The following is a 58,092-nucleotide window of genomic DNA, read 5'->3' as shown; positions in this document are numbered from 1 at the left end:
ATGAGTGGCATATGCCAAATGATAATGTCTCAGAGTCTGGCTAATCTCAAATTCTGAGAGTTGGTGGCCATGTTCAAAGAGCATATGTTGTTTTAAACTCTAGTCATCCAATTTTGCGGGAAGTAGAACGGCAGGCAAAGTAAGATGTCAGTGTCTCAGGCTAATTTGCTTTAGTACATGCTCATTTGTTTACACCAAGATTCACGGCTGGTTTATTTCCATTTTCCATAATATATATTAAATATATATATAAACATGTATGTTGGTGGAACATGAATAGAGCACAGTAATTCACATGTTCTGGCTCCGCACAGCCCTGAGTTTTACTGTATTGGTCCTTTTGATCACAGATCATATTAATTTGCTTGCAGTAAAAAAAAAAAAATCCCACTTGTGAACAGCAATACTTAAAATATATTAATATGATATACTTTAAGCCACACTAACAAATGTGAACTGTAGCAATAAACATTAACCCAGACATTACAGTACATATCAGCTGCTTAGATCACCTGTAAATAAAACTATTTGTTAAATGAACAGTAAGCAGTTTCTTTTAGGTGCTGCCTTTAGTTGTAGTTCCCCATCCCGATTTTGAGATGCATCAAGATCAATGCACAAACACAATCTTAGTATAAAAAAAATAGAATTTAATGTGCATGTCGTTAACTTCACTTTGACACCCTTGAAAGTTATTATACATGAGAATTCTGCAGCCTGACCTCTAAACTCATATTTGACTACATAATCACATGAGGATAAAATTACCTACTAAATTCAGATGCCACCCTGAACACCTTTGGGAACAGTCCACTCTTACTGAGTCAGCACAATAGTCTTGATTGACAAAAGAGGAGCAGTCTAGCAGCATTAACTGGAATCAAGCACATTTAGCATAGTCAATTTTAAAGATCTGTACCCATACAGCACAGTGATATTCTTAAAAAAAGGCACATCGGCCACATTAAATGATTTATCATTGATGATCCAAATTCTGAATCAGTCTATACAAAAATATACATACAGTATCTGTGCAGTGAACAGGCTCACTCAGAAATACAACATTGCACAATTAAACTACCCACATGTTCAACAATATACAGACATGTTTCCCACAACTGTGGCCAGATATTTTTGGGACAAACACTTTTTTTGGACATGCCGTTATAAAAAAAAAAAAAAAAAAAAAAAAAAATCTCTTTGCTCAGCCCAGCTACAAGAAAATATCCACCAAAACTCTCCTGCGTGTCTGACTTCCTCTAGGCAGAGACAGACTTGTGGACGGTTCTGTTGGGGAACATTTTAACCCAGGTGAGCAGAAGGCACTTAATCCAGATGGGTGCAGCTGCTGCGCCTGGCAGTGGATCCCAGGCACTGCAGGCCTGGTCCTCACCAGCTCAAAGCTCAGCAACTGTGTCCCACTTTGTGTCCACTCTGTAAGGCAGTGCTCCCGTCTGTGCTGCGTCCAGCTGACTCCAGTTCACACTGGTTCCTTGTCCAGTGAAGGACCATTTGGCAGTGTGTGCATTTCAGTGGATGCTGTTTGCCTGAGAGGAACTGTAGGCAATTCTGGGGCAAATGTGGGGTTCACTGTTTGACTGTGCAAGTCAGTCTGTGCGGACAGTGCTGGCACTGCTGGCCCCACTGTCTGAACTGGCAAATGTGAAGATACAGGCTCTTCTGGTGACGTAGAGGCCACTGATTTAGCAGGTGTTATGTGACAGACCTGCACCGGCTGTGATGAATGTGTAGGTTCCTGGGGTTGTGAGGAGGGTGGTGATGTGTGTGTTGGCAGGTGCTGAGTGCATGGCTCATTTTGTCCTTGTGGCCCCGGGTGTGTGTAATGGACTTGTGTTCTTGCAAGGTGCTCTGCAGTGGAGTAGTAAGGCAGGAATGGCCTCTCAGGTGCACAGGTCCGCATGGCCAGGTAGGTGTGCATCAGCAGGTGGGGGAAGCGGGAAGTGAAGTAGGAGACAAAGTCATCAGGGATAGAGCCCAGAGTCTCCTGTACCTCAACAGGCAACTCTCGGTAATGGTGTTTCTGTCAGGGAAAGTTGGGCATTAAATCTTTACAACAGAAACCAGTTTCACTCCAACACAAAAAAGTTTATCATAGCCATAAGAAAACCCTCTTACCTTGTTCCTCATTGCACGTAACAGGTCTCTTACTGACCCACCCTTATAGGACCGAAATTTCCGCAGATCTGCCAAAGAAAGAGAAAACCCCTGGCATCAACCATAGAAGAAATTCCTGAATTCCATTAACCAACAAGGCACCAGTAAAGAGGAAATCCTGAAAAGATACAGCTGTGCTTTTATTCTATCCTGTAACTTAAGATCCTAAAAATGAACTGACAAGCATGATCTTCTTTTGTTTCATCCAAATAACATCCGAAAAATTAAAAACATTACGTTATAATAACATACACACCTGTATACCCACATAATAAGTAAAAAAAAAAAAAAAAAAAAGTTTAAATAAATAAAAGAATTCATCCCGACTATCTGGGCCATTGGTTTGATTGGTCAATCAACTAAATGCAAATCCAAAGAGAAGCAGTTCAAGAAAATATCAAAGGCTTGTGATACTAGGTGGATGGCGATGCAGACAGGAAGCAGCAGATGCACTTAACCACCCAGTGCAATAGTTTCTGGTGAAAGGATACAGCATTCAGTGCAGCTATGAATGTACATCAGGCTTGGAGCTAAGCATTTCTCTAAGTAGCTCTAAAATACTAATTTGGTCAACATGTGAGAGGAATACTATGTTTCAAGCAATTCAGGAAACAGGACCATGTTCCAACAGGTGGCTCCTGGTGCTTGTATTTGACATGCTGTTTAAGTTTTAGCAAGTCTCCTACCTGTCTGCAGTGGCACTGTGATATGCTCTCTCCAGTCACCCTTGACAACAGCCCTCCCTCCTCTCTCTAGCTGTCTCACGATTGGTCCGTCCAGCGGTTCCTTTTCTATTCTGTCGCTCACATCCTGCAAGAAACCACAAAGACACAAAATGTGTGAATTTCAACTAATGTGCCAGGCAGGCAGCCTGCAGTCTTATTCTCATTCAGAACATTATTACACACACACACAAAAAAATCTTTTTTAGAAGTGAATGGATCCATCTCTGTGAAAAAAGGTGCAAGCACAGTCCGCTATGCTAGAATTTTAATCAACATTACATTAATGAAGTTCTGCAGGTTCACATTTTACTAATCAACTGAAGCGGATGGTTTTCACACATCCTCCAAGTACTTGGAGTTGTTAACATTGAAAAGAATCAGCTCTTTACACAGTCCAAGAAAAACAACCTGGCATTAATGACCAAATCAAATTAAAATTGTCAAAAATGCATGAAGTATAAAATATGTGGATTTATACCATTTTGAAGATGCCTGGGAGTGTGTGCACATAGGTAGAATATACTGCATTAAGACGTGGTTTGTATTAGCAGATGTTTAAACCACATCAGGGGAAGCCTAAAAATGTGATCTTTACCATGAGCAGTGAAATTGATAGATGAGGAAAAAAGAAGTGGCTGTGACCTGGAAGAACTGTAGCTCCTTCTCCAGGCTCCAGAAGAAAGGGTGTTTGAGAACACTCTCAGCTGAAGGCCTCCGGTGGGGTTCCATGCTCAACATCTGCTCTATTAGATCTCTGGCTACAATGTCCCCTGTAAATCATTTCCAAAAATTCATATATTTTTACCCTCAAATAACAATCCTCACATCTATAGCGAATACTTCTAACAACCAATCACAAAGTCATCCACACTACTCTTTCTATCTGCTCTTCTTAATCTACATTTACCTGCATCTGTATTACTATTGTTACACATCTGGAATTGATCAGAGACAATTTTCTCACCATGTTTGTCAGTTTGCAGATGATCGAGGTTGTATGTGCCCAGTAGGATGTTTGCTTGCCTCTGCAGAGACTTGCCAAACGGGTGACTTCCCTGAGACACCACGTAGTAAAACACACAACCAGCAGAGAAGATATCAACCGCACAGGTCTACAAGGGAAAGAAAAGGAGAAAGCTTAGAGAAGGTCACAGTGTGGCATATAATTTAACAAAACTTTTCACACAACAACATTTGCATACAGTATGAAGTTATGTATTCTCCTGTTGGTTTATTTGGTTGATTCTGTTAACTTTGCTGCTATCAGACAAATGGATACTATAGCCTGAAACAAACCCACTCTCAGGAGTCCATCAGAAGCCGTTATATGCACCATTAAGTATTAATCCTCTGCTTTTCAAATTAGTCCCAGTATCATGAGTTTGCACAGTGATCTCTGAGAACACTTCTAAAAGTTTATCACTGTGTTTCTTTTGTGAATTCTGACAACAAACAATACTTACAAGCACCATGAGAGAGCTGCTACTACTCACTGGGTTGTCTTTGCAGTCCTCACTGAGAACCTCAGGGGCGATCCAGCCCTCAGTGCCCGGCACCCCAGACCTTCTACTGAAACTGTGGCGGCCTGCTGCTAGCTTCTTACACAAGCCAAAGTCTGAAATCATGGCCCGGACACGACCGTGGGCGTTTGGCATGGACACCAGGATGTTGTGGGGTTTCAGGTCTCTGTGGACTGGAGGATGAAGGTGAGGAGAAAAACAAGCTGTCAGTTACTTCAGTGGTGTTGTTACATTATTACACAATAATAATAATAATGAGAATGCGAAAGTCATCTTGTTTTGAAAGATGGATACCTATGTTGAGAGAATGCAGATGGGCCAGTCCTGACATGGTCTGCTGAAGCAGCATGACAGGCTCTAGTCCATGACGGTTGAAATCTTTTCTCTCCACATACTAGAAAGATGAAAGAAAAAAATCGGGTGAAGCCCAAAGACTATAACAGGGTGTCTCATTTTGACAAAGGTTAAAGCTGTGTACAACACTAAATTAATTTTAGCATGGGAAGTGTTTTCTTGTAGTTTTTGTGCTGTGTGAATAAAGACTATAAATTCTGGCTTTTTTGCTTCACTCACAGCACAACTCTATGCTAATGACACAGAAAAGTCGGTGCATTATTATGAAAACATTAACTAAAATAAAGCTGCTGTAACTAAGCGATTCGTTACCTCCTGTAGCGAAGCAGCACACAGCTCAATGGCGATGTACTGGAACTGACGGTCTCTCTCGGTGCAGAAATAGCGGATGACATTTGGGTGCTCGTCGGACTCCCTCAGCAGCTGAACTTCTCTGTCTGCAAAACTGAAGCATTCTGGGAGAATTCTCTTCACTGCCACTGGACGGTTGTCAAACTGACCCCTTGTGGAGAAACCATGGAAAAACAGCATTGTAATACAGAGATATTTCTTCCGTGCTTAACCAATTTAGCAAGTCAGGAATAATTGTTGACTAGCTGTTTCGACTTACTTGTACACAATGGTGCCCTCAGCACCATGGCCCAAGACCTCTTTCGGATGGAAAGTTATGTTGCCCACTCGGACAACACTGGAGTCCTCCTCTGACAAGAGAAATACATCATTTTAGGGAAGTAAAAACTGGTCTGTAACTGGTATTGAAGTGTAGATCAAGAACAAACCAATCACTGTAAATGCAGTCTCAATGTCTCTTAATCTTTACCTCCATCTTCATGCTCATTGGCCGAACTGCCCAATTCAGACACAGACAGATTGGAGTGGTTTGAGGCGCGGGGGGTGACGTTGGGGCTGCTGTGGTCTGAGCATTCAGAGCGAGTGCGGGCCACCTCAAGGTAGTCGCTGTCTGGGGCCAAGCCCAAGCCCACGTCTGCAGAGGGAAACGGCTGCTGCCTCTGGAGCAGCTCCAACCTCTCCTCCATCTGTCTTTGAAACTCCTGGTGCTGCAGCTGCTGCTGCTTGTGTACACTCTGTGGCAAGAGAGGACACTTAGCCTAAGGCCCTAAAAATAACAACTGTGACTTAGTGAAGTTTTTAGTAAATTGTTTGTTCCATCCAACACTTCAGCACTTTTTGTTTACTACAAGCTATTTTAGACTCTAAATATTGTTTTTACCTTTGGAGGAAAGTACACACACACACTTAGTACAATTTAAAGTAGTTGTACTTAACTTGACTATTTCTATTTTAAGCTACTTTACACTTCTACTCCCGCTACATGTCAGAGGGATATATTGTACTCCACTACACTTATTTTACATTTATCCTGTAGTTACTATTTATTTTTCAGGTTATGGTTTTGCTTAAAAGACATAAGATTATAAAAATGCATTGTTCATGATTTAACCAGTGGTTTTTCCAAATTTTCTAGCTTGTGACTCCCTACCAAAAAGAAGTTGGGTTGGGGCCTTAACTAGAACAAAAAGTCTAAAAAAAATTAATACAAATGTATGTAGAAGAATTTTGTTTTTTTCCCCTATATCATCAATCATCTCACCAACACCAGATTTATCTGGTCAGCTGTTGGGTCCAACCCCTAAGTTGGGAAGCACTGGAGTAAACTACCCAACTGTATATAAAGTAGTTAAAAATAGCTCCACCTCAAACATGTACAACAGCAAAGGTCTACCAACACATTAATGCATTAGTATTTTAATCTATTATTGTACTGTATTAAAATGTCATACCAATACTTTTTTCAATGCTTTAAATACATTTTGCTCCTAATACGTCTACACTTTTACAATTCTTAAAATTCTTCAACTTCTGTTTTTTTCCTGCCAACCTGTGATGGTGGTAGGTATGCAGCAGTCCACTAGGTGGTGGTGTTAGACTTACTTTGGGGTAGGTAATCACAAAAGCCACCCAACCAGCCAGTAGGAAGGTGGAGAAGATGATTGTGGCCATGTCTTTGAGCATAGAGTCCACAGGAGCTTCTGGACGCACAATGCGACCACTGGCCCCAGGTTCTTGGATTGATGTGTCAGGCAGAGGAGAAGGGGGGCCGTCATCCATACCACTATCATTCACCTTCTACGGCGTGTTGGAAAGAGGCGGCAAAAGTGACGACAAGGAGGAAGAGAGTGAGAAAACCTGCACAGATGCTTGAATATATCTGTAAAAACTTCTGACAAAATATCTCATGGATCGCACACTGACACAGACCTCCTCTACTTTCTTGTCAGTGGTAGGTGGGATGACGTTGCCTTGATTGCGAGGGAAGCTTTCAGGGAACTTCTCCAGGATCTTGGTGTGAGCTTCAGGGGGCGTCTCATGATGACCTGAAAAAGTGAACATTTTAATAATCTGCTTTATCATCGGGAGCAGCAGAATCGTGGGAATTTGTCTGATCCAAAGACTCGACGATGGTGCAGTTGTGATACTATCTATAGTTTGCTTTTTATTATCCAGCAGAGGGCAGTCTCATGCTAACAGTCTCTCACGGACCATTCAGGGCCCTGGACTTCAACATGCGATGAACAGTAATGAGAGTCAACGCTCTCAATATAAACTCATAATCGTGATTGATTGCATGAATGATTACAGTGAAACTATAACTTCTTCCTATTACTGTCTGATTTATGTACTCATGTATTACCTATTAGAAGCAGGTAGTTCCTCATGAAGTTGATACGGTTTTGCTCCCGTAGCGCAGAGTTGAACTTGACAGTGGTGCTGGGTGTGATGACACACTCCTTGTCCTCGTCAGTCTCCCTGCTGTCAGGACCCTCCAGCATGGGAAAAGTGCTGCCACGAGGCTACAGAGACACACACACACACACAATTTCCTCTCAGATGTCTCACAGGATTACATAACAAAAACAATATTTATCTAAGAGCAGTAAACTAATATTGTAGAGCGACTTGAGGAGGGGCAAGCTATGACACAACTGGAACAGGATGTATGCCTACAAACTCACTGGCATACTGGCATAAGAGTAATTAAGAAACCATGAAACAAGGGTATATATTTACTAGAGAGAGTGTACAGAGAAGTACAAAACTTACACAAATTTTAATAAACCCAAATGTTTTATGTTCATGTTTTACTGATAAGGAATATGCTTTGCTTAAATGAACATGAAACTGCCACTCACCACCACAGTGACTCCATCATGCACCAGTGAGGGAGAGGCGTACAGACTGGTGGAGTATTTACCCACATACAAAGTGGCCCTGGAAGAGAACAAGTAAAACACAGTCAAACAAATGCGTGCTTAAGTGTAAAAAAAAAAACCTTACACCATGCTTCATGTATGAGACAAGTGTGATACATAATGATAATAAAAATAAGACATACTCCTGAGAACAGGAGTATGTGTGTTCAAAATTCAGAAGAATTTTAATAGTTCTCCATCACCTCCCTAAAAGGCCAAAAGTTTCACAGTGGATCAACCACTGAAAGTCCTGTTTGTCATTTTCAGCAGAAGCAGGTGTGAAAACAATATATAAAAAGAAAACTGTAAACTGCGTAAAACCAGAGCTGAAACCAGGCCACTGCAGCAGCCAATTGTTAGATATTACATGTCTAGACCCAATCCCAAAATTAAGCAATCCAACATTGATCTTGACACAGAAGGTTCCAACATGTTTTTGGCCAATCCTTGTTCTCTGAATGGTATTCAAGAGTACAAATGATAGAAACAACCTAATCGTTTTAAAACATTAAGAAGATGATACAAATGAGAAATGTTAAAGTAGCTACAATCATAAAAATACAGGCCTACAAAAGAAGGCCTTGTCAAAACGTCAGTCATCACACTCAGTCTGCTTACATGAACTTATTCTTGGGCTTCTTCTCTTTAGGAAATGGATATTTCCACTGGGTAATGCGGCCAACCTCTCCAGACATGAAAGTGAGGTAACGCAGGGTTTCCACGGCCACATTAGTATGGGGAACTTTGCGGAGGCCCTCGCGCTGCCAAATATACATGGCCACCACTGGAGAGTTGTAGTTCTGAACCCACTGAACATCTCCAGATTCACTGTCCACAGTCACCACAAGGCCATCGCCGTTGGACACAAAATGAGCCATCTCTGTGGGGGACCAAAGAGTGGACATGGGATTAGCAGTCTGTCAAAAACTAAAGCTACAAAAGAGCCAGAGTGTCAAAGAGTCTTACTGTATTTGGTGTCATCATCAGGAAGGGTGGAGGCGTAGTCAGAATAGGTGGCATTCCAGCGCAGCTCCCTGCTCTTGGTGTCATACATGGTGATGGTATACTCTAACAGGGAGATGAACAACAGCAATTTATCCACACGGGAAAAAGATATTGGTATTCCTTTCCCAACATAACATACACAAAAGCCAGGCTTTGAGTATCTATTTCTGAGTGTAAATGCAAGGTGGTATTAAATTTCTTTTGCCTCAAAAGATGGGATTCACAGAAAACAAAATATAGGGATACTGTGAAACAAAATCCAGCATACATGCTGTTGGGTGACAAAGTGAGCTTTGACTTGACACTAAGTCAAGTATTTAAAGCAAGTATTCAAGTTGCAGGGCTATAATTACCAGCCCAGCTTCCTTAGACTTTAAGTACTATAGGGACAGATTGGGGGCTGGTGGTTATAATGAGGGTGGGGCAGGGATAGTAGTAGAGATGAGTGGGAGGTAAATAAGGGTTTGGCACAGTCTGGGGTTAGAGCATGCAAGACAAATGGGCCTGTTGATTAGTCAGATTAAACCAACAACTGATTTGGATAGGTTGAAAAAAGGTGGAAATGGGGGGGGGGGGAGAGAGAGAGAGAGAGAGAGAGAGAGAGAGAGAGAGAGAGAGAGAGAGCTGGAGCTTGTGTTGCTTGATTGGTTCTTTTTTTTACCTGTGCGTCCAAGATAAAGAAGAGATGAAGAGGGACACAACATCTCAGCAAAGGAGGAGGTCAGGGTCTGCTGCTTCTCACCAGTCAACAGGTCCACCACATACCACAAGTCCTGCTTCTTACCTGTTTATGACAAGCACACACAGACAAAATGATCCACCTCTGCCGTGAATACAGCATTTGTATTGTTCTTGGCAAAATTTCAGTTTCATATTCTTATCTATATATTGTTTTTGTATTACTGCTACTTTTGTCCACTCTATGAATGTGACACCTACTGCATGTCTGTCCACCCTGTCAGCATATTTTTCCAAATCAAGGGTCTAATGATACAAAGTGCAAAACTCTTTGAGACAAATTTTGGCTATTATAAAGAAAACTGACTTCACTATTTATAGGAAATTGTCAAATTGACCAAAAGGAGCACACTGTGCAAGCCCAGTCAAGCAAAATAACATGCAGCCATTTAACCTTCACAGAGATGGGTGTTACCATTCTATCATTAAACAAGCAGCCCATGGCTTCGTTGTGCTGGCATCTCACCGGTTATGTTACTGAAAGGAGTGGTAATAATAACTTAATCACAGATCATTACAGATGAATGTAAAAAACCATAAATTAGGAAATGGCCTCTTTGACTTAAAATGAGATTTAAAGAGTGAGAATTGACGCCAGTAGCATTTTCAGACCTTTGCATCTCTAATATGCTTTGTGCTGGCAGCAGCTTCAGTTGAATGAAAACAATAGCTGCACTGATAATGACTGTGGGGAGGCAAATGTCACCCGTTTCCTTTGAACAATGGCACAGTCACTATCCTCTGCTAGCTGTTGTAAATTCAAAAGGACACAGGCTACCACCACAGGTTGAGTGGAAAAGAGAGGTACTGTAACGTATTTCTGTTAAGGCCAGATAACACCTGCACATTTAGGTAAGCTGGGACATGGACTGCATACGCTTATTGATAAGGAAAACTCATGACCACAATTCAGTTCAATCTCACAATCAAACAGTTCAAATGCCAGTGTTCAGTGCGCAAGAACAGTGTTTGAGATTTAGCCTTACCCATGTAAAGGATTCCATCAGAACTGCGACAGGGAGAAGCTTGGACCAACTCAGGGATAGTGAATGGTAATTTCTGTTTGAGAGCAAAGAATCAACATTAGCCAACTAAAACATCCTATATGTCTTAATAATCTATATATGGGGAACATCTTGTGTGTTCCCCCACAGGTGCAACTTCAGAATGAGGGTGCTTTACTTTCAGCATGGCTTACATACACATATGTGATGAGAGGATGTGTTTTTCTTTAGAACAGGGAACTGAAGAGTGTTTCTTACTAAAGATGGGAGATTAGCATTTGTGATAAAAGTTATTTCCTCTTACTGTAAGGCCCTCGTTGTTCTTTCCTCCCAGAGAGTACAGGCTGCCATCATTTGGGTCAGGCAGAAAATGTGGTCTGGTGGAAAGAGTAAAGAAGATAGCATCACATTTCGAGACCAGCACGGAGACATTATTAAAGCAATTAGTTTGAGTGACAGACAAGACAAGCTCAACAGGTTACCATATACATTTGCATTCGATGTCTTTTGTAAAACACAAGGACACATATGTGTCGCCAATGCAGAAAATAAGTCAAAGATACATACTCTGCCACATGTGTAGGGACCTGAAGAACTGGATCTGTGAAAAGCGAAAAGGAGTTGAGATGCAAATCAGGATAGACAAGAATATTAGCAAACAATGGAAACTGTGGCCATTAGCTGTTGTGTAAGAGAATGACATTAAGACTAGTGACATTCAACCACGCAGAACACAAAGTCCAACTGAAAACGGATTCCCCTGTGGCAAACATGAAAGGCAAACAGACATGTTGGCGAACAGCTTTCTGTGAAACAGTCAAACATGTAACAACCATGAGAACAGAAAAATTGATTGTGTAATGAGATATTAGTTTGTTTCCTCTAAAAAGGACTGGAATAGCAGAAAGCACATTTCACCATTATCCCGCTATAGTAAAAACATTTGATCTGATCTTCAATATTGGAGATAAAAATCTAAAAAGAGCATTGTAAAATCTGGCTATATTAAACGTTTTCCTCCCTGAGGGAAGGGACAGGTGATTAACACCACATCGTGTTTTTGCCCATTTACTACAAATTTCATACATTTCACTGCCTCAATAAATGCACAATAAATTAATACTATCCTTTTAGCAGCTACCAGCTTCCATTCAGTAGAGAATTTAAAACTGTTTGTTTGAAATCACCTTGAGAGACTAGAAACTTTTTTGAGATACAGTACATAATCAACCATAATTAATCTATTTCTACATTTTTGTCAAAGCTTTATATTACTGTTGTGTTGTGAGTGAGGAAAGAACAGACAGTTCTTATTAATCCATGTTTCACTCTAATCCATTACATTATGATTGTAATGGATTAATAATCCAATTATGTTTAAGGTCTCTGCAAATTGATTTTTATACCATGTGGCATGAAAAACAACTAATAGCTGCCTGGAAGGAGGGAAATATTTAGAATCAGAATCAGAAATACTTTTATTAATCCCCTGCGGGAAATTGTTATTTATTCAAAATTGTAAAAAAAAAAAGAAAAAATTGGCAGCAATTATATATAAGTTTAAAATACCATGGGTTTGAGCTAAAGAATCATAAAACACTGCTATGGTCTTTAAGCTAAGAGCTAAAAAACCTTCATTGCCACTAGACAAACACACATCTCCCTACAGTGTGAACATACAGGGCGTGGGCCAGATGGTGCTGATCTCTGTGGGGGTGCCTGAAGGGGTCAACAATAGCAAGTGGTGGTGGTGGTGGGGGGTCATCTAAAGTTGGTCAATGGCTGTTGTGCTAAACAAGAATCCACATTCATTAAATGTAATTGCAGAGTCTGGAGACAAAACAATGGTTTTCTGCGCTGCATAGGGAGACGTTGAGCCTGGGTGGCTGAAATACAAACACATGTTTGCAACGCCAATGGGGAGAGACAAGAAAACAGTGGGAGGACATACATGTTGACCGAGTTGTACTGTCTTGGTGCAGGGAAAAGATCTCTGCTTCCCCCTCATTATGTGGGTGTATGGTTGCCTGACTGGAACACAACAACAGGTGTGTGCAAAGCCTGGTCCAGGACTGGTCAAATTTATATTCAATAGCTTTTCCAGAAAAACAGACGATGCGGAGGAGCAGTCTCTGCCTCTGATTATTAATGATTTGGGCATTGGGTGGACCTAACCAGGACTTGTAGCCTCAAACCACTTTAGTCTACCGTAATACCATAATTCATAGTATGGTACCAGTGAGGAAAATGTGAGAAAATGTATGTATAAAACAGGAAAAGTCTTTAATTGTTATATTATGTCTCTTATTCTAAGAGAGATCAACTTATGGACTGTTTAAGCACATGGTTTCCAGGAACCCTTCAGTCCATCTTATTTCATTTCAAAGCATATAGTGCCTACATCAACATGGTAACCACAGTACATTCTGTGTGTGCAGGTGACACTACAGCAAAGTTGCTTACCCTTGCCCACTCTGACCTTGATTACAGGCTATATTTGCCCCTTTCTCAGTTAATAATTAGCCAGTTTCCATGCCTAACAGCAACACAGCATTTTCCTCAAGTACAGCCTAAACACAAGATGTAGTGCACTTAAGCTTTTTTGTTTCTCAACAGGTCATGATTGACGATATAAGCCTGGCTTACTCTATGGTGGTGGTTAAAAAAAAAAAAAACATAGAGAGTACTAGAAAACAGTTATATGATATATGTTTAACTCACAGATTGTGTTTTACATAAAATCAATACACCAAATGGAATAACAACAAAATATTGATATTATTGATATAGTTCCCACTTTGTTAAATTCTTTAGTTGCTTTGATTCTTTTCTATTTTAGCATACCCTTCTTTACATAAATGAACACTGCAAATGACAAACGCCAGAAAGCAACTCACTGTGGTTTAAAAGAAAAAAAGACTAGGTCAGAACCTAGCATTTATCTGGACCGTCTATGGTCAACGTGTGACATTGGGGACATATGTGTAAACTGTTGTGAAACTGCTGTAAGCACTTACCCTCAATGGAAGAACCTAAAACACGCTGGAAAGTCGCTAAATGTCATGCAATGGCGTAATACACTAATGAGCATATTCATGTATTTGAATTCTACCTAGTGTCAGCCGGTTTCAGCCTTTTTTCTGTTAGCTTAGCTCCTACTCTCTGCTCACATATACTCACAGGGCAGTACGGGCAGCTCGTTTCCATGGAAAGTAGGTTTGTCCAAAAAGTACCTATCTGCTTTTTTTTTTTTTCCCCAAAAAGGGGGGGTCTGAAAATGAAAACTGTCGTGGATTCGCTGTAAATGTCCCCTGATGACACAATAGAAGATGTTTGTGTCAAATCATTTTGAAAGAACAACGGCCAATGGGAAAACACTCTGCCACCCAATGGTGCAACTTCATCATGAACTCTACTTGCTCACTCACTCTGAGAGTTGTAGTGCTGAGCGAAAAAAGGCAGTGGGATGTCATTGTTTTCCCTGTGGCAGCACACAAAAGCACTTTGTTTTTGGAAATGTAACCCGAATAAGAAACCACGCCTTGAGACAGGCATACAAACAAAAACTTGACTTGCAGTCGACTCGTCTTCTCCTCTTACCTTCTTTCAGAGTCCATTTGATAGAGCCTGATTTCTTGCTAACAGCATGCAGGTTTCCATCCAGGGTGGACACAAAGAGCAGGCTTTCAGGAAGAGAAACCGTGCCGGCAGTGCAAAACCCCTACAGAAACACAATGCAAAAATGAATGAATGAATTAATTAATTTTCTAATATTTAAAAAAAAAACAACCGCATACAACACCACGACTCATCACTAAATTGTCGTTACAAGTTGTTTATGATACCTGTGGATCAAAATGATCACTTATTCAAGTTAAAATCAGGCATTACTAAGCAGGCATGAGTGAGCATACATGTTCCCACTTACATCCACAGATTAGGTTGAAATGTGTGCACCTGCATCAGGGTTGTGAATAATGTCTTCAGCCACTACTCACTCAGGCATTACTTATCTTCACACACACCTGGACCAACCATAGTTAATATGCTGAAATTAGAGCATGCTAGTGAAATTATTCACACACTGATATGTAGAAATCCGGCAGAAGATCCACTGTGTGACAAATGTTACTGCATTGTTGAGAGAGAGGCCTGTTTTCATCATCACCCCAGTGCAGTTTGCCTTTTGCTGCAAGCAGTATGCTACTTTGGCCTGCTTTACAAATCAATGAACTTCAAACCAGTACCTTACAATGACAGTTAAAGAACACACAGGCACAGTACACCACAAGGTTGGTTTGGCTTTTTAATGGGTTTTGCAATGAACTGAGTCAACTTCCCTCTGCACAGATGAATAGTGGGCTGCTGCGTCACAACTCAGAAATATGCGAATATAACCAGACATGAGAACACTTGGGTTCAGTATATGAAAGACGTAAACAGTGCATTGGACAAAGAGGCAATACACCCACAGTCGCCAGAGAAAGGAAAATCAAACAAAAGAAAATCCAGTGACAACAACTGAACCCAAAACCACTACAGCAGCTAAGTGACCCAGCCTCATGACTCGTCTTATGCCAGAATTAACAACAGCGTCGGTGACGTCTGCTGTGCTCACCCACTATGGAATTCTAAAAACGCTGCTCTTGATAACCAGGCCGTGGGCTTCTTATGGTTTTTGGCACCAGTGTGCAGGAGGAGGTCCAGTGGGGGAACTCTGACTGCCCACCAAACCAGAGAGGACCACATGAATTCAGCCTGACCAGTATTTGTACTTTGATACAAGCTGTTCTTCATCAAATTACAACTGATACACATGGGTTTCTCAACCAAACAAGTCAAGGAGGCTGGGAGAACTTTCCATCTGTGCTCACCTACATTATATGTATTTCAGACAAAAGGTTTCACGTTGCAGCCAATTACCTACAAAATTACAGACATGCCAACTGAGTATCAGCATTTTTCAGTAGCCCACTATCAGGGTCAGCTGGGGAATGAAAAACTCCTAAAACTGCCATCTTAACCACAAAAGTCCTACAAAAGCTGGGCAGCTGAGACAGACCTCATCCTCCTGCTGAACCATAGCGGTATTGATCAACATCCCTGACTAATCCCCCTGAACAGGTCCCTGGGGACAGGTCAAATAGCCCCTACATATAATGGAGATTACCAGTTTATAATTACTAACACACTCCTCTGAGCATTTTGCCACTTTTGAGTAGATAAGGAAGGGGGGTTGAAGCGCTCTTAAGCCAGACACAAACAAACCAGCACAGCTATTAAGTCTCAGCATGTAGCAGGGAGAGCAAATGCAATCACCATCACTCAGGGTGTTTCCTCTTAGTCACACAGCGTGCATTTCCTGGCAAAACCAAAAACTGACCAGTACCAGACAATCTGAGAAGGGCGGTATTTTACAATGCTTTCTTCTTTCTCCCTGCATGTTCTTCATCTTAAATTTGGGAAAATACACTTGTTATAACTGGCCAAACAGAAACCAAGGCCAAAACAACCCCATAAACTGAAAGTTTCGTGCTATATACAGAAAGAAACTGAGTCGTTCCACATTTGCCTACAGATCCCCCGCTGTAGTCTCACATCCTAAACAAGCATTTGAGTCAATATTGTGCACCTGTGGCTGTTCCCACTGGGCTGTCTGCATACTCACAAGCATCGCACAACTGCACTGGGAGAATCATAACTAATCTGTTTTTCGGGCCCCGCGTAACCTCTGTCAGGGTTCTTGGTTTCACAAGCAAATAACTTTCTGAACATCTGTTAGTCACCCAGTTTTGGACACTGACATTCAACAACTGGTGAATATTCTACAGTGTTAGGCTTCAGGGACATCTGGTTTAAAATGTCCGGGTGCTCAGAGTGACTGAGGTGAGTTACAAAGCTTAATAAAAGAAAAATCGGGACATTCCCCTCTCATTTCCTTATTCTGTGTGTAACACAGAAATGGTTTAGGTATTGCGTAAGTGAGTTACATAATAAGAACAGAACTGGGCGAAACCAAAGTCTTGGCAAGTTCTGAGGTCTTCACTTTCCCTTCTGCAATGAGGATAGACATAGCTTAAAGGAACACAGACTACAATGCTCATGATATCACTGGCAGCAGGCTGCAGTGTCACAGGGCTTCACAGCCTCTTGCATGGCAGACCAACCTGAACACAGGACTGGCTGTAACTGGCAGCTTTCCCACCGAGTGTACACAAGCAATTTAGCAGTACTCCTTGGAGCATCAGGGTTTAGGCAAAAGCTGTAAAACTACAATCACTTGTCTTAGAAGAAAGAGCATTGCTTGGGTGAAGATATGAAAGACTGAATACATGGTGGCAACACAGGCAGAGCGGGTCACTGAAGGAGCAAAGAAAGGTAAAGAGTTCATCTGTGCTGCCTGATATTCATTACAAATCACTTGATAAGTGGTCTTAAACAAATGAGCCTGACACAGTGTTTCACACAGCTGCCCTGCATCCTAAAAGAAAGCAGGCATTTGGGGTGTAACTTTTCGCAGGCATCGCCATTTTGAACATCAGACCATGGTGGGACTCGATAAGCAACAAGTGAGTGACTGTATTCCATATGGCCAGATGAACTGGTAGTCTTATTCAGTGTGTGACATTTAGAGATGCAGAAGGGGAGAGAAGCTAATAAATACAGAATCTTTCAGATAAGGACATGGTTGCCAAATGTGATGAAATATGAGAGGATGTAATTAATCACTTTTGAAATTAGTATAAGCATAAAAAATGCATTCAAAGTTTGAAGTGGTGACTCTGAGTGAAAATAACAACGGCGTGTTGTAAAGTTGTGGCTTTTGCAGCTTCCGTTCAAAAACAGGAAACAATTGATTGGTGATTTGTATCAGACACTCAAAGGAGAGTAAATGAAGCACATCATACCATACAAGTCCTGACAACAGTGTGTTTTTAGGAGACAAAATCTCATAATTCTAGGTGAGACTATTACTGAGACATATCTTCTAGTCTTGACTATACGATGTACTAACTGGGCCTGATCTAACTGTTTCTTAATTTTTTTGTTGAAAACAGTCTACCAACACCAGCTTGTCTACAGCAATCAGCAGTCTGTTTGCAGCTTCCTTGGGTGCAGGCAAAAACCAAAGCAGGAACCAAGAAATACTCATCACACCTCTGGTTACATGTCATGGGGGGTGTATTACAGCAACATCTTCAAATTATGTTTACAAAGTTCTTCTAAAAATTCCTTTTATGTAAATGAGGAAATGTGAGCAATGCAGCATTAAGAACAGCCTGATGATCCATCGGTCTTAAAGTCCTGCATGAAAGTGGGAATTTGAGGTTTCCCTTCAGGTCTGTGTAAAGACAGCGGGCCTGAGGATATTAGATTTTCTTCAGTCTCATCAGACAAAGAGTGCTGATTCCTCAATGTGCTTCATACTTTTGTAGTGTAGTGGAAAGCAGTGGCGAGACATTTAGCAACCTCCCTTGTCAACACAGTCACTATCAGTTGCTCTCTGCGTGGTGTTGCTTCGGTGGGGAGGATGTCACATGTTGGCCCATGTTCAGGCACACTCAGTCAAAGCACAGCCAATCTACTGTTGTGATAAGATAGTCTCTGATCACAACTTCTTTTTTTTTCTTTTAATCAAATCATCATGTATTGTTCAATCTGATCCTGAAAAATGAAAGGAATAAAATATATCCATGGTGACAACAACAAGCTACAGCTGAGGGACACATTGCACACACTGTAATGTAAATTTGGTTAAAAATATTATTGGAAATGTGTGTTGTGTAGTGTTGTTATGAAGAGCCCACAGTTGTATGAAGTGAGGCATGAGCATAATTTAAGAAGAACACAGTAATTGCTCCTGAGACGTCTGGCTAGATTTTAGTCACTAGCACATCCTTCTTACAATGCAAAATCAGATCACTTTAAAAGTAGCTCGATTGTGAAGAAGAGACAGCGAAAAGAGAGAAATAATAAGTCCCGTCTCTGTATCTCTTCCACTTGTATCTCTCCCTCTTTCTCACACTTATGCACTATCTATAGATAGCCAATCATTTGTCACCCTCACTACACACCAACAGACTATTTAATAGGCTAAGAGAAGAACCTGAGACATTATAGGGGATTATAAAGCTACTTTAATCTGCTGCTTAGCTCAAGTGGTTTACTAGCTAATGGTCTCTGCCTCAAGTCTTTCTAATGATCTGGCTCATTTTCAACAAGTAAGCTAGTTCACTTTTGCACCAACCACAAACACTGTATAATTTATTCTGTTTTTACTCTGTTATCTTTGGTAAAGAAAATAAATTAGATGACACTGCATCACTGCCAGGTTTTTATGTAAATACAGACCTCCCGTCCAATGTTGTTGGTACCTTACAGTCAGATTGTGTGTGTCTCACATCACATTGCATTTTGCACAGAAACCTAGATGTTTGTGTGGTTATTTTATACTGGCATGGCACAGTTTGTGCATGATTTAATCAACCTAACCTCAAAGAATCCTCATGCGTAACAATGCCCTGTATTGGCGTGGATCTTCTGAAATTAGAGACTTTAGAAGGTGCGCACACACACATACTGTCTCTGTCCTGCTGACCTCAGATGGCTGTAGAGATATAATCAACTGAAAGAGAAGGCTTTCAAGATGTGTAAAGCAAGTATGGATGACAGGTAATGGTAAGAATCATCCTTTAATCTTTACCTCAGTACAGAGACAGCTATTTTCCTGCATCAAGCTTCTATGTCTGTTTACTATTTGATCTAAATGTGTCTACTGAGATTGTCAATTTGTATGTCAATGTCGATGTGTATATGTGTTAGCAAGCCCAACATCAAAGACCCCTGTTAATATCAACACAACTCATCACGTTGTGCTGCCTGGTTTACAACCTTTGCAATGTTTATCTCAAGGCCTGCAGCTCAGTGCAATCACAGGACGTGTGTTCAGACTTGCGAAATGATAACAAGTGTTTAGTAGTAGAACTATTTGCATATCACCAAGCCTTCACAGCATCACTACATTGCTTTTAGTATACGGTCCAATTGTTACTGGTAATAACAATAAAATGGCTTGTCTTGCAATCACTAGTTTGCCAATATGCTTCTGAGACACTTGGGCAGGGGGCGTTGATAAAATGAAAATATTAAAGTGTCTGGCTTTAAAACAAAACATTAAAAATATGTTCAAACACATACACGCAGCAATTTCTCATAGTCCACTAACAGAGAGATGCATTTAAAAATCAACCTGCTAAAGTTACTCTGAAACGAGGTGGAAACCTAAATCTCCATGCTCTGGAGGACTGGTTTCCTTCAGCTGTTACACTGGACTGATGAACTGATGAACTGGAAACTATCTATATTGACAACGCAATGTTGAGTAAGTTCATTACAAGATTTCTGAAGCACATCTTCCTTAAAAAAAGAAAAAAAAAGAAGAAAAAAAAAGAGTGCTTTTAGCCGACAAGCTAACGTTAATGTTAGCCCACTTCTGTCATGCCAAGCCAACACGCAGCACAGAGACAGCATTAAATGACCACTGAATGCCACATAATTTAGCTTATACTAATGATACTTGTGAGTCTGAAGTCAGAAAATCAGCCTATGTTAAGTTAAAGGTGCGGGTTTTAGCGGGTAACTCTCAGCTAATGTTATCTAAGTTAAGCTAGCTTATCCAGTTAGCCCTCTTACCTTTTGTGGGAGACCAGCGCAGCAAAGCAACGCCAAAATGCACCACACCAGGGCCCGGCTGCTTGCTGTCCAGTCCATATTTTGTGGTCTCAAACCGGGATAGACAGTTGGTCTGGACGGCCGTCGGCTACATAGAAAACGTGATTTGTCTCAGCCTAGCAGACGATACGAAATCTTTTATCAACGTTGTAACGTTAAAGGCATTGATCCGGCGGCTGTGGATACAACGTTGGTTAGTTCAGCTTCTTCCTGAAATGAAAACCGTGGGGGTTGGACTTTGGGATAGATATCCAAACGAGTGGAGGAGGGGAAATGTGGAGTCAGCGTGAACCAATTAGAAAGGGGCTACGCACACCGGATGTGGTATAAAGTAGATCCGGGGGACAGCTTCTGCGGTAGTCCACCCCTTGAAAGCATGCTTTTGCAAGCCATACCAGTTAGACCCGAAATGTTTGTAATAATTATGGCTGAGATGCGCCTTGCGTGCATACTTTCTTGTCATTATTATGATACATGATTATCGGTGGTTTCAGAAAAACTTTAATCAATCATTAAAAGCTAACATGTTGGAGCAATGTGACTAGGCCGCATCGGCGAGGAAAATGTGACGGTAAGATTGCATTTTTTAAATTATATTACGTCAAACTGCAAATGCAATGCTTTATTTTTTCTCCTACATACAGTATATTGTCATTTACACAGGGCTGGTGGAAAAAGTCGGATTGATGCAGTGTGTTTGAGGTGATTGCACATCCACACGTGGACAAAACGGTGGTTGACTTGCAGACGAAGGAAGGCCTGCTGACGTCCCACGATTTTGCAATGGTGAGTATTTATTAGGAAAAAAAGGCTTTTAATCAGTTTTGTTTTCTTTGGTTCATGAGTGATGATTTTCGTGCGTTAGACTTCTGATGTGAAAATGAAGCCAACATTCAGTCTGACTTGACCCACCGACACCAGTCTGATCTATCTTTTTTTTTTTTTTTTTTTTTTTTTTTTTTTTTTTTTTTAAATAATCAAGCTCACTCATACATTTCATCATTTCTCTTACAGGAGCTGGACTTGAGTGTCGATGGATCAAAGGAGTAACGGCAAAGTAAGTGTCTATAAGTGTCTTAGAATTAGTTTCAATGGTTATGAGTGATGATCATGATGTGTTAGACTTCTGATTGAATTTTGAAGACAGTTTGTGTCTGACATGACCTACATACAGCAGCCTGTGATTAATCATGTGTCAACACCAAAGCTCATTAAATGTTTTTTTTTTTTCTTTTTCTTTTCTTCTTCTTCTGCAGGGGTTGGGCTGCGGTGTCAGAAATGAACATGGTTACCATAAAGTACAAGATGATACCATGACCTATTAATGATGATGCTTTTGCATTCCCTGATCTATTTTTGAAAGTAAAATGTCAGTTTGAATAAAGCATTTGTGTAAAACGGTGTCCTTGTTCATTTAATTCCACTTACTTTACATATTTTTTTTTTTTTTTTTTTTTTTTTTTTTTTTTTTTTTATAAAGCACTTTTTTGAACCTGAATGGACTTTTCATTGGTCATTCACAAAGGTCAAAAGCAGTGCAAGATCATGTCTTGTCATAACTGGGGTTTCTTGGCAATTTCCCCAAGTCTCTCTTTTAGAGCAAGGCACAGAATCTAAATGCACAATGTTTTTTCATGCTAAAAGCACAAAATGAAGAAGTTAACATTTTAAATAGGTCTGCCGTGCTGCTTAGATAGTCCTTGTTGACTCACATTGGACTGTAACTCCCCATGAATATAATGTTTTAAAAAAACAAAACTTAAATCACAATATTTAGCAATGATTAGGCAATTACTAGAAGATGAACTGGCTATTTTACAATGGGCAAAAATCCCAAACTCCAAAAAGTGAGTGACTTTTTTTATATATATTGTAAAATTGAGATTCTTTGGCCTTTAGTTTAATAATTGCAAGATTAATTGATAATGGAAATTCTTGTTACAGCCCTAAAAGTTAATAAAACTAATGGAATTGGTGTGGTATATACACATTGATGCCTTTCTCTCACAGCCACAAAGATGCAGCAATTCTGTCCAAGCAAAAGGTTTTATTGATCCACAACGATCAGAACCATAACATTCTGTGACATCACTGAACACAACAGCAATGTTTGATATTTTCATCACTGTGAAAATGAACAACACCGAAACCTGTGAAAACAAAGGTCATGTCTTACCCGACACAAGTAATGGCACAAAGACTTTTATCTCTTTATCCTCAACTGATGCAACGAATGTGGTGGCTCACAATGGAGGAATGTTTATTTTAAAGGCACTTTCTGCCTCGTACACTTTGCCAACACATATTTTAACGTAAAACATGTAAAGTAAAAGTCACCTGTAAAGCAGCCGGATGTCTTGGCAGATTACAAATTTGTTGTTCTAATTCATTGGTGTTATTCCTTTTTAAGGTGTACAGTACAGGAAGAAAAGCAAACCAATAAATAATTCAACAAAATAAACAAGCATTCATTAGCTAGATATCTGCTGAGAACATTAAATAATATGGCTAATATCCAGTATGTTATTTATTCAAATAAAACTAAGTTATTGTATTACCCTGTCGATGAAAGGGTTTCAGTCTCCTGCAGCCCCCTCAAAGAAAAAAGAAAAGAAAATCACTCCCCTCAGATTATTTCTCTGAATTTCCAGCTACAGTTACCCAAACTTTAACTGTACATCACTGGAGTGGCCTCAGTGGGAACACAGGTTAATTATCCAATTGCTTATTTGTCACTGTTTACCTCACACAGTTCCCTTCAGACAGGAAACGAAAAAGATTGCTTTGGCAAGAAAAACAGAAAGTTATTACTTTTGCTCAACTCTGAATGTAACATGAAAAGAAGTCTTGAAGCTTGTTGCGCAGAAGCACGTCATCAGTGAATGAGCTATTCCTCGAATGAGCTATGGAGCTGCATTCCTATTTATACTTATACATTCATCAGACCTAGGCAATGTTTAGCTGCTGTGTTTGCTGATATATTTTAACACTCCCCACTAAAGTCAGTTTTAGCTCTAATCCCTACCACACAGTAAAAAGCACACAGGCCGTACGTTACTATAGTGTCCATACTGGATTTAAACTGACCTTAATATCATCGATGGACACAGCGCCATTGATCTGTTTGCATATAAGTGCCAGGCGGCTGGCACAGGCAGCAGTGTGGATGGGTGACTGATGAGTCTTGATATCCCTGTGAAATGTATATCAATAGACGCGGGGGATTTCAGCAAAGTCATCTCCAAATTTTAGGATAATTCCCTCACTCAGTGGCCTCAAAGTGCTCCTAGAGTTAGAGCCAGGATAAACCGCTTGATTAGAAAGGTTGCACAAAAAGTTTACACTGTACAACTATCATGTTTGGTGCAGCTGTACATCACAGGTATTATGGTTCTTCTGGTTGAATCAGATGGCTATTTGTCGATCCACCACCACACACATTTGTTAAAACAGTCTCGACATGCCCCGTGTGTTCTATTTCGTCAGAGAATGAATCGTAAAATTTGATGTCACACGAATAAAACTGTGTGATTGGATGACAATCTACGAGTCACAACTCTCTCGTTCTCCTGCTTTTTGTGGCCACAGAAGATAACGAGCTCGCCAGCGCTTCCTGTTTTGTGAGTGCGCTGCATGAATGGCCACGGGTGACGGGTGCGACAATGGGACTGGGATATGGGTAAAAATATTGGAGAGTTGGCCTGGCCCATTGCTGCACCCGTGGTTTCAGAGTTGGGCGGGGAATTGTCATATTGCCACGGTAATAAGACGTCCATCAGCGTTACGCTTTGACCAGCAGTCTTCACATGTCGGAGACCTCAGAGTCCTCAGGTTCTGGGTCCTTCAAGGCATCATTTGTCACAGTAACCAAGTTGGCATTAGAACGCGTGTCCATGGCAGAGTGCATTATGGGTAGCCATATGTCATCCATGTTTGGCATCACAAATATTTTCTGTGGGAGGACAAGCAGAGTAACAAGCAAAGTCACTTTCTTTTCAACAATAAAAGAGGAGGAGGACACTGAAATATACTTACATGCAAAAGTAATTGAGTGTCTAGTGTGGCAAAAACTACTGATAAATTTGCTTTTACAACTAAAAATATAAAACAGTGACATGAGATTATTTCTGTTAACAAGAACTGGAGAGAGAAAACCTGAAATACATAATCCTCCGTGCATCCAACCCTACGCTGCTCTGTCTGGAAACCAGTGACGCACGCCTGAGTTTGGCATTTGTTGAAACGCATATACACTCACTCACAACTGACAACAGTGTGCTCTGCAACACTGTATTTTACTGGAGGCATGGTTGAGGGGAGTCGGGGGGGTGGGGGGGGGGGTGAGGAGCTACATAATAACCCCCAAAAGAGTCATGCAGAGATAAATGTAGATGTGTGGTAGATCTGACAGGGACACTTTGCTGTAGTAGTTTGCAGGTGTGCCTCAGGGTAGTTGTCTAGCAGCAGGCGTATCATTACTTTGGCTACATGTAAGGGGTGGGAAAGCCACAGGCACACTGCTTTGAAGTGCATGGATGTGAGCAGCCATAAATTAATCCCAAAGTCCTCTTTTATAACCTAAATTCTAACCCCTAAAACATCTGGGGGAGAGAGTCTTTGTCCTTGAGTAAACCCTCTGCCTCTTTTTTGTCAGGCCAATCCAAGTTTTCTGAAGTGTAATTCGGGATATGACATTAAATTATATTGACCATGTAAATAAATTGTATTCCTGACTAAACATTAGCATGCAGAGTTTCCTATTTTTCCTCAGTGTACCTGGAACTCCTGGTCCAGTTTCTTCTCAATCCACTCAGTCACGTGACCTAGAGTGACCTCCCTCTCACCGAGTTTAGGTCGCGCTTTCAGCTCCAGGTGAGGCGGACTCCGGAAACCATACCTGACAGCCAAGGGGGAAAAATTAGTGGTAAAAGTTATATTATCTCATACCAGCTGAATCCCAGTTCCGAGATGAAAACATAAAAAGTTCTGACATGAAAACAAGCAACTGGGTGTGGTTCTGCTTTTCCTAAATTTAATACATTTTACCTTTTTTCAACACAATTCATTTTGTTGAGGAAACGTACACCATGATAAGAGATCACAATGATGCTGTAGATCAGTGGTTTGCCAGCCTTTTTAAAAGGAGACAGAGTCTGAACCTCCAGAACAAGCTAAGGCTCCAAGGTGTACATGAGTCATAAGCAGTTCAGCCAAAGACTGATATTTTTCCTTCTTGGATTTTTTTAATTTGAGGGATTTTTAAAGGCATAAGGATGGGAAAGTATTCAGTATTCACAAGAAAAAAGTTAGGAAAAATCTGAAAAATATACATGTTGTTTAACAGAAATATGGTTTATATATTATACATTATATAATATTTTTTTTTTCTTTTTTTTATCATCTCAACCAAGGACCCTTCACGGGTCCTGAAATGTGGCTGACATGCTGTATATGGTTTAATATTTCAGCTCACAGTGTGTATTTAAGCTCTTAATATTCTACATCCTTAATGAGAATACATACATTGGTGCCCTCATTTTTTTTTTTAAATGTTAAGTATATTTAGTTCAGTGGTGATTAAACATTTTTATTCTTTCATTTCATGCATGTCTGAATTTGCCCAGCAGGGGGTGCAGTGTTATATTCTAAATCCAGGATTCCCATGCATAGGCTGACTACATCCTACAGTCTTCACTGTACTCCTCCCTGGAAGTGAACGCACCATATCCTGTCCGTGGGGGGTGGTGGGATGTTGACAGCGAGTGTCCCGCGGCACTCTTGCACCTCCACGGTGAGGAGCAGGGGTGTGTTGGACACCTCCTCCATCTTCTTCTTGATGAACTCTGTCTCTGTGGCTTTCTGGAAGTACTTCGACTTGGCAATCTTGTCCACAAAGCGCATGATCTTGCTGGGCCTGTGGCCTCCCACATAGCTACGTGAGCAGAAGATGGAAACGGAGGAGGAGAGGAGGCAACGAGTGAGTCAGGTTCATAATTTATTCATAACAGCATCTCTTGCTACTTAGCACCCACGATGGATGGGAGTGACCGGGTGTTACATTAAGTCAGCAGCAAGCTTTCAAACATGTGGGTCTGAGTGGGTGGGTAGGCAGGTGGGTGGACTGAAAGGGCAGAACATTCTACCTCAGCATATCATTGTGAATTTGTTGCTGCCCATTTTCAATTCAGCTACATGCTGATGTTGTTGTAAAGAGACAGTGGCTCACCCCTCGCCTCCAGGCAGAATGGGTTTGTCACTGAGGAGTTCTGGGGGATCCTCCTCATCCGATGAGCCCGCACTGGATGACTCCTCATCGCTGTCTGCCAGACAGTATGTCCGTGGCCTGGGCCTGTTACACACACATAAACGCACTCACTGTTGCAAAGTCAGGCCTTAATGGCTTTGCACAGAACCATTAGCAATCGAAACCAATTCCTATTAAATGTATCCCTACTGATATGAATCACAGAAAATTAATCTCCACTGACTCACACAAGAAAAGACACTAATCCAAAACAAAATGTGTTGTTTCAGTGACAGACATCTGTGGGCATCTATTCCCAAACTCACCAGTCATTGGACAAATCCACAGTGGTAAGCGTCCAGAGAGAGGATAAGTATATAAAGGGAAAGGAGGAAGAAACAACAGAAAAAACGATAGGAATTGTGAAAAAACAGATGTGACAACTAATATGGCTCTAAATACAAATCTACCCAATTAGCTTTGAGCTGTTTTGTTTAGCCAAACAAACCCCACTAATCCTTCAAACTTCTTATTTTGGCCCCATCACTGAGAATTGTTCAGTCTTATAAGACAACAACAAAATCATATACAGATGGGTAAGGACAAGATGTGAAGGATCACTTTCAAAAGTCTGGAAGACATTTTTAATAATCAGTCTCAGTTTCATGAGCTTCATTATAAACTTTAAAGGAAGAAATTACTAAATGTAATGTGAAAGCCTCACCACTCTTTCCCGTGCTCCCCGAGCCCCTCGCCCTCCTTTCCCAGGCGGGCCAGGTTCATCTTGGTCTCTAGTGTCATGAGGAAGGAGCCTGTGTAGGAGATCTCCAGGTCAAACCACAGACCTGGACAGAAAAATGAGAGAGATGACAGAGACAGAGTTTCACGGTTAAAATCATGCTTCTGTCACACCCCCCCAGACTCTGAACGCTATTCCATCGAATAAACAAGGATCTCCTGCCTGCTGTGTAACTGCTGTGAGGTCGCCTGCAGAGCTGCCAGGAAGAAGACCTATCCTCTAGCAAACACTGAAAAGGTCATCATGCGCTAGAGCAGCAGGGCCTCTCTATTGGCCTACATCATAAGGCTACTTCCTGTTTACACATCACACTTCTCGAGAAGCGACTGGAGAATTATTTGGAATTCGATCCCCCTGCTGTTTGCTCGATAAATCCTAACCTCAACAACTGATGAATGTTGATTATCATTCCTCTGCCTCGCTCCTTCCTCCTCTTTATTTTCCACTCTCCATAAATGCTCATTGATTTGTATGTGTGTGGCAGGCAGCAGTGTCAAAGAGAAGCTAAATGACATTAAGGCATTCAGTCAGAACGCGTTAGACACTGTCTCATTGTCTCTGTCTAGAACTAGACACACAGATGGGAGACACAGTCTGGAGTGTCTAATCAATTTTCGAGGAGTCAACATATCAACACCCACTGACATAGGCATGTGTATGCTTTTACATAGAACTGGGAAATATAACTACAACAGCAATATTATTATTAGACAAGCCTTGAATGTAGGTTATTGTCATATTTTATATCCATATATAACTTATATGTTGTTTTTTCCCTGAAGGGAAATGAAGTGAAGCGACTTCATGGAACCTGCTTGACCATCATAACACATTAATTGATTTTTAGCCACACTAACGGCGGGGCTCTATGGATGGCAATGTCATCTGGTCGGTCCATCACTTTGATCCAGGCTGAAATATCTCTACAACAACTGAATGTATTGGCATTGTACAGATGTTCATGATCCGGGGAGCATGAATCGCTCTGACGTTGGTGAGCCCCTGTCTTTTCTTGCAGCCACACCATGGTTTACATTTTTGTATGAAACGTTGGACGGACTGCCATGTAATTTGGTACAGGTATTTGTGATGCCCAGAGGATGAATCTGAACGACTTTGGAGACTAACACCAAAAACAGGTTGACATTTGTGGTTCAGTGCGAAATGTCTCGACAACTGTTGGATGGATTATGATGCAATTAGGCGCAGGCATCGTGAACACCGTCATCAAGTCAGTGTTCATGACCAAATACCTGTAAAACTAATGACATTCCCAGCAGCCTCAGCTGTGCTTTGTGCTAAACTAAGATGTTAATAGTGGTACTAGTAAACAGTGATGAAAATGCTGATGGTGTGCTATGCAGGAATGACAACCGGTACTATACATACTATAAATATTTTTAATCAACACTACATACAGTATAATATTAAATCTCACTAATGACTTTACATGATTATATTTCTGCTTAGACCCTCCTCACATAAATAAACTATGTAAGACTGCCACACACATTTCTCAACATTTTCTTGCTCACAACATGATAAACCCTTCTGATATAACTTGCCAAAGACTACCCTCTGGCTATACAACAGACGCGGTGGTGAAGTAAATGTACTAGATCAAAAACACAAACACTAATATCATCCAAACCTATTTTATGTCCAGTCTCATCAATAGTCTCTTAGAATTGATAGTCACACTAAAACATGGTCACATTATCAATATCGAGACACAGGCTCAAAAATAATAGTAGCTTTAGTGGCTCATGGAGCACAGTATAAACATTGTAAATAATGTCTTCCCAATGTAAAAGAGTGAAGAGGGACTCCCACTTCCTTCTTATCATCATCTCAAGAGAAAAGAAATATTAAGATATGAAATGAAAGCACTGGAGCACTTGCATCCTGTCTGGTTGATGCAGGTTTACAGTGCAGCACTTCCAGAGATGTCATTCCCTCAGGAATAATTATATGCTGGGATCAACTGATGATGCTTTGTGAGTCTATATCTGTGGGTGTGTAGGTTCAGACAGAACACATTAATGAGCATTGCAGACTCAGCCATGAAATTTGGCTGACAGAAGAATGACTCATGACTGGCTCCTACAGCTGAACAGTAACAGGTATAATGTTGCCAACGCTCTTACATCCTTAAATGCAAGCTCAAAGTAGACAAAGCCATCTTTGGACAAAGATTAGGGAAGAACTGTATGAATTTGGCAACCTGTTCATCACAGCCATAGTCATTTAGAAAACAAATAGCAAGCTAGAAACAAATACCACACCTCCCACAACCTGTCCCCCGTCTCTCACCCTTCCTAAGCTTCTCTCATTTTTCTACCCCAACCAGCCATCTTGGTAGGAATTAATATGCTCCACTTCTCTGTATTGTCTCTGTACGTCTCATCAGTCGCTTTGCAGGGTGAGCCAGTGTCTCAGTAATGGATGAGGGGGACCCAAGACGTGAAGTTTAATTAGTGTGGCTTAATAGAGCGAGGCACGCAGAGGGGCTAGACTCCAGAGGAGAGAGGGGGACAGAGTTGGAGGGGGGGGGGTGTCTTAATCCAGAGAGAAGGAGAGCAAAGCAAGGGGAAGATGGAGATATGGTAGGAAAGTGAGAAGAAGGAGATGGATGGACTGAGGCGCAAAGAAATGTTAAAGCATGTGTTTCTACTGTGTCACAAAGGCAGGAGGGAGAACTTACAAACAGCTTAGCTTATAATGAAGGATGGAGGAAAGCAGAACAAGAGGAAAAATAACACATTTCTATTGCACACCACCCGGAACACTGTGAAAAGCACGACATACCTAGTGTAGTTTCTCTTCCTACCTTGGTGGTCCACAGAGGGTTTGGAGGCATGGAGGATCTTAGGGATGGAAAAGCCCATGTCTAGCTCCGTCAAAGTCAGCTCATTCATTACATATGGCAGCTGAAACACAGAACACAGTTTAAAAAAACACTTGGACTGGACTTGGACATGAACACAGCAACAACAGAGACACATTGTCTCTTGAATTGATCACATTGGAACACTGCAGACGTACAGTATATCTGTGCAAACTCGTACCCACCCTGATTTTACTGAGCTTCATTTGGATCTTTTTGGAGACTACTTTGGCCCAGTACTTCTCTCCCAGGAAGTCCCAGAATATTCTCCCCAGAAAAGCATTGACCCAGGCCTCAGGCTCCATGGTCTCCTCGGAACTTCTGCGTAACTGAAGGAGACACATACAGGTGGGCAGTGTAGCTTTACTTTTCTTGAGATAAAATTGAGCGAAAAGGTTTAGGTCATAGATAATAAAAGTCTACATCAAGCTTGGGTTTCATCTAGGCCCTGTCTATTTCCATGGCTGGATTAATCTGTTAGAGGGGCACAGGGCACCTTTTGACCCTCCAACTTACAAATTCATTTGTGAGTATGCCCAACATGAGTACAATGAAAACTTATTTATGAAAGCCGATTTTGACAGAGGGTCGAACTGAGACCTTTGGAAACGATGACGTAGACACCCACGGTCGCTTCCTGATTGGGTCTTATCAGCCTCGACTACCAGTGGAGAATACAACACGGACAATGAAATACAAGTGTTACTGACGTTGTTGTCTTTGCTAACAGCTGTTGAGGAGTTAACTTCTGCATTTTAACACTACAACTATTGTTGCTGTTCCTCCTTTGTAGTATTTTTTGCAACTAATCAACTGCAGAGTAGAAAATCTGCTTCGTCTTTACACCGGCTTGCGCATGCCCAGTGTTCCTCATTACTCAGGTAAATATGCTTTTTCAGGTGGTAGCCTGGACGGAGATCGTTTCCGATGCAGAGCTAAAACGGTCGCCTGGACAGAGATCGTTTTAAAAACATAGTAATGTGGACATAGTCTAAGACAATGCTGGAACTGATGTAGTTTCCCTAAAAGCCTGAAGGTCTGGAGCTCCATGGCAGTTGCTCGTTGTATGTACCTTTCATGTATCCCTATGTCTCATACCTTTTTGGTAGTTTTGGGGCTGCTCTCAGGACTGTTCCCAGGGCTGTCGGTGGCAGTTGGGCTTCTCGGCTGTACTTGGGGGTTGACATATTTGGCCATGTAGACGTTATAGTCCAACAGCATCTTCTGCTTCATGCCTGCAGTAGAGCCATAGGAGACAGAAGAGGAGGCATCTCTGTGACGAGACTGCGAGAGCTCCTCCATGCTTCCCCGGCTGCTGCTCCTGCTGTCAGCCTCCAGGCCTCCACCAGATTGGGTGCTGCTACTGCGGCTGTGCGAGGGCAGGAAGGCTAAAAGTGTTGCATGGGTGGGGGGTGGGGGGGGCAGGATGGGAAGAGTCCGGGGAGGTGAATGTGATAAAATTATGCATCAACATTTTCAGTGATTGATTTTGCAATCAATGCATCATATTTCACATACATAATGCATGCTCAACACTTTGCGTAGCCTTGTATAGTTAGCGTCTATTTTGTATTCATTTCTCACAACATGCTGCAACACTGAATCAGTATGCTTTCCACCAGATGACACACTGCATCCGCTCTGTGACTCACATTAGCACTGAAATAGTCGTTTTGAAAAATAATTGCTATGTATATCCATAAAAAAAAAAAAAAAAAAGGCCTGATGCTTAAATAATCTTTCCAGTAATCCTGTTCACCCTGCACTGCCTTTATCACTCGACCCACACAGTGCTAGTGTTTCCCTTTGAATTGGGCCTTATCCTTGCAGGCTTATATTCCACAGTGGAGACCACTGCTATAATATGCTGCTTCTCTGTGCATGTAATCCTGCTGACCCATTCACACTCATCTGTTCGCTCAGTTCAGGGGATTGGCAGTCCCTAAGCTGAGGCTTATGCACAGATCTGATGGCTATGCAGTTACATACTCAAGAGAATGGGTATTCTGACCGTGGAGAGCGATGTGTGTCTGTGGAAATACAGTATGTGTGCGGAGAGAGGGTGAGCAAGACAGATACACCCATATACTGTGCATAGTTGTGCGATACAGTATATAGCTTAGTCAGAAACTCACCACTCTTGCAGATGCCAGACAGGCTGCCACCTCTCCCTTCTGACTTCATTCGGGAAGCTAGAAGTAATCTCCGGAACCACTCCTCCTTTTCCCGACCCGTCCTCCCAAACAGGTAGATTGTCAGATCCCCTCCTCCAGAGGCTGGTCTTTTGGGTTCCTCTGCCGATGCGGATCCTTCAGCTTTCTCACCTTTGTCCATTCGTTCTAGCTTCTCGCCCTGCCCTGTTAATTTGTCCTCCGTAGCTTCGGGCCTCTCTCCCTGGGCCTTGGACATGAAATCCTCCTGCTTGGCCAACTCAATGCAAATAGGGTATTTTTTATTCCAAACTCTCTTCCTAGCCAAGCTCTGGGGCATCAGGTAGATCTGTAGGGGCATATAGACCGAACGCATTCAATCAAACACATAAAAATGATCATATTATAGTGTTTTGTTGTTGTATTTTATAGGTTAGTAATATGTTGATATTTAAATGAGAGAAAAAAAATGTTGTGTGAGTCTAACAGGAACACTTTGTAGGGCACACTGAAACTATAAATACAACGTGGCAGACATGCCCCAGGGGCCTGAAGTGGCAGCAACTGAGGGCTTGAAAATTTCTATAAAAAATAAAGCCAAATATAAATCCAAAAAAAAAACCAATGCAGGCAATGTGCAGATGACTCATCTATTATGTATTTATATTTATTTAACCCAGAGCTCCATTTGTCTTTGACCAGCAATGTGAGAATATGTCTTTTGTTTTGTTCATGATGAAAGCAGTTAGCATTTACCATTGTTCAGTGTTGTGCTGTAGGTTGTAACAGTACGCCCAATCTGGTTTACATCTCTGACACGGATATTAGCTTTTCTAAAATATAAGCATTGCATGGTTGCTGTGTTAGCTGTTGGTTGTAGCCACGTGGCTCTATAGGTATCGGATCTCAGAATGGTTAAAACAATCAGACCTTGACTTTAAGCAGAAAAATGCATGTTCAAGGGCACCTCATGTGTATCTGAAAAAATATAATCCAGGTTCTATAAATGCAGATAACATTCAAGACAGATAAAACATCCACCATAATGATGGAGAAATGGCACTTTAGGGATCCATTCAGTTCCAGTGAAAGGACACCAGGGTAGTTTCATGATGACCACAACCACAATGACCCCTTTGCTCCATGATACACTGACATGAGAAACTCTTAAGGCAGGGCAGCTGCCTTCAAATATGCAAAAGCATCGAGTCAGCACATCAATACACAGGACACACAGCTGTGTGTACAGGGTTAGTGACCTGTGATATTCACTCCATGTTTACACACAGTATGTGACTGTGAAAATAAGTGGCTTTGTCACAGAGCATGACTTATTAGCGAGCATGCACAAAGGCAAAGGCAAATGTGAGGGGATATGTGCATGATGTCACTCTCTGTTAAGCTTATCATCAAGCAGACAATTACACTGGGGAGCCAGGAGAAACACACACACACATACACACATTTAACACATTAATATCCCCCCATCTCTTCCACCGACTCATATTTCACAGGCAAAACGCAATTTTAGTATCTCTCCTTCATTTTTCATAACACACCCAAAAGCCAACGCACCTTGCTGTCGGTCAGGTCATAAATCTTCTGGCTGATGTAGGTGACGTCGGGTTTAGGCTCGTTGTGTGCGGCGCGGCGGGAGATGTTCCGGTTGGGCTTGGACAGTCGCAGGACGGAGCCCTCCAGCCGGACGTAAACAGAGTGGGTCAAGGTGGCGTGGTACATCTCTGGATCGTAGCTGTGGATCTCATTCATCCAGCCCTGGGAAGGGAGGGAGGGAAAGAGTTTTCATTGATACTGGATTTAAATATTTGTGGTCACAGCACACACACACACACACACACATACACACATCAGACTCACTGTCAAACACGAAAGATTTGGTGGTACTACAGGAACTGTATGGTCGTCTTGTTACTTGATGTTGTTGTTTATACTGTATGATGCTTGTTTTGTTATTTAATAACACTGGTATATTCACCAATGTACCAAAATTTTATTCCTTAGACGTTCTTTTTGAACTCATGTTGCGTGTTGTGACCTTCAGGTGGATTCTGGTCACTGCTGGTAAAAAGAACTGATGGTGAAACTTCAACAGCAACAGTCCATTTGCCTTCAACTTACTGTTCTTAAAACATTAAAAAACACGTAGGATAACAGCCGTTTTCTCTGTGCACCACGGACATCAATAAACATGACTCCTTGCAGTATTTCCGAGAAGCATGATGTTAAATCACATACCGTTCATTTAAAAACAAAACTTTCTCTCAGGGACACAGTGCCACAAAGTTCACTCATACGACGCAAACATAAGACAAAGTGGGGCGTCTGACAGCTGGATACTCTGTTGATCCTCAAAGGAGAATGAGCATGAAGAGGAAGATAAAGAGGAAATCTTTCTACCCTGCACTAGTGTGCTCCGGGGTCTGTCGTTCATATGTGTATATCATGTTCTCTGCACCACCGCAGAGCTTCTCTTTTGGAACAGCTGTGCCCTCTAGCCATAAAGATCTCCTGTGCAGCAATAGCTTGGTGCCCACAAAGGCAAACACACACACACACACACACACACACACACACACACACACACACACACACACACACACTCTAACTATACATGCTTGCATAACTCCCTCAAACTGCTAAACATTCCTCTTCTGGAAGAGTTTCTACAGCAACCAGAGAGGTTAACTGAGAACAGGAGCCAAATGTGATGGTGCTCTCGTTCCATAGTTTGGTTCAAAAAAAAAAAAAAAAAACTGTGAACATCACGGGAGAAAAAGTGTAATATAACCTCAATATGTTGCTGCTGGTCCCCATGAGGTTGTATAGAGTTTAATTCTCATCCGAACTCCTACTTCATCAGTCCCAAAGGATGCTCTGTGAGCAGAGCCAATTCAATTGTAACAACAAGGGAAATTTCAGCGCCTGGCTAGTGTGAAAAGATGTTAAAATGATAGAAATAAGAACATATAGTCTAAAGATACAAAAGAAAAGCTCTTTGGCAGACAACAACTACAATTTAGCTTATTTTTGAGGTTAAATAAACATAGATTTTCAGAAATGTTGCACAAAATTGCATCCTCGTCCTCCTTAGAATGGTTTATCCAAGGCTTGGTAAGATGAATGCAGTGCAGTAGCCATATATCTTGACCATGCATTCATCTACACGTGTAAAACCTGCAAGGTCAAGTTATCTTGACTTTTGGCTGTATAGAACCATGTTTTTCTTACACGTTTGCATTCAAATCTGTGACCATCCTGTAAATGTGTGCAAAGCATGTAGCTTGAATATACTAGACCTTAGATGTTTTGGAGAACAAGATCCATAAGTTTAAAATGAGTTAAGAAAAATAACTTTTATTTCTAAAGCTATTAGGCAACAGTCACAAACTTGGCCGTGATTTGTCTCACCTTGAATATTCCTGGTTCTTTTATATCCAATTGGGCCACATTCCAGGCCCCTATCCTTCCCCTCCCTCGTCTCGTGCCTGATGAGGAGCGTCGAGGAGAGGACAGCCAGAGGACCAGCAAGGCCAACATGAACCCAGCTGCTATCCCATGCGCCACTGCACACACACTGGGCGGCACTGGAAGGACTAAGTACCAGTACACCAACTGTGTTAAGAAGACGAGGGCAGTCACAGGCACAGTGTCCACCTCCTCCTCCACTTTCTCCTCTTCCTCCGTATCGAGTTCACTACACACACCAGTGCTGCCAGTATGGGGCTGCCGGGACCCGGGACGATCCCCATCCGGTGTCTCCGTGTCAGTACATAAATCAAAGTCTTCACTGTACAGCTCACAGAAGTCCTCGTCTTCCTGTCGAGCTACCAGGGCTGACATGGAGCATCGGCCCAGAGTTAGAGACGGAGACTTGTGGAAAGTGGAAGAGGAGGCCTGGGCGAGGGCTGGAGCCGGTGCCATTGATGGGAAGGAGAAAAAAACAGAGTCTGGGCCTTTGCCCGTGGGTGTTTCTTCTTCTTCATCCCCTTCTGGCCCTTCCTCCTCTTTGATGCTGTAGTTGTTGTTACCTTCTGCATGTCCGTTTACCGCCGCCACTCCGCTGAGCTCTGACGCACTGGAGGACAGCGATTTGGCGCGATGAGCGGCGCTTCCACCCGCTCCCGCACCGGACTCATCTCCCATGATCTTACTAAAAAGCTGCAGGGGATCCGACATCACCTCCGACAGCCGCCGCCTGGTGTCTTCTATCTTGGCCTCCACTTCTTGCACCTTGAAGAAAGACCTACCATCTGGGGACATGATGGGGGAAGAAGGGGCTGTTTTGGAGTCTCCGCCTGCTTGAGTGACAATGACGGGGCTGGAGGATAAACGAGGCTGGGAAAACTGCTTGAAGAGCTGCATGTTGCGAGGCGGAGGCCGATGGGATGGCTGTGTTTGCTGCTGCTGCTGATGAATATAATGATGAAGAGGCCCTTCCTGATGTTCGGCCTTTGATGTGTCTGTGGACAGAGACTTAACAAAAGATTTCATTAAGTGTCGGTGGCGTGCATGAGATGGTGCAACAGTGGTGGGGGCAGGTGTGGATTCTCGAGATTCAACGTCATTGGACAGAGACCTGACCAGGCTGAGAAAAGGCTTGGAGGACGACAGCGCTGCAGACTTACAAGGGGAGGATGAGGTGGAGCTTGTGGATGGAGGATTAGCTGTGGGTCGGTCAGAGGGCCAGGAGAAGCTGGCAGGTGGGCTGGAGCTCAGGTGGGAGTGGGCGGAGGTGGGAATAATAGTCATGGCTGCAGACAGTGTGTATGGGTGAGGGTCTGAGGGTTGCACGGGCAGAGTGGTGGATGAAATAGGGAGCACAGCAGCTCCAGAGAGCGCCTCCACTCCTGCCGATTCAAACAGCAGCTCCTCCTTTGCCTCCAAGCCCGTGGCGACAGACTGGTCGTCTGCCCCTGAAGCTTCTACACCTTGAAGTCCATCTGCACCATCTAGCACTGATTTATCTCCAACAGGTAATCCATAAAGCTCCTCTTCCTCATCGTCTTCCTCCTTCCCCAGTGCAGAGAAGTGGATGGTGATGGTGTCGCGAGAGAGGGAGCGCTGCACCTGCAGCTTGGGTCCGGGGGCGTGACGAGGGGGAGGAGTGTCAGCATGCTGGCCACTTCCCTTACTGCTGCTGCTGCTGCTGCCCTGACTGCTCATCACCACCCTGCACAGGGCTCACAGCCTGCAAGAGACACACGGAGACAGAAGCAATTCTCTGTTAATAACAACAAAAACAATGAAACATTGGTACAAAACATCAGTGCAAGGAAGGAGGATGAGAAACACACAGACACACAGACACACACACACAGACACACACACACAGACACACACACAGACACACACACACAGACACACACACACACACACACACACACACACACACACACACACACACACACACACACACACACACACACACACACACACACACACACACACATTACAAAGGACAGACAAGAACACTCTTGTAGCTCTCTATTCATCCTAATGTGAGCAGGCTGGACAGGTATGTCCATGCTCCCCGATCCATTAGCCCTTATTACCCAAAGCTATAGCTGTCAGACTGAGTCGCTCTCAGACCTGGCCTCTCTCTGTCTTACTTTACCCCACTCACTCCTTCTCCCCCCACTATGGCAACATGATTAATGAGTTATTTCAGAACATACAAGGCTTGAGGAGAAAGGCCATCAACATTTCAGCTTCAGTTGTTAACTCCATTCTCCACCGGGGGCAGACTGCAGCTGACTAAATGCTGTGAGGTGGTGAATGAGAGAGAGAGAGAGAGAGAGAGAGAGAGGCTGCTTTGTTGACCAGAGGATGAAAAATCATCCTTATTGGTTGGAAAATTCATGATTTTGATTCTTTTAAATTCGAACTTAAACCAGCTTTCATCGATTTTTTTCGGCCACTCGGGGGCTGAAAATACATCACTGACATATTATCACCACATATCAAGTTGATATGGCCAACGTGTTAGCAGACAGTTATTTATTTACACATCCAGCAGACGCAGAGCAATGTTACCATTCATCTGGAGGCATGGTGTTGGCTATAGGTTAAATACAAGTCAAATATTCACTTTTAATTTTACCTCTGTTTTGGAAACACGACTGAATCAGTCAGTAAAGTTGTAGGCAATTAAACTAAAACAATGGGCTGAAAGATGCTTTAATGCTCTGTAAAGGTGAGTAGAGTCTGGTGATCATTCCTGAGGGTTTATGGTTACCAGCGACGCCCTTCCCATTACACATAATAATTTTAACCCATCGTTTATATAAAGAATATTTAAAACGACGTGATTAAAATGGGTTGAGAACTTGTGAAAGATAAATAATTAAAAATAATATCAAAATGTGCAGCTGCCATGTTGTGTTATTTCTGAGCTATAAGAGATCATAAAAAACACAAACATATACATAAATAGCAACAAACACCCCCCCCCCCCAGCATAACAATATGCAGGAGATAATCACACAACAAAGTAGCAGTTCAGCTCCAGTGACCACAAGAACAAGGCGTCTACTGTATAGTCCCAACACAGCAGAACCAAAGTCATTCATCATGCAGTGATTTCAGTGAATGTTATTATTATTCTGCCTGTTTATTTTTCCATATCGCATAGAGTTGTTCATCCCTGGTTAGCACTATCAAACAGACGTAGCACACACACAAACATGCCGTTTGCACACAAAGTCTCCTTGGCTTTTTCAGGCTTTCAGCAGGTTGATTAAAACGGCCTGTAATGGAAGAAGGGGGGGACGGAGGAAAACAACAAAAGCAGTTAGCTTGTGTGATTGCCTGCATTTCTGAGAAAGCCTCAGCGCCCCTTGGGGCTCTCCGGTTGGCATTGCATCTCCAGAGATTGTATTAGCTGGGATGGAATAACAGAGCATTTGACTTTCGCAGGCAGCCGTTCACTTGGCTGTGCTACGATGGGTTTTGTTTGTGTTATTTGTCGAATGTGTTGCTTCTGCCACGACTGTGCAAGGGGCACAGCACAACAAATAAAAACAAGGAGAAGAAGAAAGAGAGACAGGGAAAAGAGCAACAAAAAGAAGAAAGATGAGGAGCCACGGGGGTGTGTAGAGGCTGCAGACGACCTTTTCAGAGGCAAGCTTTTGAAGTGGAATTCACTTAAAGACAGCAGAAGAAAAACGGGGAGGAAGAGAAAGAGATGGAGAGGAGAGAGGAGGGAGGAGACAAATGAGTGGGGAGACAGAGCCATGGAGATGGAGGTGGTTGTTGTTGTCATCAAAGCCTGAAGGACGGATTAAAACACTGAGGATGTTGACAGGGTGAGCGGAGAGAAATGCTTCCAACTTTTCCAGAAGTCAGGGTTTTAGAAGGGAGCAGCCAAAAGACAAGAGAAATCAATGCAAAACCATATAACTGATGAATGAGTAACCTACTTTAAAACCATCATGTTAGTTATGTGTCCACACACATACAGAAGTGCAAAGGCTCACTGACTCACTTTAAGCTGACACAATTCCTCCTTTAAATCAGTTTGTCAACTGAAAGAAAATTAAATGGGATCTTTTTTTGGAATTGATTCATTGTTTCATTAATTTTTTTTAAGCAGAAATATTCACAAATATGAGGATTTGTACCGTTTTTTTGTCATGTATGAAAATAAATAAAATGGCTGTGTGCTGGATTGCTTGTCGGACAAATTTTAACAGATGGGGCTCTGGGACACTACTTTCTGACTTTTCAGACACTACAAAAAAAAAAAAAAAAAATCAGTCGATTAAACAAGAAAGTACTCTATAGATCATTTGTTGCAGTATTAAACTGATAATCTGTTTCCAGAATGTCTAAACTCTCTTAGATCTTTAGGCTTACATGGGGCTATGCAGACATTAAAAGCAAAAATTTTCTAGAGCCCTTTATCTTTTGTGGTAATCTTTTTTTTTTTGGCAGTGCTTATGAGCTTGACTAAAATGCATCTTGCACAATGTTTGCTGACATGCCCATAGTTTTGGTTATTTCCTCTCATCAATGCCATTAAAGGCCGTGTTTGTTTTAGCTGCTTCTAGATGAAGAGAGAAATATGTGCAGGAGAAGAGACGAGAGGAGAGGAAAGGAGGAGAGGAGAGGAGAGGAGAGGAGAGGAGAGGAAAGGAGGAGAGGTGGGAAGAGGAGAGGAGAGGAGAGGAGTGGAGTCTGGCATGGAAACAAGACTCATCCAATTAATCAAAGCAAGCAGGGCTACTCTAATCAGCTAAAGCCAGCACCATGGGAGAAGAGAGAGGAGGGGAGGGAGGTTAAAAGCAGCTCGGTGAAAGAATGATACGGGAGGGTGACCAAACAAAGAAAAGGGAAACAGGGAGCAAAGTAAACATAAGAAATTGAAGAGAAAAACAGAAAAATGGCACAGAAACGCTGTGCAGTAAATTACTTCTACATAAACCAACGTTTTAGTATTAGATATCAAAAACTGAATAAATGTCCTCACCCACAATCTAAAATCCCCCACCAGGTTCCCACCACAACATCCTGCTTCAGCCTGAAATGCACTGACACCATTAAAATATACTTGTCTCCTCATAACTGGGCACTGAGGGGGAGGGGGGGGCAACATAAGGAGCGGTGGAGAGAAGGAGGTACAGAGTAGGCCCTGAAGGAAGGACAGAGATGTGTTTATGGCCAACAGTTTGCGCCACCTTCAGCATATTGTGTCTCTCGTTTCCCAACTGAATGAACCACTGAAAACCACCAATTTTCTTTCATTTTTAAGAGCCAAGAAGCTCTTTCAGTTGATTTAACATCCCCAGCTGTGCCTCGAGAAAAAAAAAAAAAAAAAAAAAGCATTCGTTACAGTTTTTATTTTCCTCTGCTTGTTTCATTCCTCAAACCACCACAGCTGACATGCCCAGGCCTGACAGATGCTGCAGCAGATTCCATATGTGCCTACTTTTCAGTCTTTCTGTCTTTCTTTTTTTGACAGAGAATCACCTGGGCTCCCTCTCCTCGCTCTGTGCTTGATAGATGGATAGATACTTCTGGACTGTCAAAAACCCTGACAAATATCAGTCCCTGAGGAGGCATGTGGAGTGGGAGGGGTGAGTGTGTATGTGCGTTCCCTCATACCCTGTGAGAACCCACTGTCCTTATACGGCAGCAGGGAGTAGATACTGGGATGGATTTTTTTTTTTTTAGAGACTATTGTCGTTGTGAGGGTTAGAGATAGGAATGAGAGGAAGTCAGGCTGAATGTCTGCACAAGCGTAGCAGTCTTAAAGCAAAAGACTGACATTTGGGAAATATGCTTAATAACCCTCTGGTGAAGAGCTGGATGACAAGCTTGAAACGACTTTCTTTTCTGTATGGAAAATAAGAGATCACAACCACCACCCAGTTAGCTTAGCTTAGCATAGACTGGAAACAGAGGCAAACGGCTATCCTGGCTGGCTAAGAAAATTTGCTTTCTAGCATCTCTTAAATACAAAAGTAATATAACAATTGTTGTCAATTTACTGTTTTATAGACGGGACTATTTCTTGGCCAGGACCAGTTTCCAAGAAACTGTAGAGACTCCAAGAAGTTCCTGCTCCCAGCCAAGAAAAAGTTGGGGACATGACCCCCCATAAAACACTGAATAGTCTTTTTTTTTTTTTTTTACACTTCAGTTTACATACAGACTAAACAAAGAAGATATAAAGTGTTGTTTGTGAGCTTTAGAGGCGGTGGTAGGATGATTTGACAGCCTTGACAGAGGACAGACTTGACAAGACCTTTGCTGGAGGATGTTAAGTTAGCATGCCAAATTTACACAGAAAGAAGATTTAAAAAACAAAAAAAGTAAAATGAGGAAAAGAAATGAAGGCTGGCGTCAGGAGCATTGTGAGCGTTTGACAGCGTGAAAAATGGGGCAGGAGGAAAACATAGAGCAAGTCGAGTAAGAAGCCAGTCGGCGAGGCATTAAAAGGGGAGGGTGACAGCAGGAAGATAGATCGGGTGAGACAGAGCGATTGGAGATGAACACAGGATGCACAGAGAGAGAGAAAGAGGCTGATGGAGAAGTCGATTGTCACTAACAGCCCCAAGAAACACACACACACACACACACACACACACACACATAGAATCTTTAGTTTTCTGACTAACAAGTGCGCACACACTTACACATGTATGCACACAAGAAATGAGCTCCGCAGTCACATGATGCATGCAGTTGCCAGGACGGCTAGGAAGCAAACAAAACAAACTGAGGCAGAGAGATGGAGACTGATGGAGTCAGGTAATGAGCAGAGAGCACCTAGAGCATGTACAGGGAGAAAAACTGAAGAGGACACAAAGACGGAGGAGGTCGTGTCCTCCGGCACACTCCAGGTCTCAGGCAGTCACCTGACAGCAGGGAACAGGCCATAAACACACCACAAGCCCGTTTTTTTCATGCTCCACTGTTCTCTCCAGGGAACACAGGTCCCAGTCATCACCAGCACCCTGGTTACACCACAAAGTAGATATGCTGTACATTTGTACAATGGAATTCAATCAGGGACAGCGTGTTAGTCCCCTGACACCACACTGGCCACTTAAAGCACTCCCTGGAGGACAAATAGATGGAGGAATAAATGGATGTGTGCAGAGAGGAAGAAAGAAAAAAAAAGAAAGGATATAACCTCAAGGGAGATGACAGACTTTCCAGGAAAAGACAAAAAAGTGACGTAAGCACGTAAGTTATGACCATGACTGGCCTTTCCACAGTGGACACACACCAGCCAGTGCATGACAGTTGCTTTCATTATCAATCAATCTGCCAGGTTATAAAATGTGACAACCAACACATATATACACTTAAGGTCCATTTAAGGTGCATTTAAGGTGCAGTAAAACACTGTTGAGCTAGCAACTTTAATGATCAATTAAGTTGTTGCCAATCAAGTATTTTAATTTGAAAAAAAAGGTTTACGTAAAACATAATTCACAAATGTGTGCAATTTTTCCTCCAGGATTTGCTAAGATTTTATATAACAGTCCCAAATACTGTTGTAGTTAGAGGAATCACCTCTGAAAAAGAATTCTGACTGGCCTCTCATAAGAAATTATTAATATTAAAATGTAATTAATGTAATTAAAATGATTTTAAAAAAAAAATTGCAAAGAAGATATAACTTCACAGCAGGTTTTACAGACTGTTTTGAAACAGCTCTTCCAGAAGGGAACCTCCATTATATTGACAGTGAACAACACTGACTGCACTGACACTCAATATTAATGTGTGATGTGTCAATATGCCTCTTAGTCCAATATGTTTGCATAACAGCAACACACATGCACCCAAACCTCCAAATTGCACACATGAACACACACACTGTACACAGTCCCGCTCAAGCAAAGCGTGATGAGCTCCAGCAGCATCAGCGGAAACACTGAGGAGCGGTTTGATGGGGAGTATAACTGCTCTGAATCACGTAGCCCTCTCTTAAAGGAAAAGGAGGAGAGAGGATAAAACAACAATAAAACAACAGCCTGGGAGATAAAGAGCACTCACACAGCTGTGCTGGATCAAACCGGTTTTCTTCACCTCTCTCTCTCTCTCTCTCTCTCTCTAACCCAGAATCCGCTGTCAAGTCGTCAAACATCAAACCTCGCCATGGAGATGATCGGGTGGTTGCCATGCCAACGGTGAAGCTTTCATCTTGTTCTGCACTTATTCCCTGCGTCCTTTTGTTGCACAGGGCAGCTCCTCTTCACCATATAACCTGGTCTCCAAGGAGTGTGTGAAGTATTTTTTTTTTAACACAACATCCTCACTGAAGGGTTTTCAGTATGAGCGTGTGTGTGCGTGTGCGTATGTGTAGGATGTGTGGGGGCTGAACCAAAGCTAGAAAAAGAATGAAGAAACCTCAGAGAGAGAGAGAGAGAGAGAGAGAGAGAGAGAGAAGAGAGAGAGAGAGAGAGAGAGAGAGAGAGAGAGAGAGAGAGAGAGAGAGAGAGAGAGAGAGAGAGAGAGAGAGAGAGAGAGAGAGAGAGAGAGAGTTTAGATATCATTTAGCTGAATTTGGGGAACACTTACTCTAAAATGAAAGGAGGCCTGATCAATTAATAACCTTTAATTATGGTTGTCAACATCAATACACTTTCTCCTGACAACTTCAGCTGTTCACTCCAATCTTCTGTGAGCGCTGAGATTAAAAAAAAAAAAAAAAAAAAAAAAAAAAACTGCTCCTTTTCATCATTAGGGGCTGATGATTTGCTCAAGTAGCGGCGTATGGGTTTAACACTTCACTTCGATAAATAACGGATTTGCATGGGATATCGATGTCTGGTGCCGCCTAACCCGATTTGACAGTTTAGAGATCAAAAAGGTGGATGAATGCGCTGACTGAGCACACACAAACACACAGATATCCAAATACAGCTGGATTTATACAATTTATAATCTTTGTAAAAGCTGCTTGACAGCCCGCAAACAGCCGGAGGGTTTGGTATTAGTCATAATCCACCCAATTACATTATGAATGGGGGGGGGGCAGAGACAGAGGAAGACAAGAACATGTCCACTGTGAGTGTTTTCACAGACAAAGATTAATATTAGAAATGTTAGGCTTGTGTGTCCACCAAGAATAAGTGGCATATATTACTTTCAGTGTTGTTGTTTTGCAAGAGGTGTGCGAGTGCAGGGAATATAGTATGGCTGCAGTACTCATCCAAAGCCATAAAAGGAAGACAGGAAGATAACAACCTGTGGCTAATAAGAGAAGAGAAAAACAGAAGAATCTTCAATATAATATTTTAAATGAATATTCATGGATTGCTGTGTAAAGTAGCTGCAAGCCTTCGGGGCAAACTCTTTAAATAATTTTTACATTTCTGTTTGTACATCCTATTTACCCCAAGTTTTTCCTGCTAGACCCCCAGCATCAGCACTGGCTGCAAGACCGCCATCATTAGAAGATTCTAGGACACTGAAAGCAGCTCAAAATAATCTCTCTGAATCCCCCACCCCCCCACCCCATTTTTGACAGTGATGTGCCACACAATGCAGGCACCAGCACAGAGACTGAGCAGAATTAGCATATTAGTTACATGAAATTACAAAGGCTGGATTTCCAACAGGGCTTCTGCATGTGGAAACATGTAATCTTCGCTATATTTAACTTTTTTGTGTGTCTGTGATCACATAGAGTACTGTGCTGTTGGCAAGTGAGAGGCTGCAATACTTTCACGAACTGCCAGTAGCAGAAAAGCTCATTTTCTCCATCTCAAGTAGAACACCCAAGAATCAGCTATCAGACAGCAGCATCTTAGGTGGTTTGAGATAACGCTGTACACACAAGGGATTCCCACTGGAATAAGTCTTATTTATTTCCTAAAAAACTTAAATAGATGCAACAACACTGCATCCAATGTGCATGAATAGTAGTTAAAGAGGTGGGTGCAGTGTGACCAGGAGGCCTGTCCAAGCTCAGTTAGTGAGACTTTTAATACCTCAAGTGTCACCTACTGCGCAGTGTGTAGGTTTATATCACCTCAGCATGGATCATCTCTGAATCTTCTGTAGTAATAGCAGGTATTGGAGATACTGTATGACTCCAGCTGCCTCACAACAAAGGATAAGACTTGTGTTATTGTTTTTTTGTTGTTCATGTTATTCAGAAATCAATCAAAAACCAAACCCATTAGTCAGTAAGTCTGTGTCCCGATGCTTTCTGCCTTCCTCTACCCGTCTCTCTCACTCCATAGCCCATTAATTCGTAGTGAAGCCTCTACAGAAGGGGGCACAAAAATGTTTTTGTTTTGTTTTTGAAAAAGGGTTATGTAGTTTCCTTAAACAGCTGGGCGTTGTAGTTTTCTTTTTAGCAAATGTTACTCAAACAGGAGTATCTGTTGGGCATCTGTTGGGGACTATTTTGAAATGCGGATTACTACGCATTTGGTGCTCTAGTGAGTATTTACAGTTGCAGGATGGGGTACGTGGCACTGAATCAAAATACACTACAGTTCCCATGTTAATTGTGAAGAAAGAACACGTCACCTTGTGCCAAGATGTAGCTCATTAATGTGATTTCAATAGCTTTAATAGTTTAGTTACACAACAAGGGAGTTCTGTAGCGCATAGGAATAAGGTATTTCACGTTTTGGTTACATGGACAATAATGTTATTTTGGTCAATTCATTGTTGGTTTGGTTTCTTTACATTGGATTTATTGACAAAAGGAAAATATAGACTATAACTAAACTCATCTTGATTGGTGAGGGTGAAATGAAAGTGTGTATCCACTACACTTAATTTGCTCTGCATTCACCTCATGCTGAGTGCAGCGTGTGCATACCAAGTGTGTATTCAGTGTGTAGGTCAAATCTCTGTGTGCAATCTAGTCAACAAAGACTTCCTCCTTTCTCTCTAACGTTAACTTCCTGTTTGGCAAGTTTGCCGCAATGAGAGGAAAGCGCCACCCATTACCCTCTGTCTTCAGTGCAGCCACAAACAGGTGTATCGTCTGCAGAGTAACTGCTTTTTCCAGCTGCAGTGAATCACTGCTCATAGGATATAGGATATATATGTGCTTTGTCAGTGTGCTTTTATTAAATTCATATCCCGGTGAATAGTTGGTCAGTGAGTTTATACACACACACACACACACACACACACACACACACACACACACACACACACACACACACAGCCATGGCAGCGTCACAAGCCATTAGCTGTGACACTTGTGGCTGCTCGTTACAGTGACAAGAGCCGATGGCTGCTCCACTGGCTGTTTCATTTAAACAGTGGGTATTGTGTGGGATACGGTGCATATGTGCAGTACATATGTGTGAACGCATTCATGCATGCATGTGTCCTTCCGCGTCAAAACAGTGCTGCGTTATCAATTATCCTGGACTCAGACCACAGACACACAGCTGTATATGGCCAGAAGTTAGTGGACACCTGAATAGAACTGTCCACAAGACTTTGGAGCTTGGCCGTATGGATTTGCTCCCATTCAGCCACAAGAGTGAGAGAGATAACTGTGGCCCTGCTCTGATGCTAGGCAGTCAGACCTTATATCTTTATGAACCTCACCTTGTACATGGGGGTAGTTGTACTGAAACAGGATTTAAGCCATGTGTGTCTACTTACTTTTAGCAATACCTCAAGTCCAGTTAGCTAATATTTATCTACTTTGCCGCAGTGGCACTTTTCATCATCTAATTATGTAATGAACTTGTTTCAACATTCGAACAAGGGAAACGTTCACGTGCACCTTTACGCCCTGTCTGGTTGAAAAAAAAAAAATTTCAAAATGAAAGTGGGACTGCAAGGCAGAATTAAATAGTGCATGATGTGACAGGATTTAAAAAACTAATTTCGATATTTATGAGGAGAAGTTGAAGGTTAACAACAATTACCTCTTTACCTCTCAGAACTCTAGCTGCTAGTTGTATTGTTCCTGCCTCTTCCTAACATATTGTCTACGTAGTCTGATTAATTCAAATTCTTCTATTCCTCCAGAATGCTTCTCCTTATTCAGAAATAAATTGTTTTATCTGGCACAGTTCTGTATTGGCTTACACCCTACGTGAGTAGGAAGAACACCCCCTGGTAAATACTATAACAAGAATGTTCTCACCGGTTCCAAATATATAAACACATGAAATTCCTCTTACTTTCTTACTCTTAACAAAATAAAGCTGCTGGTTGTAGGTGAAACTCTACCGTTAAAAGTATCACTGAGCAAAATGTTGTCACTGCAAAGCTGTAAAACTCAAACCTGTTCTGGGAATTCAGTCAGTACAACAACACAACACACACATGCAAACATATACACTGTCCTGTCCTTGACTGGCACAGCATGGATCTACAAAGGTTAACACATCACATACACTGACCCACAGTGGTTCAAACCATGAAAGGGGAACATCAGGGCCGGCTGCTGACTCAGAGATGACTCGCCAGACACCTTTAAGCTGAATTAGTTTTAACTGTGAACAAACTGTGAACTGCAGTTCAACCTGAAAATTCACCGCCTGCAGCGCGCACACATGTACACATGGTATGAACATAGACACATCCAATCACATCCACATTTTTAGCCTCAAACATACACACACAGGCACACAGCTGTTTTTTTTTTCTTTTAGTTCATATTGTTTTCATTTATTTCTTTTTTATTTGGCTTTTCAGAATAAGGGCCCTGTGACAGAGAATGAGCCATCAAGCCCCTCTTTATCCACCAACAATACCTTATTCAGATGGTTCAGCTGCCACTGTTTGCTTTCACCCTCACAGCAATTTGTCTAATTAAGCTTGAGAAAGAGTATTCCCTTTAGTCTTGCTGACACAACCCCCCTTCATCTACAAACACACCTAAGTGTTGGTATAAAAAAAACAAAACAAACATCAATCCTGCAGCATGTGTCCATGTGAAAAAGTCTACAAACAAGCGCCTTTGAGTCCTGAGCTTGAGGAAGAGAATTCGTGATGGAGACACAATTAAGGAGAGGAAAAGTGAGGTGGGGAGCAGCCGTTCAAGGCCATGGATCAATTCCAGCATTACTCCCTCCCTCACACACACACACACACACACACACACACACACACACACACACACACACACACACACACACACACACACACACACACACACACAAGGTCAAAGGAGGAGAGTCTTACCTTGAGATTTTAGTGGCATTCAATCTCCTCCTGCAACACAATCTGCACTGATACACACAGCACAGCCATGCATCATGGTCCTAACATGTCTAGGAAAACAGACACAAACATATATTTGTTTAATGGGAGAACAGAAAGTGGCAAATTCAAAACATCTCACTGACATTTGACACATTTTGTGCATCTGGTGTCAATCAGTCTACGACAAATGTCATCTACTTTCAAAACAGTGTTGCTTACATGAGGATTGACAAGATGTTTAGAGCTAGAATGATCAGTCGATTGACAGTCAATATTCTTTGATAATCAAATTAGGGTTTATTTTAGATATTACTTAAAGCAAGATGCCAAACGTGTTTTTCCATGTCATACAAAGTGAACTGAATATAATTTTGGACTGTTGGTGTGGAAAATTTTCTGACATGTCATAGACAGTTTGTTCATCAGCAGATGAATCAATAATGTAAATAATTGTTAGTTGCCACACTAAAGATGTCCAATAAAAAGGATATAAATGTTGTGAACTTGCACGTTGTGCCTGACACTTGATGTTTTGAAAGAAACTTCAGGTTACGCAAGTCAGACATAAGGGGTTTGAAAAGTAGGAACAGACCTTAGTGAGCTGGGTATGAAACAACTCTATGGTATGAAACAATACCACAGATCCAGTTCACACAAGGACACCGGGCAGAAGTGATCTGATAAGCAAAGTCTTACAGGCCTACAGTGAGCTATCCCTTGAATAAAGGAGGGATTTTGCGTAATTAAGTGACACAGAGATGAAAGTGTAAGTGACTGATGTCTTGTCTAACTGTGATGCTGTGGCCTGCTACTAAAAGGAGAATCAAGAGGGGAGGAGGAGAGAGAGAAGTGAGTCGCTAATGTCGACCTGTACAGTTCACAGCAGGCTCTGGGATAATGAGCCACAGTTGCTCCACAGATGCATCAGCCGCCCACCTAGACCGTGCCACTTCCTAGAATAAACCCATTTCACATGGCAGCTGTGAATTACCTATAACACCAGTCCACTCAAATGTAATAGACACTGTGAGGCTTGTTATTCATCTAAAACAGCCACAGAAATGTGCTTTAATGGGGAAGCTCACCACAGCACACTGGGCTACACTGTAAAACCCTGACAGCTTTATTTCATGTGGGTGCTGAAAGGGGAAGGAGACGTTTCTGCTCAAGCTTTTTTTTCTTCTGTTTATTAACCTATTCCAAAATATTTAAAGCTGTTCTTATATGTCCATCCGCCCCTTTGTCCTCAGCACATCTTGGCTTTAGCACTGCGCCGGTTAATGTCTGAGAAAACTGGACTGTAATACACCCATGGACCACACAGCTGATACCGACAGCAAACCAACAGAAAAAAAAAAAACAAACAAAAAAAAAAAAACAGAAACGCACCTTTAATCTTACCGTAGTTATCGCATCTTCATCTGCAGGCCACCGGCTCGCTCCACATCCAGCCTTTGAATCTGCGTAATGCGATGAGGATCCCTGCGTGGAGCGCTTTTATCTGCAGCCTCGAGCCTGCGGAGGGACGGAGCGCGGCGGGCAGCCGAGGAGCAGGCTGGCCTGTTCACCCCAGCGAGAGTCCGAGCAGACAGCGATACCGCGATCAAACCTGCACCCCGACTTCACGACACGAATTGCACGAGATCTGGGCGTGTACTGTTTTGGTGAATGGGTGAGATGGTTAGCGCCACACCCCCTTCCTCACCATTTAGACGGTATTTGCAGCCGAAGACGCATCCCATCGTCGGCAATCTGGTGATTCATATTTTATTGTGTTGCAGCAGGAGAGTGTGAAATGCGTCATGGCGTTGCAGTACGCCTATAAGACGCGGATTCCCACTCCACAAACAGAATTAACAAACCTGTCCCCCTTTAATAGCTGAGCAGCAACAGAAATCATCAGCAGGTGAAAACACGGTAGCTCAAACATTCCATTAATGTCCAGCCTTTTTTGGATAACGCCATGTTTTTTGATAAAACTATAAACTGCAGACCCAACCTACCCCTGGACCAGATCCACCAGGTGCTCAGTGTTTCCAATAGCCAAATTTCGTCTAGTTTAATCTGATTAGATTTGCTTGGATAGGCTGCCACCTACCGGGCCGAGGCTATTACGTCAGAGGAAAGTGTCCACGTGAGTCTCCGCCAAGAGTTCAGAGGTGTTCGGCCACTTCCTGCCTCACCTGATGTCACCTGTAATGTATGATTCACAGATTTGATCGATCTGATGCATTTGAGATGATTCACAGTAGCAACGTGGGAGCAGAGTTCTCACCTCAGGGATCCATCCAGTGGACTCTGGTGCTTCCGCCACAACACGGCCTAAATGTTCCAAAAATATTTAACATTTAAAATGATACATTTAAAACAGGAACTGACTTCTTTCCCCCTGTTTCCTCTTTTCTTTGTCTTATTTTCTTCATAGTTTTCACATAAAGCACCTCGATTTTTCCCCTGGGTATTAAATGTGCAGTAGCTACATAAAACTTTAAACCCTCACATTATTCTTCATCAGTCTATATTGTATTCGAAATGTGACAATTCATTTCCTTCAGCTCCCTACAACAAATGTGTTTTAACTGATCAGGAGAGGGATTCATGTGTTGGTTTTTGGAATCATAAGAAGACTTTAGCTTTTTTCTTCAAATGATCATAATGTATGGAATTGATCATCTATGATTTTACCAAAAAGTAAATTATGTTTTAATGTTCCAGTTGTTGAGATTAATATTTTGAATAAAACACTTGGTATCGTAAAATCAATTTAGTGTTAAGGAATAAACCAGCAGTTCCCAATCTTCCTGTCCTGTGAACCCATATGAAAAAAAGCAGGTTGGGGCTCCTTGTAATATTTCAGAGATGTCCATGTGTTCAGTTCTACCTAAGAGACATTTCCATGTTACATGTCTCAGATGGTTTCAATTGGACAACTGTCAAATTATCCAATACATAAAAGCATATATAAAAGGAAAAAGAGACAAAGGCTCAGTTCAAAGTCCAAAAGAATTGTACAAATGTGGGTGAGGTCATGTCATGAATTGGGAAACACTTTACTAAGTACCTAATTGTATTATATATATATATATATATATATATATATATATATATAATACAGTTAAATTCTGCTTACACATTGATGCATCAGATGAAAACTCTGGTCATATTGGGGAGGACCCGGTAACTGGTACATGGGTTAGCAGCACCACCTTCAGGCCACAGTGAGCACATAGTTAAACTAAGCACTTGAGACCAGCGGTTTATGTGTCAAATGTTATTTTAGAAATGATAGAAAGGGAGAGAGGACATCAAGACGGACAATCCTACAATGAAACGCTCTAAAGGGATTTCACTGATGGGTCAAAATTAACCCTTGAATCACTGGAGGAAAGAAAGCTCCAGGATGTAGGCAGGATGCTTCCGGCTACTGCCCCTACTGTGAACTTTGTGACCACTCCTCATGGTAGACACAGTCTTCATCTTGTGAAAAAGCCATGACCCCCTGAAAGATTGACAAGCCATTCAGGTCTTCTTCAGTATACACCAACGTTGCTTCCTTCATCCCCAACCAGGACGGTGTCATTACCCAAAACACCTTGTCTGTTTGAGCTGAATCTCTGCCTCCGCCACAGACGGAGAAAATTAATAACCGAAGATCAATTTAGGCTGAATTATTATATATTATATTTAGACATCATATTAGACTGAATTTCCAAGGTCACTCTTGACCTGTTGAGAAACTTTTTCTTCAGTTCCATGACAACTAGGCAAACCCCATCTGCTGATGAACATCATGTCACATGATCAATAGCCCCAGAAAAGCTACTAAAATGGACATTGTGATGAAATTTTGCAATAGCTGTCTCCAAGGTTAAGAGTGAACTTTGAACTTGAGCGTTTAAGTCCTTAAAATGCTGATATCGTGTGTTTACTGTGAGCAAATGAGAGTGATGTTTTGATTATGTTTTTATTAGGAGCCTAATACTGAAAAATAGAGACAGCTTGTCTACAATGTGATGAAGGCAGCATGTTGCTTATTGTCTGTGATGTGAGTGCAGTTCCACAGTGAACCTGATGATGGATACATAATGTGTACATCTTTTGTTCATCGCTGCTGTCTCTGTGCTGCTGTCGCTGACATGCAACTGAATGTGTCAAAAAGAAGACAAGAAACACGGGGAAGAAGGAAAAAGAAAAAAAAAGAAGGTTCAATCATGACTTATATAACAGGGGCTTCATCTTTGTAATGTTTCAGTAGCTCCCTCTGTCACGGCTCTCAGAAAAGGGACCCAGGAACACGACTCAGGAGGTCGATGTACATGTACAGAGTCCTTATTAAGAGAAAAAACACAGGGATACAGGAATCCAAGCAGGCAAACAAAGTACAAAGGGTCGGGCTGCAGGAGGCAAAATCCAAAAAATAGAGGCAAGGTCAAAAACACAATCAGGACCAAAACAGGCAGGCAAAGAACAGAGCGCTGGAAAGCTAAGGCACATGGCACAAGGACAACCTGGCAGAGAGGAAGTGGACGCCGGCTGGTATATATACTAGAGAGCTAATGAGGGAGTGGGGGGCAGGTGAGCAGGTGAGTGGGGAGGAGGAGCAGGTCAGGGGATCCTACTGGCGGGAGCGGCAGGTGGGAGTGGCAGGGTCTGAAATGACAGCAGAATCAGAGCATGTATGCACAAACAACTGGACAGAATGAATGAATTAAAGGATGAACGAGCAGAGTGAAACTCAAAACCATGACACTACCTCTCAGAAGTTATTTAACAGTATGATTCACATCAAAGCGCTCAGGACTCCTGCTGCTAAACTCCAAGGCCAGACAGCCCATCTCCACTCTGACGCACTAATAACCATCCCTTTATGAAGTTCATAAAACCCACTCCTCACTACATCACTGCAGATGGTGGGTGAGGCTAATAGCTGGAAAAGTAGCACAGACCGCTACCTCACTTGGACTCCTTTGAACTGAACCGTATGCAGATTGAACAGGGGGGTAACCATATGCATGTTTCTGTGTGTATTTGAAAGGAGGAAGACTCGATCTCTTGGTGTGTGTGTGTGTGTGTGTGTGTGTGTGTGTGTGTGTGTGTGTGTGTGTGTGTGTGTGTGTGTGTGCGTGTGCGTGCGTGTGTGTGTGTGCGCGTGTGTCCTCGTCCTTATCCTGTCACAGCAGGGGAGAGACATGAAAGACTTTCTACAGTGTGTTTGGTAACTGAAAAGTCCTCCGTTCTGCCTAAACAGCATAAGAGACGACAACCTCATCAGGACACGGTCGAAAGCCAGACATCATCTCTTTTCTGTGCATCCACACTCTCCTGGGCACACACACACACACACACACACACACACACACACACACACACACACACACACACACACACACACACACACACACACACACACACACACACACACACACACACACACACACACACACATACAGATGTGCACACACCTTTGGGGCAGTTGACCAATCAATAGTCTTGACTGTGTAAAGGTACACAGAAGTGTGTATATGGCGCTTTCTCTTTTCCACACAGGCCTTTCTTTGTTGTGTGTAACCTTTTGATCTAAATGAAAAAAAAAAAAAAAGAGAAAAATCGGGGCTTAGGTAGGCCAATGTGTTTGAGAGGGGAGGTTATGCTAAAAAGGGTGGTGGTGGTGGTGGTGGGGTGAGTTGCCACCTTTTATGTTACCTCTCCTCTGCTCAGCTTTATAACGAATGTCAACGCTGATAACAAAGCCTCATTTGCATATCATAATCCCCATCTCTCGACCTTCTGATCAGGTGTACTTGGAAGCACGGCTGTGTTCTTTCAAAAAAGAGAAAGAGACATAGAGCAAGAGAGGAAAAAACTCTGTTCACTTTGAAAGCTGTTTGAAGTTCTCTGCCAGAGTTCAAATAACACTAAAACATGTGCATGGCATTGAGTGGCTGATTTGTATTAAAAAGAAGAAAGGCGGAGGGATGGAGGGATGAAAGGAGGTCACGGAGGGAGACTGAGGGAACTTTCTGGAGCTAGTGAGGCTAAAATCCTTTGGATCTCATGTCTCTACATATACAGAGGAGCAGGCCCCTTTGTATTCGATCTTCGAACTTAAACATGATGTGTTAGGTACTTGGACCCCCCCTAAAAAAAAAAAAAAAAAGTTATTTATTCCTCAAATTAGATTTTATTTTTATTTTCGATTTGTGGACTGGTGTCTTTATATGATGTGTTTGGCTAATCCCAAAGCAGTAAATTTCTTTCTAATGTTACCCAGATTTTCATCATGAAAAAAACAAAATGCCACTTTTTTCTTTTTTTTTTTCTCATTGATGCTTCACACTAACAGACAGCTGAGCAAAACTGCTCTGCCAAGCTTCAAAGGAGCTGCTGCTGGGTGATGGCAAAATGAGAGAAAGAGGCGTGGAATCGTGGCAATGCTTTCTGCAGAGGTCAAGGTGTGTGTCTGCATGTGTGAGAGAGTGTTATTAGCAGCTCTGCGTGTCATAGCAACAGATCCAAAGGTCACGGACCACCCCAACTGTGTGTTCACACACTTCATCATCAACCACCATACTGATCAACAGTGGCCGGACTGTTCATACAGGGAAGAAGGTTTGGATGACTACCAATACACTATGTTTCTGCCCTCTCTCTGTCAGATACTCCTTCTTGGCTTGGACACACTGTTCTCAGCAGCCTATGGTTTCTGAATCCCAGTTGTGAAGACCAGACGTCCTTTCCCATGTGTGAAGAGGGCCTCCAGCAGAGTTGCTTCAGCTCCTCCACAGTCTCATAGTCCTCCGTTTGGCCAGAGTTGTAAAGCTGGGCCCTGGGAGTCGCCCGCCTCCACTCTGATCCACTCAGCCCAGCTCTGCAGCAGAGGCTGCCCTGCCAGCTCCTTTATCCCAGCTACCGCACACCCAGGGCGGGCAAAGCCAGACTGACAGTCCCCCGCTGCCTCCAGAGCCTCCGTCTCATTTCCCCCTGTTGCCGCCCACCACCCCTCTCAGCTTTTCAATCTTCGAAGCAATTAGAAGGAGATCCCTTTCTTTTGTCGTCTATCCGTGGAAAGAAGAAAAGCGAGAGAATGAGAAAAAAAGAAGAAGGAGGGCCAAGTTGTTGGTGCTGGTGGAGCTCAGGCCTAGCCAGGAGCCACTTGTGAAGCCCTGGGTATTAGGACTCACATGGTTTGTTTGGAAAGGCTTCTCCAGGGGCCAAAGTGGGATTACGTTGCAGATTGCAAGTTCCCATGGAAGGGACCTATACCAGCGAGGGCTTTGGTGGGTGGGTTTCAGGTTGGGGGCCATAGAAGAGGTCTTTATGAGTTTGGGGTCTGTGTGAATGGAAAGGGCCAACTCCCAGCATGCTAGCCCTCCATATTAGATGGACACAGAGAGGCTATTGAAGTTACCCAGACATCCCTCCTTTATTTCTTCCCTTTTCTCTCCCTCTCTTTCTCTCTCTCTCTCCTCTCGAAGGCTTAGCTGTTTGCCGGGCAAGAAAAGAGTAAAAGACTGATCTCGGAGCTGAAATTATTCTTGTGTTCATTTTTATGACGAGTTGTGATTTTGAGCAAACATAATATGATATGACTGTTGGAAGCTTCAGTTAGGTTTTAGTGTAAATTAAAGCTGTGGCCCTGAGAACACAAAGACATCACCTTGAATTATCTCTGCTAAATTTAGTTGGGATTTATTGTCTGAAATCATCTTAAGATAATGCTGAATAAACTCTTAACAGTGTTATATTAAAATAAAGAAACAGAGGTCTTTAAAGGAATATTTATTCCAAAACTATTAATACACAATGGAAAATATTAGTCCGTGACTGATCAGTAACTTCAAAAGTGCTGGTTTTACAAACAAAGGTTTAAAATAGACAATAACATTATACGATATATAATATTACTACCTCTGCAGGTTTTATTGATCGATCAGCAATTACATTTAAAAAATGCATACAAGGTCTCAAATATGTTAATCAAGCATGTTTGGTGTCCCTTTATTAATTGATTACATTAGGTAAGGGGGGATATATTAATTAAATGGAGAAAAAGTCTCACTGTTTCTCTACTGAACAAATTCTCTCTCTGTTCTTGCACTATTCTGTTTCTGAGCTCAGAAAATAAAGAAAACAAATGTGATTGCAAAAGAACAGTAGACTAACAGCAGCCAGAAAAAGGAGAGAAAAAAAGAACAACAGACAATCATATGAAGAGAGAGAAAGAGGATGAGAAGGACCCGAGGGACCATGATGATCTGAAGCAGTATCATAATTTTATTTTTTCTGATGTGTGATCAGATGCTGGAGAGCATCATTTAAAATTGTCAAGGAAACAGCAGAACCCCCACAGAGAGCCTTAATATGATCACTCTTACTTGGAAAAAAAACACATATGACTCCTCAACTTGAATGCAAACGCTCTGTGTTTATAAATAAAAAGATAGAGTTCAGATATAGTGGTGTGTAAGGCTTGCACCTCTGGAACAACATCTGGTAGACTCAGTCTGAAATCCTCTAAAAGGACACACCCAACTTAAAATGCACCAGCATGTCTTTGCCCGTTTCTGATTTGGTAGTTTATTTTTGTTGATATTTCAAGATATAACAAAGTGAATGTCAAAACATCCATGTCACCACCAGCATAAGCCTTTCATTAACCAATAGGCAATAATATGCAACGCAGTCTGAGGCGTGATGTGTTTTGAGTGAGTGTGGCAAGAGAAACTCTCTCTTCACTGTTATTATGTAAACATTAAAAATGGCATCATGCCTGATATGTGCCAGCTCCTCGAAATCGACATGAAACTGTTTATACG

General features: G+C 42.1%; 2 protein-coding genes and 1 long non-coding RNA gene across 7 annotated transcripts; 1 reads left to right on the top strand and 2 right to left on the bottom strand.

Moving 5' to 3' along the window:
* Positions 1–629: 629 nt before the first annotated feature.
* ern1 (endoplasmic reticulum to nucleus signaling 1) lies at positions 630–20,729 on the bottom strand. The gene is made up of 22 exons (XM_056400681.1): positions 20,487–20,729; positions 14,394–14,514; positions 11,361–11,394; positions 11,098–11,170; positions 10,776–10,848; positions 9,713–9,835; positions 9,013–9,114; positions 8,665–8,926; positions 7,987–8,065; positions 7,488–7,647; positions 7,055–7,170; positions 6,728–6,922; positions 5,595–5,859; positions 5,385–5,475; positions 5,087–5,276; positions 4,715–4,814; positions 4,394–4,593; positions 3,865–4,012; positions 3,543–3,670; positions 2,862–2,985; positions 2,137–2,204; positions 630–2,041 (listed from the first exon to the last, which is right to left on the bottom strand). The coding sequence occupies exons 1-22, from the start codon at positions 20,562–20,564 to the stop codon at positions 1,481–1,483; spliced, it is 3,291 nt and encodes a 1,096-aa protein (XP_056256656.1). The 5' UTR covers positions 20,565–20,729; the 3' UTR covers positions 630–1,480.
* A 151-nt stretch (positions 20,730–20,880) lies between these two features.
* LOC130184665 (uncharacterized) lies at positions 20,881–21,927 on the top strand. Its single transcript, XR_008830039.1, has 4 exons — positions 20,881–21,096; positions 21,189–21,311; positions 21,540–21,582; positions 21,782–21,927. It is a non-coding gene; the product is annotated as an uncharacterized LOC130184665 (long non-coding RNA).
* Positions 21,928–22,552: 625 nt separating this feature from the next.
* On the bottom strand, positions 22,553–51,334 carry tex2 (testis expressed 2). Of its 5 annotated transcripts, none has more exons than XM_056400676.1 (13): positions 50,666–51,333; positions 49,256–49,344; positions 36,035–37,814; positions 34,181–34,381; positions 32,591–32,954; positions 31,554–31,843; positions 30,641–30,784; positions 30,399–30,498; positions 27,494–27,614; positions 26,752–26,874; positions 26,248–26,457; positions 25,302–25,422; positions 22,553–24,477 (listed from the first exon to the last, which is right to left on the bottom strand). In XM_056400676.1, exons 3-13 carry the CDS (start codon positions 37,787–37,789, stop codon positions 24,328–24,330), a joined length of 3,579 nt encoding a protein of 1,192 aa, XP_056256651.1. In that variant the 5' UTR covers positions 37,790–37,814; positions 49,256–49,344; positions 50,666–51,333; the 3' UTR covers positions 22,553–24,327. The 5 variants fall into 5 exon arrangements, with proteins under 5 accessions (XP_056256651.1, XP_056256650.1, XP_056256655.1 ...); XM_056400675.1 differs by having other exon boundaries at positions 50,678–51,333; XM_056400680.1 differs by having other exon boundaries at positions 26,752–26,868; positions 50,678–51,332.
* Between the last annotated feature and the right edge of the window lie 6,758 nt (positions 51,335–58,092).

The sequence above is a fragment of the Seriola aureovittata genome, chromosome 17 (assembly GCF_021018895.1).
Source record: "Seriola aureovittata isolate HTS-2021-v1 ecotype China chromosome 17, ASM2101889v1, whole genome shotgun sequence".
Classification (NCBI taxonomy): domain Eukaryota; kingdom Metazoa; phylum Chordata; class Actinopteri; order Carangiformes; family Carangidae; genus Seriola; species Seriola aureovittata.
The sequence above is the reverse complement of the archived record's forward strand: the minus strand, read 5'-3'. Positions and strand labels throughout refer to the sequence as shown.

Bases quoted from the DNA above. Each gene is read 5' to 3' on its own strand.
- ern1 (XM_056400681.1), bottom strand. From the start codon at position 20,564: ATGGACTGGACAGCAAGCAGCCGGGCCCTGGTGTGGTGCATTTTGGCG. The intron at 8,927-9,012 runs GTAAGACTCTTT...GGTCCCCCACAG, and splicing joins TGATGATGACACCAAATACA to AGATGGCTCATTTTGTGTCC. The intron at 2,205-2,861 runs GTAGGAGACTTG...TTTCTTTGGCAG, and splicing joins CACAGTGCCACTGCAGACAG to ATCTGCGGAAATTTCGGTCC.
- tex2 (XM_056400677.1), bottom strand. From the start codon at position 37,789: ATGAGCAGTCAGGGCAGCAGCAGCAGCAGCAGTAAGGGAAGTGGCCAG. The intron at 31,844-32,590 runs GTGAGTTTCTGA...CAACACTTTTAG, and splicing joins GTCTGGCATCTGCAAGAGTG to CCTTCCTGCCCTCGCACAGC. The intron at 25,423-26,247 runs GTGCGTTCACTT...CTTGGCTGTCAG, and splicing joins CCCCCCACGGACAGGATATG to GTATGGTTTCCGGAGTCCGC.